Source organism: Neopsephotus bourkii, unplaced genomic scaffold, assembly GCF_033783945.1.
Source record: "Neopsephotus bourkii isolate Nb327-2 ecotype Australia unplaced genomic scaffold, CSIRO-AGI_Nbou_v1 NB_690, whole genome shotgun sequence".
NCBI lineage: Eukaryota > Metazoa > Chordata > Aves > Psittaciformes > Psittacidae > Neopsephotus > Neopsephotus bourkii.
Window position 1 is genome coordinate 1,690,954 of NW_026901189.1, and position 72,089 is coordinate 1,763,042.

At 40.0% G+C, this 72,089-nt stretch overlaps 1 long non-coding RNA gene across 1 annotated transcript; it reads right to left on the reverse strand.

Moving 5' to 3' along the window:
- Nucleotides 1-41,631: 41,631 nt before the first annotated feature.
- On the reverse strand, nucleotides 41,632-50,797 carry LOC133212340 (uncharacterized). The gene is made up of 4 exons (XR_009725454.1): nucleotides 50,718-50,797; nucleotides 45,583-45,637; nucleotides 44,935-45,027; nucleotides 41,632-41,904 (listed from the first exon to the last, which is right to left on the reverse strand). It is a non-coding gene; the product is annotated as an uncharacterized LOC133212340 (long non-coding RNA).
- Nucleotides 50,798-72,089: the final 21,292 nt, after the last annotated feature.

The following is a 72,089-nucleotide window of genomic DNA, read 5'->3' on the forward strand; positions in this document are numbered from 1 at the left end:
AAAGAAGTAAACCAACATATTCACCACTCTGAGCCTGACAACTGCTGTGTTGGTAAGACGATGGAGGTGGAGATGGCAGACAGTGCTGAGGCTTCTGCCCAGGCTGCTGCTCTGCATGGGAGCCCAGCCAATTGGTCCTGGCAGTGACTCATTAGAGACTGAGTGTGTGTTACATGGTTGCCCAGGTAACAAGATAATTGAAGTAATTACCTTTGCAAATTCTCATGCTGATATTCAACTTGTAAGCCTGCCTGTCACTGGCCAACTTGAGGCAGGCAAGCTGGAGCAATCTTTTCTGGAAACCAGAAGTGTGTTTTCACCAAGATGAGTGCATATTCTTGAAGGGTTTTGGAGTGTTTTGTTTGTTTGCTTGTTTTGTTTTTTCACAGGGCACAATCCTTCTTTTCCGAGAAAGTCAGTTTTACCTTGGGTACCCCTCTGAAAGTCATTGCAGATACAGCAGCTGCAGATCTGGTTCTGTCCTTGCATTTAAATATGCATTCCTGCCTTGATTGGCAACCCCCCTGTCTCTGGTTCCTGTGGTACCTGCATAGGCAAGGCTCTTATTGCTGCTGAGCAAATGCTGATGCTATCAGCTAAATCTGTGCCAAGAGAAAATGCAGTAGAAAACCCTACCCTGTTTGTAAGAGCAAGCCCACAGATGTTTTGAAAATGTCCAAACCAGTAGTTTGGTAACCAAGATCACTCCAGCAAACAGCTGCGTCTCATCTTACCCACTTATAGCAAGGCACGTTTCTGCTAGTGTACGGATGGCAAGGTTTGTTTTCCTGCATGTATATAACCATCAGCTCAAACCATGGCCATGGCCTCGATGGCTGGATGTCCCTCAGCAGCCCTGTGGACAGTACAGGGAAGCTTTTGTTCCATGTTTGGTACATGATAATGGATCTGCACTGGGTGTTACCCTGGAAGTGAATGTGGGCTTCCAAAAGTTAGTTAAAACAGTATAGACAGAGTTCAATGGGCCAGACTCCAAGCCCTATAAATTTAACTATTCCCATATATCAGTGTAACTTACAGGTTGATTAAAACACTTGCTGATTGTTTCCTTTAGACTGACACTTCATGGGTGGCTTTAGGCTGAAGAATGATCCCGGTTTGCTTGATGAAGCTTTATGCTTTATGCCCTGTATCTTGTATTGTATGGGTTGGAAGTTGTTTTAGAAAATCTCTGAGGCTGCTGATCTGCTGGACTTGCCGAGCTGACAGTTTGGCTGGGAGACAACAGACAGATTATCGTACTCTTTTTATCACTTGAAGGTTGCAGAAAATGCAAACAGTATGGCCATGAAGAGAAAGCAAGAACCACCTGTCCCTGCCTGTTTGAATGAAACTTAACTCCAGCCTCAGACTTTGACAAACACTGTAATTTTAACAAGATACTCCAGAATGGTTCTGAAGACACCAGGATGGTTCCTTGCTGATGGTAGCGCACCCATACCAATCACGTTGAAAAGGAACAGACCCTTTTGCCTCCTCATTATACCAACTCCAATGCTCCATCACACCCAAAGGAGGAACCCACATTTCAGGGGAGGCTTATCAGGAGGATATCTTATGCCTTATATGCCTATGTGCATCTGCTGATGCAGTAGAGCTATCTCCTGTGAAACTCTTACGTCACTGGCTCCCCCTGAAGAGGAAGATTATAGCATTCTTGGCAAGACATCATGGAGCCAATCTTGATTGTTTTTTGGGTCAGCCTTAGCAAAGCTTCATAAACTACTCCATTGTCCCATGCCAGTAAAGATGTCAGTCAGAGCTATCACCTTCTTCCTATATCCACTCGCCTCTTATACATAATCTTTGATGGCAGTTGCTAATGTTACAAGCAGAGATAACTGATACACTCCTAAATAATATGCCTATAAACTTGATTTTGATAATAGAAGAATAATGAAAGGTGTATAGTTTCAGCAAAAGTTTACAGTGTGTGTTTCATTATCCTTGCAGCAGGGGCTGTTTCTAGTCCTTGCTGGTGCTATGCAAAACCCAGATGAGAGACAATCTAATTTAGGTACTGTGGTCTCCATCAGTGGCTGGGAGGTTGTTTCTAAGAGAAAGCAGCCAACACTGCCATGGCTATGTGTGGTTGTGAGGCTTAGAGTTAAACTCAGTCTGAAACTGAAGGTTTGGGATATTATTATAAAAATCGGTATTAATCTGGCTTTGTCCTTCTGTCACTCCACTGCTTTTCAGTCTTCATTTGTGTTCTGTTATTTGTATGGTTTGCAAGAATAAGAAAGCCTGATGAAGTGCAAAGGCTGTGATGAGAACATGAGTTTGCAACATGGCGTGATGTTGTTTTCTGTAGAATTAGACCTAAGTAGTAAAATCGGTTTTGAAAAGAGAGTTATAATGTTCTTCAGTACTGTATTTCCCTAAGAAGAAATACAAGGAGCGTGCAGGGGGTTTTATGATTGCTCTGTGAAATTCTAAGCAATGCATTCCTGGGATTTAACTGGGAAACCAGAGGAGTAGGTACCTGCCATTTGTAAATCATATTACTTAAACTCCCCATTGACATATATAACTCACTATCTATCTGGATAATCGAGCATACTGTATATTTCCAGATAACCCAAACCAGACAGCGGGTTTGAACACTGCTTCAGTTACTGAGGCACTTGAATTGGAAGCCTAATTCCACACCTTTTCTCTATTTCATGGGTTTTAAGTCTTAAAATCTGCTTCTAAATCTTGATTGTAGAATGCAAGAGGGATCCACAGCATCTCATTGCACATGCACTTAAAATTAGTAACCCAACAAGCAACTGTTAAATTAAACTGGGAAGTATCATTGATGAACTGTTCATGTATTGTGGGTGAGAAAAGAGCTCATGATAGCTGTCATTTTGAAGGCTAAGTCACTGGTATCCATCCTCTGAGCTGCTTATACCCTTCTGCATCTCTTTTTAAATTCCTTGATTTGCATGTGACCGGTGGTGTGGCTAGAAATGAGAAATTTGGCAGGTAAATGGACAGGATGGCACATTATTATCCCATAGATTGATTGAACCACGTGATTTTTATTTATTTTCCTCTTGATTGTCCACTTTCTCACCTGAATATGCAGGCTGGGTAGATCTCCTTCACTTGTTGTCTTTGTAACGAGCAAAGAACATCTCTTTAGTTTCAGGTATGTGAACAGTCGCAGTAAAGTGGATGGTGCTTTCCAAGCTCAAACATCCACCATCAAGGAGGTGCTGGAGCACTCTCATGACTCAGGGCCTCTGTCTCCACCGCTTTTTAGCTCTTTTTATTACCAGAAAGTCTGAAAGTCTCATTTTAGTCTGTTCTAGTAACCTCTGGAGATTTTTTAGGAATTATACAGAGGAAGCATGAATTCAACTTCTGTACTTCAAATGACCCAAAATGAAAAAATCTCTATTTAAGCCGTTTGAAACCAGGAGGTGGTTTGATTTGTTGTTTGTTTTTTTTTCTTTCCTCCAAATGCTAATAGAAAAAGCATTCAAGCTCTCTTCAGAGGTGTGCGGTTTTAGATTAATATATTAATCTTTATTATCTAAATTAATGGATTTTTTGTATTACATAAACATTTATTATAATATAATCCTTGCCAGTGCTGGAGGTAATGGGTGTTGTCACTGTACAGTATTTTGCATTCTTTAATATTTATGTTATTTATGAATATATTGGCCAAAATTCCAAACAAGTGCATAGACCCACTGTTGCAAGCCTAACCCTGGAGTTTTGAGCTACTTAACCACATGAAAAATCAGCAAGGTGACAGAACTGACTTTCCTGTATGTACTCAGTTCTGAGGTCTAGGTAGGGTTCAGGTGTAAAGCTCTGACCTGGAAGTCTGGGAAAAGTCAGCTTTCTTCGCAGTACTTTCAGCAGCTTTGCTGTTTGTCCCAGCTGGAAGCAGAAGCTGCCAGAGGCTCATGAAAATGAAAAATGGTCAGTGAAATATCTTGTAAATCCAAACTTTCAAACCCCAATAAGGCTTAATTATGATTACATCCAAAGTGGCTCACATAATTATTTCTCCCAGGTTTTAATGCTGTAAACCTGTCTTCTGCAGCACACATTCACATTCCTGCTGGCCGTACCAGGAACTCACATCCAGATTTATCACTTGAGCACAAAAACATACAATGACCCTTTAAAACTTGCCAATTGCTTGAGAGTTGAATACTGCTGCCTCAGATTAGGAACACTGCCTAAAGTAAGTGGGGGAAGTACAGGGAACACTGAAGAAACTGTATCTATTTATCTAAGACAAAATTGGCAGATTTTTAAGGCTGTGTCCCCTAGGTACTGTCAAATAACACTTGAAGTCCTTACCTAATTTGGACCAGAAACTATATGTCATTAAAGAAAGTGAAGGGCATGTCAGAGGGAATTTCCTCTTTGCGTTATGTTGTCATCCTGCCCCATTGCTCCAAATGTGATAGATGTCATCAGTAATAATTCCTGCACCCTGCATCAGTCAGATGGACCAGCCAAACTACACGTGGTTGTGAGTTCCAGCGAGGACATGGCTGGTATATTTAAGAGACTGATTTCAAATTTACATTTATGATGAAATGTATGAGGTGATGTTCCAAGAGGCATGCTTTGTCATTGTCCTCTAGCCTAATGTAGTTAATTTTTAGTATTATTGATAAATTAACATCCTCAATTTGTAAGAATTCAGGGAAATCTGTAATTGTGCTCTGATAGCTCATTTCCAACCTGCCTTCTGTGGAATCCATTATTTTTCCTAGGGATGGATGGATGGACAGATAGATATGAAAGTTAAGGAAATTTCCCCATTTTCTCTTTCTGTATTTTAGAGTTTATCATCTTACACATATCAAAAAACTTACCTACTGCTTTATTCATGTTTCCCTCTGTTTCTGTCCACCTCCTAAAGTGGGGCTCACTTCTGCACCAGCCCTTTGATTTTCAGAGGAACTTGTGCTAGTAAAAGAGAAGCAGAAGGTGACTGACCACAACAGAGATTTGTGCAGTCAGTGAAAATTCAAGTCCAGTTACATTCTAGGCCTTATTTTCTCTTCATCTCAGTCCTCTGGATCATTAAGTGATGCTGACAGCATTGCGCTTTCTAAAGCCTATCCTGCTTTCCTTATCTTAATTTTGTGCTGTTTATGACTACTTTGTGGATCATTTGTGAATTTATTTTTCATGCTGCTTGGAAAAGCTCCTATCCCTTCAAAAACTGCAGGGATTTTTGTGAGCTATCTCTGTGCACATGATTACATTTAAATGCCTCTAAAATGAGGAGGAAAAATAAAAAATGACCACTCTGAAAGTCTAAGACTCTCCCCCTACATGCCACAATGCAAGTGTAAAACTCAGTATATACATGTTCTGGGTATATTACAGTATACTCAGTATATTGCGTGTTATGCTGTGGGGCTCATTAATGCATGATTATGTATCACAGAATCATAGAATGGTTAGAATTAGAAGGGACCTTAAACATAATCTAGTAAATGCATAATATGCATTGGTGAAGCAGATCTCTAGGACCAGCCCCAGACTTCTGTGCCTGAAGTTCTTCCTCCGCTAGGCTCTGTGATTCTCATAAACTGCCTCCTTCCCTACGTGAGGCAGCTTTCTGAAAAAAAAACCCCAGCACACCCAGCCATCAACATAACTTCCTATGCTAACACATATAAACAGGGACCCTATTTATACTTCCCAGCAATCTTTCCTGTTAGTAGCACGATTACTAATTGCTGGCTTACAGCTCCTTCCTCCCTGCAGCAATCAGACCAGCAGAGCCTGGCCGTGCTCCAAGTTCTTTGCTGTGGAGGAGACAGGCATTTCCAGCCCTTCGCTGGCAAAGCCAGCTCCACCCTTGCCCTTTTATTTATTAAGCAAACCTTTTATTTTTCCCAGCAGAGGCGCAGGTCTATGTTTGCAAAACCCTAATGGCTGATCCTTGCCTGAGGATGGGTATTCAGGAGGTGACATAGCCCCTTGCCTCCTGGTTTCTGTTTAACCCAGACCAGAACCAAGGGTTCCTATCAAGCAACCTTAAATCTGGGGAAATGATGTGCAGTTTTCACTTGGAAACTCAATTAAATAGCTTGCATAGGCTTGAGAGTGGGTCTGTGTTTATCTATATGCAAATTTTGTTTTCCTGGCGGTGGGCAAATTCCAGGGTAAATTAGGGGACAGCAACATTTCCTTTAGCATAAAAATGTCCAGTGCCAACTGTACCAGCCCTGGAGGTAAGGAAAGCAGAAGTGCATAAATCCTGTGTGGTTTATGGCTCTCCTTTTTCTGATCTGAGCATCTAATTTCTATATTAACTTACATTCTTTATTTAGGAAGCCTACTTTCCTTCACCTTTGGGAGGCAAACCACTGAAACTGTGAATGCAACAGTCCTTCTGTATTCACCATTGACAAGAGAAGCCAGGTTTTGCTTAAAGATGCAGTTCATTAAATGGGAGTTGCACTCCCCTTACATCCTTCAAGTTTTGTTTCAGTTTTCTTTTTCCCTCGGGGTTTTCCATTGTCTAAACACTTTGACCATGATTGTCAAATTATAAATACTTTCCTTCAGAGATTATAATCTAGGTAAAACAGTTGACTAGCTGCCTGCAGTGGAAGAATATACAGCATGCCGAGTTCTTAGCACTGATATTTATCATATAGTGTATCTTAATTACTAGCATTACAACTAAGACTCATGCTTCTCCTATGGACCTGGGGACAGAGGTAGTGATTGCAGGCAGACAGGAGGCTTCTTCTTCCCTGCAGGCAGCAGTGCAGTACAGCCAAAGTCGAGGGTGCCGCCGGTGGTGGTGGGGTGCGCATTGCACATCCCTGTTGCTTGAAGGGTTGGCTACTGAGTCTGGGGTGCTCCCCAGTCACCTTGCCATGGGGGATGACACTTTGCAATGGGAGGAAGCAGCAGGGAAGCCCGGAAGCTTGGCCTTTTCTTCTCTTGCCCTGCCTCCAGTGCCAAAGAACTGTTTCCACCTACTTTTCTAAAGGTGACTTTCATCAGAAAGAAAAAAAAATACATGGCAGGTTTACAGGTATGTAAACACCTTGTTTTAAAAACTGTAGTATAAAACCCTGGCTTGACCTGACAGCTTTTCTGTAAGGAAAAATATTCCCTGTCTATAATGAATCTCCTGTCACTAATTCCTGTCTCCAGAAACTAACTGTGCTCTTCCAAGAAATGTGTTGCAAAAGTGGTTCATAACAAAGTAATCATGGAGAAAGCAGGTTCCTATAGCAAAGCTGTTATAAAGCATCATAGATATGGTTCTTTTAATCTCCCTAAGTGTCTCTATCAGTACTTCCCTTCCTCCAAGCAATTTGGACTGGAATGACAGCAGCAATAATTGAGGGATGACTCACTGGCTATATTGCAGGTGAGACAACATTGCGGAGGGAAGGCCAAGAAACAAACCTTAAAAATTGACTTGTTGTTATACTGCTGTACCTCTCTCCCTGGCAGTCTTCGTGACTGCACCGTGGGTGTCACTGACTTGGGGCCTATCATCGCTATTGCTCCGTTTTTAAGTTTCCAGTTCACCTTCAGAAAATAATTCCCAACCGACTCCTGTCACACCAAGGTCTTGGGTTTTGAGCTCATGCTTTAATACCAAGTCAAATAAACACATTTTTCGATTGTGTTTTACAAATCTGTTACTTGTAATATTTTACAGAATGTTAACTAATAATTCAGACTAGGCCATTTGGGGATATCTCTTTCTCTACAAAAATCAGCCATTACAAATTTAACACTGCATTGAAGAAATAAATAGTTTTTATTTAGGCACTCTTACCAACAACTATGATTGTGTTGTATGTTATGATACTCAGCATGCACCTGTATCGTTGTGTTTGCATTACACTCTTCACCAATCCCATTCTCACAGCCGGATGTATAGACACCTTAGAGTAGACTCTATGCCACGAACGGCGTCTGAATACAGAAATACGCAAGTGAAAATCTGGCAACTGAAATCCAGATTTGGTATCGGTTTGAGCCAGCAGAAGAGAGGCAATGAACCACTCTGAATCCTTGAAATCGTTGTTCAGATCAGGATCCAGCTTTAGATTAAAATGGGGTTTAGAAGAGGAGGAGAATGAAACTGGGATTAAAGATTAAATCAGGATTTTCAAGTTTTGTACTTTGCAATCTTATCACTGACAGAGGGAGCGACCGATTTTGAGGTCTGAAAGCCTTGGGGCGAGCTAAAGGGAGAAAATGAGGGAGGCAAAGATGCAAGAGGATGAGGAAAGTGACAGGATGAGCAGGGCAGAGGAACTGCCTTTTGCAGTTGCTACTTGGGTTTGGATGACCAGAGCAAGTTCTGAAGTCCTGGCAAAAGTAATCTGGCTGTCCACAACAGGCAAGCTGCTACTTTTGCTGCATGCTGAGGCAGGAAAAGAGGCTGGAGGGAGCCAGGGTCCTGCCTTCTGTGCTGGAACATGTCTGAAGATGATCCTGGGGATGCAGGACAGTCATGGAGCCACTCAGGCAGCCTGTCCTGAAAACTGGCCACATGTCACTGCCCTGAATTATTCCTTTGAATTTATGAAGCAGCCTCATAAGTAGATCAGAAAGGAAGACCACCTGGTTTTCCTACTATTCTTCCCTATGCAGAAAATTAGCATCATTCATTTTTTTTATCTTGGAAAATACTTGGACTTCATAGTTTTCCCAGGCTGGGAACCTGGAAAGGAAATTTTAGCTTATAAAAGAGGTGCAGGGAGCAGGGAGCTGCATGTACCTGGCACTTTTAAGGATGCACTCACCAGCTTTGGGGTTGGGGCCCAGGAGGCAGCTAATGAATGGTAATATGATCTATCATCTTTTGTGTGAGGTGAAGGAGTTTTGGAGCTGGGCAGAGAGAAGGGAGGGCTGAGCCAGCCAGGAACATGCACTGACTAGCACTAAGGCAGAGAAAACAGCTCTTGGAACCACTTCCATAAATTTTCTTTTCCTTGAAGCATCTGACAGAAAAAAAAGAGAGGGAAAGGGAGGGAGGGAGGGAGGGAGACAGATGGAAGTGTGAATGGAACTGTAAAACCTTGCAAAAGCAGGGAAAGGCAGTCATTTCCCATTCTGACACAGCCGCCTTCCACAACAGCTGGAGAGCCTCACTTTTAAGAGCTTGAAGCTCTCCTCCTCTGCCACCTCTCCCAGAGCTGGCCCATGGCTCAGTGTTGATCTTGGAGAGCTCGGCGTGAAGAAACAAATAGATCACTGAAACCGGAGCACTCAGCAAGTGCAGCAGGCAGGGACATGTGGAGCAGCAGGGTGGGGAATGACCAGGAATCCCCCAGCAATAAAGCACCTCTGAGCCGCCTAGTTAGCCATGAGGCTCCTTGTCCTGACAAGGACAAGTGAGGAAGCCCCCGTGGGCTTGTAACAAGCCCAGCCCCGCATACAACCACAGAATCATAGAATAGTTAGGGTTGGAAAGGACCTTAAGATCATCAAGTTCCAGCCCCGCTGCCATGGGCAGGGACACCTCACACTAAACCATGTCACCCAAGGCTCTGTCCAACCCGGCCTTGAACACTGTCAGGAATGGAGCATTCACAACTTCCCTGGGCAATCCATTCCAGTGCCTTACCACCCTCACAGTAAAGAACTTTCTCCTTATATCCAATCTGAACTTCCCCTATGTAAGTTTCAACCTGTAAACCATCACCATCCTGGGGATGCAGGGATGCATCACCATCACCAGGGCCACTTGTGTTTGGAGCAGCTGTAATGGGGCCTGAGAAATGGCTCCTTTCTAATGCTCCAGTATGAAAAACTGCAAATCGCAGCCCTTGTGCAAAAGAGACTTTTGACTTTTATGCTGTCCTCTGATGCTTTCCTTTTAACATTGTGCTTTTGTGCTGAGGAAGTATTTCTTAGTAGGAAAACATAGATGGGAAGAAAGGTTAATAGAAACACATAATTAATCATCAGGTATTTCCTTTTTCAGTTATGAGTACTTTAAACAACAATGGAATACATGCAAAAATTCCTTCTTTTCAACGTGTAGTCATAATGACTGGACCATTAACTGGTTCCTTATCCATCACCATGATAACATGCAGTAAGTTATACTGCAGCTCCCAGACAAACAGTTTGAAGACAGGTTGCTGTTGCCATCCCTGTTTCACAAAAGTGTGTGCTGAGCAGAGGGACAAAGTGATTACCTCAGGATCATGAAAAAGGCCTGATCCAAGCTACTGTCAAGAAGTGAAATAACTTGCCTTGATTTCACCTGGGGATTTGCAGAAAACCCTCAGTCAGAGTGCAAAGAAGCAAAAACATATCTGCTGATGCCCTCAGCATTTGTCTCCTAGATTAAATCATCATTTTCTTCTACCTGGGAGAGGGAAAGGGACAGTGGGAGGCACAGTCACCAAGGCAAAAAATAGGACTGGCTAAAGCATATGAAAATGTTAAAATGCTTTATAATGGTTCTAAGAAGCGCTCAGTGAAAATATTTTGTGCCTAATAAATGTATGACTAAGAACACAATAATATTCACAGAACCATAACTCTTTCCGGCAAAGGCTTTGAATGCAAAACAGGTCTGATGGCTCCCAGACAGAGAAAAGCAATTGGCTGTTATTGCAATCACCGTGGAAACTTCTCAGCTCTCTTTACTATCATTCCAGACAGTAAAGGGGGGGAGCAGAATACAGCATTGCTGATACTACAGCAAAGACTTTTCTGCTGGCTTTAGCAGCCTTCCAAACAGTCTGTTTCTTTATTTTCTACACTGACTCAGGTCAGTTGCTTTTAAGAAATCACAAAGGTCATTGTAATGGGAATTGTCACTGAAAGATTAAGACACCTTCCTAAATAGGCTTTGTAGAAAACCCCAATCTTAACATTTTAATGGCTGAATGCCCCTAAAAATTTACAGGAATTGTGGATGAGTTTCCTACCAGGTTTCCTGACAGGAGCAGACATAAGCCTAGTTCCTGGCTGCAAAACTCACAGTGTAATGCAACTGTACCACACTCCAGATGCCAGAGACTTGGGGTCACCACAGAAAACACAGCAATAGGGTTACTGTTACTGAAGTGACTTCTGTAGTGAAATAAACTGTCTTGTGGATGCTTAGAAACTGCTAATTCCATGAGTCTTGTGAAATCTTGGTGCAAAGAGAGTGAACAATGATCAAGCCAAACTACCTCTTCCCTAATGTGTAGGCGATGATGGGAGAGGAACAAGGTGCTTCAGAGTTAAACTATGCAACAAAAAATCACTTGTATTAAAGTAAGGAAGTACAGTCTGTGTTCATTGCTGGAAATAAATAATAGTGTTGAAATGAAGTGTCTCCTCTGTAACTTAATGGGGAGAATAATGGGGAGGATACTGGCAACTTGGATTCTACTCCATATACCGTTGGGTGACCTTAGAAAAGTCACTTTCTTTCAAGTCTATGCAAGACAGGAATAGTCACTTCCTTTTCAAACTGAAATGGAAGAATGAATTATTATGGTTGTTATTTTCATTCTCTGCAGTCATTTTTCTCAGTCAATTCAGCTCTTACATCACAGTGGTTGTCCTCTGACATACGAGACGTGGAACAAGCTTAATCAGGTGTCATTTACAAAATGAAATAGGATTACATTTTACTTGTAGTTTAACAAGAACACAACTGTATTATCCACTGAATCATCACAATGTCAACCTCTTTAAAATTAATGTGGCTAAACAAGCTATAGGCTGTTGCTAAGGAAAAGATTATAATATTTCAATAATTATAACAGTGAAGTGTTGTAACAATCCTCTAATGGAGGCAGTGTTTACTTTTCAGATTTTTTCTCATGTTTATAGGGATGGCATTGAACTTGATGGCTTTTCACAGGTCCCAGTACAATGCTTATCCCTTATTTTCAAACAGTAAGTAAAGATATTCGTCAAAGGCCACGGAAAGTCTTGGAAGTGAGAGGTACACTCAGTGTTTGTGCTTGGTCAAAGCTATGGAGATTGCATTTTGGGTCTGTCTGCTTACAGGATTTTTCTGTAAAACACAGTGATTAAAATATAGTATGTTTTAGGATGGCATCTGGAATATTTTTTTTCCTTTTACTGTGTTTGCCTAGTATAAATGAGTTTCAGTGCTGCTGATTGAGGAAGAAGAGACACATTGCCTCTCAGTGTCTGTTTGGTGGGTCTCTGTTCTCTCTCCTAAATCTCCCAAAGGTCATGCTTGAAAACTGGGGGGATGGGGTGGCAGTGGTGGTATATAGATTCTGTAGCTTCCAAAGTTTACCATTAAGAAGCATTTAATGTGTGTTTATTAATTACACGATGAGCTACCTACTGTCATGGTTTAACTGCTAAGCATGACAACTAGGCAACTAAGCACGACACTCCCTCTTGGTGGAACGGTGAAAGAATCAAAGAATTGCATAAGTAGAAGTGGGAAAACTCATGGGTTGAAATAAAAACAGCTTAATAGGAAAAGCAAAGCAAAACTAGGAATTCATTTGTCACTTCCCATTGTTAGGCAGGCATTCAGCCATCTCCAGGAAAGCAGGGTTCCATCACACCTCTTGGTTACTTGGGAAGACAAATGCCATCAATCTCCATGTCTCTAATCCGTTCTTTTTGTTTACCCCAGCTTTATATGCTGAGTATGGTGTCATATGCTATGCAGTATCCCTTGGGTCAGTTGGGGTCAGCTGTCCTGCCTGTCTCCCCTCCCAACTTCTTGTGCACCCCTAGCCTACTTGCTAGGGGGGTGGGTTGAGAAGCAGAAAAGAGCCTAAATCTGTTTAAGCACAGCTCCTGAGTTATCAATACTGCTTCCATCACAAATCCAAAACATAGCCTCATACTAGCTACTCTGAAGAAAATTATCCCAGGCAAAACCAGCACAGCTTCCTGCATTACCCAGATGATCTGGGCTTTCTCGGCACACAAGAGTGCTGTCTCTATTGCGTATCCTCCAAGGCAGAGACTTAGTGTTTGGCTGGCGAACAGGAACAGAATGTTTTTGTCATCTATGACTAATGTGATGAGTAAGTGCAGGGCTCCAAATGGATCGCAGATCTACTTAGGACAGTGTGGGGCAGGATATGAAGAAGGGAACATCTGAAACTACTCTTAGGCCCAGTGAAAGGGGGGCACAACCATCACCACCAACCAAGCAAGAAAAGGCCTTGGCTGCTAATCAAAGCATTTAAAGGCCCTCATGGAGATCAGGGTCAATTTTGAAGAAATCCAAAGCTGCTACTAAATGACTGTATTTTTAATTAATTTCCTATGTACACTGATGAGTTGTTGAGGCACACATGCACGGTACTGTGGTAATGACCAGACAACACCATGACCCTTAATCTAAACAAGCTGAAGAAATAACAACCAAAAAAAATCAATGACTAATGAAACAGGGACTCAGAAGGAGGTAGATGACGTTTAGTTTTAATTATTTCTGCTTCTTACTCTTTCTTCCCCTAGACTGTTTATGTAGATGAGCCAGAGATTTTAGATATTAATTCCATTCTGTAGTAGCATACTTGATAACAGTCTTCAGTGTTTTGCTTGCCATGTGAGAAAGGTTATGTGAAACACTGAGGGATTTTGAAACTACCTAATGTTCAGTAGTAATAATGATAATAGCAATAGCAGAAAATAAATTAAACCTAACTTTGCAACACTTGTTGCATAGAATTTTTTGCAATGGATAGAAAAAGACTTCAGTACATTATCACAAGTTAACCACAGAACAGGGGCATCTAAAAACTTATGAAGAGTAAAGTCTGAATTCCTTGACTCCTTCAGCACTCCCTCTGTTTTTCCCACAGTCTGATCCTGTAAGTTAGGAAACCTCTAGGATAAATAGATAAGCCCTATATATAGTTGCAGAACCATTTACAGATACAGATCTTCCACACACACTTTAAAGAAAAAATGGTTGTTTAATGTTTTACTGCAGTACTGTAGGAAATGCACAGAGGTTGTTGAACTTCTAGAAATTGCTTCTGTATCCCTAGAGCTGCAGCTTCTTATCAGTTCCTATCCTTAATAACACTTCTGCTGTGACTATTTTTCTTTTTTATTTTGCCCTCCTGCTTGAAATATTTGACGTACAAGTTTGGTAGTTCTTGGGATTTTGTCAGATACTGTTACCTTCTCTGTGAAAGTATGCATATGGCTCTGTGCTCTGCATAACCCAGGCTTGTGTAAAGATAAAATACTTAAAAATATGCAGTTGAGTTTTCTTTACCTTGGCCCTATTAAGTATAGAAAATAACCACTCATGCTTGTGTTGAAGGAAAGTGTTTATGGGTTAGTGAAGTAAGCTATTCAAAACCACTAAATCCTTCCAAAATACCCTAGCAGAGTTGTCAAAGTTAGTGAAACCTTGAGTTATATTATCAACAGCAGGCTGTTAATGCTGCCAGAGTTTGAGGAAAGCATGAGTTTGACACTAAGCCTATTCAGAAATGACATAACATTCTCTTAATCAATTAACACACATCATCATCTCGGGATGTAACCATTCTTTTCAATGTTCTCGCCCTTCCAGCAACAGGTCAGTGTTCCTACGTTAATGAAAGCAAGTATTGTGCAAATAAGAATGGAAAGTCACTGAAACTTTCCTTCCTGCATTTTTATTTTGATCAAAAGAAAGCAGAGCTGATCCTGTGGCCATTTATTTAGCAAAATGTCCCATTTTCTTCTCTGGTACTTTTATGTGAAATTGTATTTTGAAAGATCACCTCTTGTAATTGTGCACAACTCAAATGAATCCAGCTGTTGCATCCGAAAACAAAGTGTCAACAGAAAGGAAAATGTATCATAGCACACTTGCTGAAAAACACACTGTCTTCACAGAGCAATTATAAATAATTCCTCCTTTATTTTAAATATCGACTTTTAGATTTCAGGTGGTATTGCCTCTCTACGCTGAAGGTCGTTGTTAAATGTCCTTTGCCACTTAAAACACCCAAAAACAATTGTTACGGTGTCTAGCACTACAAATGCCAGAAACTAAACAACACAGTTTCTTCAAAGACAGAAAATTTCCAGTACAGGCATCTCATATAGAACAAAACCTTGAGCTTTGGATATGATGAGAATGTGATCTTTTCTTTCTAAACTGAAATGACAAGATTTTATGATCTACTAAGTAGGTAGAAATTAAGACACGTATACGCACTCCTAAGAAGGTCTGTAAATCGGAAATCACTCCTACATATGCACTTTAAGAACTGCAGAAAAAGGTGCAATGTATGGAAAAGTCCACCTTGTTCCTGATGAGGATGAGATTTGCTCTGGGGGACACATGAGGTTTGCAGATATTATTTGCTTGTTTGTGTATCTCAGTCTTATGAATTTAGTACTCTTAGGTAATTTTCAATTTGGTACCTACTTTTAGGAGCTGAACTCATATATTGTCATCTGAGAGAATGACTGCTTTTTTCCAAGTGCTGAGTACCATCTGTGGCCCATACCATTTTCAGATGGCTCAGATCAAGTGCTAATGGTGGTACTCAGCCAGTTTTCACTGGAGTTTGAGCTAAACATGGAGAAAATAATTTGACGGGTTCAATTAGTACTTACTAATTTTTCACATGAGTTTGAAGCCCTTTCCTGCTTGGGTTTTGAGGCAAAAATACTAACTATCAAGTTAACCCCATATGTAATGCTGTACCCTGGTGGTATTTCTGAACTATTCAAAATCAGTGTATTGGGGATTTCATGTACACATTTATTCTGCCAGGATCCAAACTTTTCCTTAGGAAAAGTTTGGCTAAGTGGAGCACACTTGCCTTGAACTGATTTTCAGTTCCCTGTTGAGATTTGGGGCAGTTCTTATTGAACATGACAGAATTCACCCAATGCTTATTTGCATTACCTACCTGGCACAATATTGTAATGATGCTGCTGTTGTGTTGTTTTTTTTTTCCCTATACAAAGCTTTTTAAAGAAAAGCCTGAAGGAGTGATGGCTGTATACAAATATTATTGACCTGATCATCTGACACAATACACAGGTCTATTTTAACTGTACAGTTCATTCCACCTATTTTGTATACAATGACACTTTGGCCAGGTTACACACAATAGGTCAGTACCTAGGATAAACATCAGTTTTTCCTAATAAGTAAGTTCAGAGGTTCAGAATTAATTAAACACAAAGGCAGAAGGCTGGTTTGGTTCTGTGTAGCCACGCAGACTTGTATCTTAGATTGTCTTGGTAATAGAAATCCCCAACAAAGAGAAGTGGTTGGGATGGGGAGAAATACAGTATGTGTCATCAACTGGGCTTTTCTCTGTGCTTTGAGAGGAAAATGATTCTTATCCATGACATTCTTCGTTAAATTTTGCTTCACTTTAAGCCCCCTTGGAAATATATGCCATATTAATGTGGAAAGGGACAAAATGGATGCTGTCATAATTCTAAGGAATATGTGCAATATATAGAGATTTTATTGAACTGCAGTGTACTGACTTGTTAGAGAGGCAATAAATTCTCTTATGGGATGTATCTTAAGTAAATGTCTGTTTGAGATATCTTTGGGGCATTAACATCTTATATTCCTTCTGAGAAAAAACCTCTGTTGAAAACCTCTTAGATTATCAAAATCTGAAGTGATCTCATTCCTAATGGTCATGTTTTTGATGGTCTTTCCTTGTCACTCAATGCATTCCCAAAGAGAAGACTTAACTCATGGCATAGAAAATTGGAAATTGTAGACACACACTCAGATTTTACCAGTTCTGTTGAATTTTTAATGTCTTTGCCGTAAAAAGCACATTGCTGCCACAGGAAACACAGTTCCTGTAGTAGTTTTCAACCTAATGCAAAGAAAATAGGTAGAATAATTTTAAATTATTTATTAGTACCACTAACATGAAATGTGTTACTACAGAACCAAACAGCTTTTGGTTACAGCAAACCAAAGTGAACAGAGTGTCAGGCCCTTGCAAGTAGCCTGAACACCAGCAAAATGAGCTTCCCCCAGGTCTATAAAATGTGTAACGGACTTTTGAGACTTAGTAGTGAAGTTGTTGGAAGGTAGCCAAGAATACCAGTGCAGTGGATTAAGGAAAAGTCTGCAAGTACATCTTGAGGTCTATGAAACTCATACACCAGTTGGAGAACAAAAGTAAAGGCTATGAAGGAAACTATGGTGCCAGCTAAACAGGCCCCTATTTAGTTCATAATCCTCATAAGGCAAGATCAAGGTGCAAATAGATAAAATCCCCTCTTCAATTCTATCCTAGCCTAGCAAATGACAGTGTAGAAAAATTATACTACCTTGTACCTAGTGGTCTTCTCTAGATGGTAAAAACATTTCTTTCTGCCATTCTTCCCATTTTCCATTATTTTTCTAGCAAAACATCTCTTTCTTGCTTATTCAACTCAATTTGTCTGATAGCTCATTAACTATGCTGAGGAATGTGTGTTAAGAATCATGGAGGATCACTGGCCATTTCTTTAGTTCTGTATTGCCATAGGAAGCCTGAGCCTGTAATTTCTTCCTGTTAATATTTCTTGGGTATACCTGTTGTGTCCCTGTTCCAGAAGAAGTGGCTACATCCATGAGCACTGCTGGGCTTAAGACCACAGTGGTTTCAACACTCACTGGTGCTTTGACCCCCCAAAGAGTATTCCTTTAGGTGAAAAGGTGAAAAACTTAAGGCAATTATTCTGAAGGGAAGCATTAACTTTTCACAGTGCCAAATAGTGATTAGGAGGGACTCAAAAGGTGTAACAGTGACAGCCACTTGAATGCTCTGCACTATTTCCCTGGAGATCCTAGAATGGGTATTTGAAATCTCCCTTCTGCCACTGTTGTTGGTTGTTGCTGAAATCAGCAGCCAGAGAAATGTGAAATATATGGAAGGAAACCAAGCTCAGGTGTCAACTCAGGGAAAAATGGTATAGCCAGGCTAGTGTGGGCAACCTTTGCCCATGATGCTCACTCACGGCAGCCTCCCTTTCAATTAACAGAGGAATGGTTCAGTTTGCAGAGCATACTATGAAGGCTGGGGAGGCAATGTGAGACAGATTCATTTTTGCAGAGCAGACTAATATATTCCATATGGTGCAGGAGTAGTTTTTTGCTTCATACCTCTCTATGTAGGCAGGTTTGGATGGAGAAACATTGAAAGTAAGGAAACAGAAGGCAGAAGGAAAAGTCAGAAACCATCGTCTGGTTTCTACAGAGGTTGAACACTATTTGGTTTGGCTTTCAGACGTGGCAATTTAGCAACAGGAAATGTCAGCTCATTAGAGCCATAGTATGGCATCGTCTGATGATAGCACTCATTCCCCCTGGCAGGGCTCCAGCCGTCACACTCAGTGGGGAAACAGCATGGTTTGATATGAATGTCTTGATTTCATTTTTAAGACGGGACAGTTTAGTGGGCTAGTTGACTTGGCAGGCTGTTAACAGAATTAATTTGATTGCCTTGGCAGTAGTAGGAAGATGCATGAAGGAAACCTTCTGGTTCTGTTGCCAGCATTTAATACTGAATGATCATCATATACTATTGAACTGGTGCTGGATGAAGCATGTGTGAGGGCTTGCAACAACTTTACCAAAAATAGTAAGTGCCATTTGAAGTTGGCAAATGTGTGCTCGAGAGAAACAAGCTTTCCAGTTAAAGCCAGTCAGAACTTCACCTCACAGGCCTGTTACTTGTCATGTTCCTGGACTGTGTCATTTTTCATTCATGCTCCAGTTGTAAAAGTAGTGCTTTGTAGTATCTGCCACTGAATTATATTAAAAGCCACGGCTGGCAGCTGTTTATGGAGACTGTTTCTACTGAAGGATAGATACCTGCATTAACGATAGCTAGATTTTCTGTTAAACTTGTAGTCTTGACATCCAGTATGTTACTTTGCCTGAAAATGCACTGGGGAAAGTATGGAACATAGAATTATGCATTTTACATATGTAAACCTCACGTCTTTGTTTCGAAAGGAAGAAAATGCCAGTGGGCACATGACTCATTTGTATAAGTACCTTTTCTTTAGCTATTTGATGTGATATAAAAGGTGTTCAAGAAGCAGCTGTGTATCTGGTAAGGTTTAGCTGATTCTTCAGAGCCAGTGGTCTTTCTCAAAGAAAGACCATTTTACCATTTACTAATAGTAAACCAGGAGTGAGCATTTTTCATTCAAAGGGTTGAAAGTGTTTAAAAGCATGCAGAAGAACCAGTTGCCTCTCCAAATTTAAAGCTGCAACTCAGTTTCCATGATTAGGCCAATATTGGCTTCCCATCCAAAACCAACACAAAATGGAATATTTGTCTTGAAACTGGCACATGACCCATGTTCGAGGAAGAGGTTTTCTGCTAGGTTTAGGGTGAGGTTCAATAAAAGGCGCCTGATTTTGAGCACCAAAATGGAGAGGTTTCAGCAGTCCAGAAAAGCCCATTCCCCTTGCTCCCTTTCTCTCGCTGTCACACACACTCAAATCCTTTTCCCATTCTGCCATGTTGTAAAGTGCCTAGGTCCTCTGTGGAGGCTGCACAAAGTTGATGAAGCTAGAAAAGGGTCAGGTGTACTTTTTCTCTGGCACAGATATGCTCTAATAGCACCAGATCTCCCTGGTAGCTGAAAGGTGCTTTGGGTACTTGTTTCTGGCAGGCATGCCTTTTGGCCTGTGTTTTTGTAAAGGCACAGTATGGTCTTACTATTGAGAATTCTTAACCTTTCCAGGGAAACACACGTATTTTGCAAAAGCCAGATTTTAATTCTTCATGCATGCATTATAGTTTGACAAAAGAAAAGGAATATTTTTGTGAGAAACACTGAACCACTGCAGTTATTTTCATTTGGCAATATTCAAGAGTGAGGTACTTCAGCAGTTACAGCATTATCATTACTACTTGTCTTCAATTCTCTTTGCTCCTTATTGCTATGAATTGAAAAACACCTGGCAGAACAGGGTTCTGATTTTTCCTTGGGCCATTCTGCAGCTTGCTAGCTTTTGAAAAATCCCATTTTTTACCACTCTTTGGATTTTCAAAACCTGAAGAAGTGATGAGAAAGTACACAGTGAGAAAAGGAAGAAGATGGTACAAGCCTACTAGGTTTTCTGCTATAGAAAGTTAAACTATTGATACTTCTTTTCCAAAAATGATCCATAAAGGGTTAAAAATAAAGCAGAAAACACTATGGCAAAGCCCATTTTTGCACTTAAAACAATACAAACATTGATCCCCTATAGCATCTGTTAATAAGTTTGTAAAGGTATATCAAATTCAAAACTCTGGAAGTTAGATTTCAAAATTTATGTTATCCATGAAAAAACAGACAGGAATTGATCTGGAATCATAAGCAAGTATAAAACTGACATTTAAAGTTCCTTGTTATCCATTTCTGATTCTGGTTGGATTTTTTTTTTTTTTTTGGTTGGCTTTTTAATAAGAATTCATTCTACCATTCTGACCTTTTATGATGTCCACTGAACCTTAACAGTTCCTGTTTATATATATACACAGACACAGACACATAACATGTTTTAGTGTTATAAACACTTGCATTTCTTCCAACAGACTGAAGTGTGTGCAAACGTAGGTATGCACATCTGCACACAAATGGGAGCACGGAAAACTTAGGAATTACTAATGGAAAAAATTGCTAAGCTAGTCTTTTAATGGCAGTTTCTGGAGAGCAAATAGATAGTTTATACAGACAAATCCACTCTCCTGGGACAACAGAGAAGACAGTTCTTTATCCATGCATCCCCAGGACCAATTTATGGCTGCTGCAGTGCACTAACAGGTGGTTTGTCTGCATGAGATCATACAACAGTGGCATCCAAAAGTTTTCTGGTTCCTCACAGTAAATCAAAGTGATCCGCTTTTATAATTCACTACATGATTGAAGAAACATTAGTGTGACAAGCACTCTGCGGTTTTGCTTGCCTGCTCTTTCTTCTGTACACCTGTAAGGGTAAACAGGAAGGGGAAATTAACTGAAAAGGGGTATGAGATACGTTGATTGTGGCTTGCGTGTGTCTTGCCAGTCATCCAGCAGCTGCCACACAGCTTTGATGGCTGTACCCTTGGATGAACAGGGGAGAGTTTCTTGTTGGTGGAAAAGAAATTAAAAGGGAAAAATGTCATCTCTCCACCAGCAGTTTCGCAAACTGGCTCTGCAGAGGAAGCCCTATGAGAGAATGGGACCATGACCTGATCAAAGAGCTGTGGCCCTGAATGCCTAGGTGAGGAAAGAAAGGGGGAATAACAGATCCAGCAGCTGGAGCAAAAGGGAGGGACGGAGTACAAAACGGACCACTGCTGGCAACTGCTCTGTGTGTCTGGGCACAATTCCCCGCCATAAGTTCAAAAAGGGCACCAAAGCCTGTCCCAGAACTCAGCTAGCAGGGCAGGGAGCTGTAGCTTGTGCAGTCCTTATCCCTATGGCTTTGGCCAGGATGTCTTTGGGTGATATGAAGAGTAAGAATGGGTGAGAAGAGGGCTGGTAGGAAACAGCATGTAACCTGTGAGGAAGGTCAGCCAGAGGAGAGGGGTGGGCTGTGAACTCTGATGAGAAAAACCATCGCAGACAGGGAGAGGAAAGGGAAAAAACCTGAAAATCATCTCCTTTTTCAGCTTAATGGAACATTGTGAGGGTAACTGTGCACCAATAACTGCAGTGAATAATGCAGGTCCTTTGATTCTGCTTAAAGAACTTCAGATCTAATCTAAAATTTATACATTCTATCTGTCAACAACCAGTGGTCTAGTTCCCAATGAAATGTCACAGCTAAGTGTTTTCTTCTGAATATCTTCTGTAGGTGGAACTTGAATATCTTAGGATGTACCTTAAAAAAATAAATGCCCCTAGTTCAGAGGGTAATAAGACTGCTGAAACAATAGTGACAATATTAACCACAAGTTTCTGGTAAGATGACTTCAAAGTAAACTACATTCAGTTTCAGAGCCTACACCTGGCCTTGACGATATCTGGCATGTCTTTGTGTGGCTTTGCATTCATATTTTCCTAGGTTTCTTCATGCCTGCTTTCTCACACTCACATGAAAACCCCACACAACTTGGCGGGCTGGCTGACTAATTGGTGGTATAAAGTAAACGGTGACAGTGAGTAAAGGTCTCAGCAGCACAAATGGAAAAAACCCCAACAAACCCACAAAACTGGAGTTTGGGAAGAATTATCTGAGCTGTAGTAATCAAAGAAATTACAGTTAAATGTAAAGGAGTGGAAATGTTCATAAAAATACAACTGCTGTAGGACTGTCTTTTACATTCCTGTTTCATCTGCTGGCTGCAATATGGCTTCACATCTTTGAACGTGTTTCAGAGGTGCATTGGATGTAGCCAGACAGCTGTAGTGCATGGAGTATCAGTAGCTGTTAATGCCTGCACTCTAATTAGCTTAAAATGGTATAGACTGGGAGTATGTGTAATTGTATCTTTATTAACACGTTAGGTTTGAAGGGAATTACTGGGCTTGCTTAATGTTAATGTGCAACAAGTTAATTTGACATAACTGAATTAGTACCTTTCATAATGTAATGGAAAGTTAAACATACATCAAATACAGAAATAAGGCTAGGTTGGTTTTGTTGGCTGATGGGCCTTGGGTTGCTTTGAAAGGAAACAAGAACAGGAATCCAGTAGTTGTCAAGAATGGCTTTAGCCGTGTTTGCCACCAAACTCAGTGCTCCCCAACTCAGTGCACTGAAACCCTCAATGATGCAGAGGGTTACCTGAATGTATACATATCATCCCCCTCTTTCACTCACTGAGAGAATCCAGAGTTTTATGGAAGGGAGAATATGACACTGGGGTAAACATGGTGCCAGCTAGGAGTAGAGCAAGTGTTTTGGAAAGTCCACGTTCAATTGGAAGTAGCATATTTTTACTCTTTGGTGCTCTTATAGGGGACTTGATGTACTTGTAACCGGAGCTCTGGCAATTGTCAGTGTGAAAAGCAAAGGGGTGCACCATTCCCATGCATGTTGTTTCAAATGTACCCAGAAGGCAAGGGTACTGCAGGAAGTGTATTTGCCAGGGAAATACAGATCTTTCACTATGGCCATGACTGCCCAGCTGTATACCCTTGCGTTCAGTCTGGAGGAAACTTCTCAGGATGGTTATAACCTGTTTTCCTTTTGGAGATTGAAGGTGTATAGAAAAGCAGTGAATGCCCCAACCTCGTGTACCTGTAATCACTGCACGTGACTTTGCTAGCAAAAGTATTTGTTTTTATAGTCATAGTGGCTGAGTCCTCCCAGGGTCTGAGAAGGCAGCACATGTTATAATGTTCACAACAACAATAATGACAACAACATTTTGCATTTGAAAGAGATGTATTTGTTTTGTAGCTGATGCACCTTACGAACAGGCTCTTCACTTCTGCAAAGTTACGGTTTACAAAAGACAACAGGAGCAGAAAGCCTTATTAAAGTTTCTTTGTATATACAGGGAAAGCAGCCATGATTATGAATATCCTTGGAAACAATATTTATAGACTAATAAGCTTTTTTTTTTTTTCCATGGTAACTTGTCTGGCTATTCTCTGGTCATACTCTGCAGCATCGTGTCTTTGTAATTGTGGGTAGATCCATGCCAAGCTTTCCTGATGGAGCATTAAGACACCTTTGCCTAAACTTTACTGGTCGTGCTGTTCTAGGATCCACATAAAAACCAGCTGTCATCCTTATAGACAGATTTATTTTCCTGAGCCTGGTAAGCAACCTGGCTGATAGGTGAGAAGGTCACACAGTACAGTACAGGTGTATTGGTGCAAGCAGACTTGAAATGTATTTAGAGGTCTAAGGTTTGTGTTAGCAGAGGCCCCAGGATGGGAGGGCTTTGAGCGTGGTTCACCTCTCTGATGTTAAACTGCAGTCTTTAACGACCTGAGCATAATTATTATTATTGGTTTATTGTTGTTGTTGTTGTTACTGTTATTGTTATTCTAAGGAGTTATAATAATATTGGTTTTCAGCTAATCTTTGTGTTCCCTTTGTTGTGCTGGCTGGAGGGGTCGCACAGACAGGGGGACAGGCACAGCAGTGGGATCTTTCCGGCATGCACATTTATTTCCAGATCAGCAGCTTTCTTTTGAGCTGCCCTAAACTCTGGCCTATTCAGAGGAATAATGCCTGCAGGGGAGATACCTCCAGTATATCTCTTAGTCCCTTTGTGATGGCTCTTTCAGGTCACCTTTTTATTTTTTTTTTTCTGGTGTAGAAGCACAGCCAAGAGATTTGTGTGACAGGGTTCACGAAATCCCAGCTGTGGCATACACATCTGGGTCCCCAAAAGTCAGGACAGTTTCCAAGGTGGGTAGCATGAGATCCTCCCAAAAGACCAGTGTCATCTGCTACAGAAATGTAACATCACCCTTCTGACAAGGTGCTTAAAAACCGCTAGGACTCGTAGTGTCTCAGAGCATGGGGGTATTGAATGGGGAGGGAACAGTGCTTGTCAGTGGCCTTTTCCACATGGAGGCCTAGAGGCCTCCTTCTGCTAGAGGATGTAGGAAAGCTGCTAGGATGGCTAAGGCCTCCTTGGAATTCAAGCTGGCGAGAGGGGTCAAGGACAGCAGAAAGAGCTTTTTCAAATACATGGCAGGTAAAACTAACACCAGAGGCAATGTAGGCCCGCTGATGAACGGGACGGGTGCCCTGGTGACAGAAGATACAGAGATGGCAGAGTTACTGAATGACTTCTTTGTCTCTGTCTACTCTGCCGGAGGCAGTCCTGAAGAGCCCTGTACCGATGAGACCTCGGATGAAGATAGGTCAACGGAGCGGTCTGCCTTAGTCGATGAGGAATGGGTTAAAGATCAGTTGAGCAATCTGGATATCCATAAATCCATGGGTCCAGATGGGATGCACCCGCGGGTGCTGAGGGAACTGGCTGAGGTCATTGCTAGACCGCTCTCCATCATCTTTACCAAGTCTTGGGAAACGGGAGAGGTGCCTGAGGACTGGAGGAAAGCAAATGTCACTCCTGTCTTCAAAAAGGGCAAGAAGGAGGACCTGGGTAACTATAGACCGGTTAGCCTCACCTCTGTTCCTGGGAAAGTGATGGAACACCTTATCCTTGGTGCCATCTTAAGGCATATCAAGGATATGAGGGTTATGAGGGGCAGTCAACATGGCTTCACCAAGGGGAAGTCGTGCTTGACCAATCTCGTAGCCTTTTATGAGGAAATAATACGGTGGATGGATGATGGTAGAGCGGTGGATGTGGTCTACCTCGACTTCAGCAAAGCGTTTGACACGGTCTCCCACAGCATCCTTGCGGCTAAATTGAGGAAGTGTGGTCTGGATGATCGGGTAGTGAGGTGGACTGTGAACTGGCTGAAGGAGAGAAGCCAGAGAGTTGTAGTCTATGGGGCGGAGTCTAGTTGGAGGCCTGTATCTAGTGGAGTGCCTCAAGGGTCGGTACTGGGACCAGTATTATTTAATATATTCATCAATGATTTAGATGAGGGAATTGAGTGTACTATCAGCAAGTTTGCTGATGACACTAAGCTGGGAGGGGTGGCCGACACGCCAGAAGGCTGTGCTGCCATCCAGAGGGACCTGGACAGGCTGGAGAGCTGGGCGGGGAATAACTTGATGAAATATAACAAGGGAAAGTGTAGAGTCCTGCATCTGGGCAGGAACAACCCCAGGTTCCAGTATAGGCTGGGGAACGACCTGTTAGAGAGCAGTGTAGGGGAGAGGGACCTGGGGGTCCTGGTGGACGACAGGGTGACCATGAGCCGACACTGTGCCCTTGTGGCCAAGAAGGCCAATGGCATCCTGGGGTGTATTAGAAGGGGGGTGGTTAGTAGGTCGAGAGAGGTCCTCCTTCCCCTCTACTCTGCCCTGGTGAGACCGCATCTGGAATATTGTGTCCAGTTCTGGGCCCCTCAGTTTAAAAAGGACAGGGACCTGCTGGAGAGAGTCCAGCACAGGGCAACTAAGATGATTAAGGGAGTGGAGCATCTCCCTTATGAGGAAAGACTGAGGGAGCTGGGTCTCTATAGTTTGGAGAAGAGGAGATTGAGGGGTGACCTTATTAGTGTATATAAATATATAAAGGGGGAGTGTCACGAGGATGGAGCCAGGCTCTTCTCAGTGGCAAAAAATGAAAGGACAAGGGGTAATGGGTACAAATTGGAGCACAAGAGGTTCCACTTAAACCTGAGAAGAAACTTCTTCTCAGTGAGGGTAACGGAACACTGGAACAGGCTGCCCAGGGAGGTTGTGGAATCTCCTTCTCTGGAGACATTCAAGACCCGCCTGGACACGTTCCTGTGTAACCTTATCTAGGTGTTCCTGCTCCGGCAGGCGGATTGGACTAGATGATCTTTTGAGGTCCCTTCCAATCTCTAACATACTGTGATACTGTGATACTGTGTGTGAGGCCCTAAAAGTTTGCTACAAGGCACACATATTGCTGGCGTCAGGAGGTGTTGCAAAGCTGCTGTCATGGGAGTGGGCTTCACAGTTCTGGTTGCCACGTGGCTTTGCCATGTTTCACCCAAAATAGGGCTGAACTGAATGTAACAAATTAGCTTTTCCTTTCTGAAGTTATTTAGGGTGATTCTGGAAGTCTCTTTTAAGGCCTTTAACTGGCTTGTGAGGACAAGTCATTGAAGGCACTGCCACATTAGCTCCCTCAGGAGGAAGGGGCTGACTCTATAGTGACACGTGGGGAGTTGACTGGGCTTGTTTCTCCTTTAAGATAAAAAAAATTGCCCAAAAGAGAAATTTGCATCCAGAGGCAATGCTGTGTTTTTCTAAGCTTGACTTTTCTCTGAGTATAACGTCAACTGCAAAGGCCCACCCAGTGAAATCAAAAAACACCAGGAAATGTCATGGAGCTCCACAGGAGCAGACCTCCCTGCTCCTTCCTGCAATAGGCCTGGTGAGGGGAAACTGATCACATCTATAGAGAAGCCAATCCAACCAGAAAATCCTGCCTAGAGGCCAGGGCACCGTAAAGATCTCAGGCTGACCCTAAGGGAGCTGGATTACCATTGCCAGTCAATATGTCTATGTTTTGTTGACACTTTTCAGCCATGGTATTTTAATCACAAATCTAAGCTGGTTTTATATACAAGGCTTCAAGTTGAGCAATTCCTTTTTTTTTTTTTCCTCACTGAATTTGTTTCAAAAAGTAAGAAAATGAATTTTCAATCTGCAGCTATTAAGGATTTTCTCCACAGATCATGTTGCAAAACACCGAAGAAATACAGAGTATTTCATCTGATGATGTTCTGATCATTGCCATTAAAACCTGTGTGGTTTCCAGCCCTTGCAGACTAATACTGCTGTAGTATTACAGTTTCACAGTTGTAAGTTTGCTAGGCAGTTTTCAAGCTGATGGTTATGTGAGAGCTCTGCACTCAGACCACTGTCATATGAATTGGTCTCAAAGGCTGGATGGGCTGTTGATATATTGTATCAACACACAGAATAAACCAGGATGCTTCCCCAATACAAACAGAACACGTTTTGGTTTTTATCCCCAAGAAAGGCACGTTACCAGATTTTGAGTTGAAGTGAAATTATTGCATTTGTTGGATTATTTTGTGAAGAGAATAATCAGGGAGTCCAGAAAGCCAGGCTTTGTTAGTGCCTACTCATGAGCCATTCCATAACTTGAGGGAAGCCTGCAATTCCCCATATAAACTGAAAAAAAACAAACCAACCAACAAAGAAAATCAATATCCTTCCCCACCCCTTGCTGTGTTTTAAAAAATATTCAGGTGAAAGGTGGTGGGCAAGTAAGAACTATTACGCATTAGAAAATAATTCCATTGTTGCTGGTTTGCAGCAAGCTGGGAGAGGAAAGCAACAATTTGACACCATCACTTTGAAGTGAGGGATAGAAGCAATGTTGCTTGAACTAAAAAGGGATTTGTTTTATTTTGTTAATTGCAGTCTTTTTGAAAAATGATACTTAGCCTGCCAGTGAAGTGCTAATTAATGTTAGGATGTGGTACACCATATAGTGAAGGCTGCTGTTGAGGAATGTGAATGAATAAATAAATTGTTTCTGAGGTGTTGATGGCTAAAAAAGATAGCTGTAAAAGTGGGCGGCCTGTAAGCTTGACTTTGCATTTTTGCAAGCTGTTGCCTTGCTCTTTACGTTCATTAGTTTATTTTCCATGGTGGGAAACTCAGAAAGAGAACAATCCTTCCATTTTAGCCACCACTGGCATTCCCATTCTGAGCCTGAGGCTTTTAGATGCAGCAGTTTTTGGGACAGGGAGGTGCTCCAAGCAGCATCATCATCGAAAAATTGTTATGTAATGAACCATCATCAGTTTAAAAAGGTAATGAAGATTCTGTTTGTCACAATGTAATTTTAACTGATATTTTGCCTGTTTGTCTGATTTTATGTGGCATTGTGCAACTTTGGTTCCACATTGATGAAACCTTTACACTTAGTCTAGAATTGTCAGAATTTTGAAGTTATGCCTTTAACCTCTTCAGCTTTATTCTCATTCACTGCTGTCATTCAGACAGAAACATGATGTATAATATACCATTCAGGGAGAAAATTTTCCTTTCTGTCTGCTCCCTCATTATTTAGTGAAGTTTTCTTGGTCTATCACAGCGGCTTCTGGCTTTGCATTTAAGAATTTTCCCATGCAAACATATGGAGGACCACTTTGCTGCTGTGTATTGATGATAGTGTGTGGCACTTTGTGGCAGATGCCCACCCCTGACTCCCCCCATTCTCTCCCCGTCCCTAGTTGTCTTCTACTGTCATTCTTGATTTCTCCAGTGCTGGCAGTGGGAGCCCCAGGAATGAACAAGAGCAACAAGTTATATTTCAAAGAGTATACAGTTGATTAAGGAAGTTCCCTATCCCTGGCAGTGTTCAAGGCCAGGTTGGACAGGGCTTGGAGCAACCTGGGCTAGTAGAAGTTGTCCCTGTCTGTGGCAGGATGTTGGAACTATATTGTCTTTAAGGTCCTTTCCAACCCAAACTGTTTTATGATTCTATATGAATTTCTCGCCACAGTGCTCCCAAACTCTTTTGGCTTGGGTAGCTGGAGGCTTGTTCTGGCCCTTTGATGGATGGCTTCCTTTGCTCTCCCTGGGTGGCTTCAGCTGAGCACAGGAGCTATCTCACCATCAGCTTCAGGTACCCATCAACCATTTCAGTACATCCAGTCAAATGTAAAAACACACTGCTGATGTAATAAGTACTGATGATCCTGCAATAATAAGCATCCCATGTTCCCAAGTTATGTTATATTTAATATGACCATCTAAACAACTGTGGGAAGCATAATCCTCATAGATGGACCTAGTGAACTTAAGGCAGAGGAACTAGGCTGACCCTGACTTAGTTGCAGATAAGCTCAGTATTATTGTCCTAGGGAATTCAGTCCTCGGTGAGGCTTTTTTCTCCTTTTTCTTTTCCAAGATGATGAACCCTGAGAATGTGTCCTTCTAGCCAAGTAAGAATAATTTGCAGGCTGTCCGAGATTAAAATCAGGCTTTTCAGCAGGTATGTTCTATTCAGTTGTTATAAAGGCAAACCTTCAACAAATTGTGAGAATGGTGAGCATTACTGAGTACTTCATGAGCCCTTCCCAATGAAGGAGTCCAGACTCAAGATCTTTAGAAAGTAGGCAAATCTAAGTGGTGAAGGAAGAATATCCTCTCTGCTAGAATAAAAATAGGAGAAAGATATATTAAATTAGCTGGGAGTACTTACACTCATTATTCAAAGTCAGAGGAAGGAGCTGAGGGTCAAAGGAAGGACAACGAGTCCAATCAAAGGTGTGTGTGCAGACAACTTTTGTTTGTCAGCTGGCCAGTGTTAGTGTCACCGTGCTATCAGCAGCCCTTCATTTCATTAATAACTGTCCAGTGGAGCACAGCTGGATTGAGGGACAGTTCCATACTTCAGAAATCAGCAATGCTTTCCCAGCTGTGGTCACTGGGGTAGACACAGCAGCTTCCGGGCAGGTGCCTTATAGTAGCCAGCTGCTGTGGTGACACCCTGTGTGGAACATCTGGCTGGGAATATAGAGCTCACCAGTCTGACACCCTCCAGGGCTTTCTGAGTAGAGCATGTGGTGGTCACAGGTTTTGCCAGCACACTGGAGATGCTTTTCCTGCCAGTGTGATATAGCAGCAGCTGAGGGAAAGAGGAGAGGATTGGCTGAACCTCTTGTGGGAAGAATATTTCACCTAGAAAATGCAGTTTTGAAAAATGCAATTGTATTGTGACCAAAATGCTTACTCTCATGGAACAATGTGGTTTCTTCTTTGGAAGGAGGAAAAGGAAGCGTATAATTTTGACATACAGAGGTGTTCTGTAGTGGGTTGCGTCTTCCAAAGGTTCCTCTTTTCCTTTCAAGAAACATTTTGGAATTTTTATGCTATTGCGTTTTTAACTCCCTGATAGAAAAGGAGAGCAAATCTTCAATAGTATGTAAAAAAATTAAAAAAAACTAAAAAAAATCATGCTTGATAACAATTCTGTTTACTGATTTCTCTGCATCATTATATAATATTTTATAACCCTGCTGGCTTTATGTTCCATAGGTTAATAAGTTTTGCAACAGCACTGTTTATATGGCATGGTGATATGCTTTTTGGCAGTCTCAGTATTCTAGGGTTGCATTATATTTCATGTGGAAAAACAGAACTTTCCCAGATGTGCAATCACAAAATGTTGTGATTTTTGATCTTTACCCTGATAGAGCCAAAACAAGGTTTTATTGATTGTAAACAAATGTGAGCTCACTTGATCAGCACTGAGCAGAGTACGGAACTCTGTACTCTTTTTAAGTCTTCAAGGATCACTGGCTATTTTAGAAAACAGTAATGTGTGAACAAAAGTCTTAAAAAGAGAACTTGGGTAAGAGCTCCTTTTGTTTCCAAAGTCTATCTCCACTTCCCACACACATTCAGCTTGTTTCTGGATAGGTATTTAAGTCAGAGAGAGCTCCAGGCTGTTTGTGCAATGAGATTGACAGAAGGAAATCTTTCTTTAAGTCGCACAATTGTGCCCTTAGAATATAATCTAGGAAAATAACTAATATGATAATTAAATGATCTGAAAAGATACCAATTAAAATAAATAATTTCACATCATCTCAGTAATAGAAGTAGTCTTACTTTACGAAAGTGCTTTTTATCTTGAAGGCTTCCAGAGCCCCCACAGCCTGGCATGAGCTGCACCTGCTGAGGAAGTGCAAGTGAAATCCAGTTTTGGAACAGGAAACACATGACTATTATCAATGCTGTTTTCCAGAAATGATGTGATGTGCTGTTACAACCAGAGCCACTGTCAAGGCAGTATGTGAGTATAGTGTTTGTTGATCAGTATCCAGAACTTTGTCTCTACACGAAGACTTCTTGGGTGCTCATTTGTATAGACCATACACAACTTCACCATCACAACCTGACAGGGCTACAGAAATCTGCAACCTATCACTTAATCTAGAAGTAATAATAATAAGTATTTTACTTGCTTCAAGATTCATTTCCTTGTAAGAGGTGGAAGTATATATTAAGATTTAAAATATGCCCTCTTAATTATTTTTAACATACAAAAAGCAATGGGCAGATCACCTAACTGTTAGATCAGAGCCCCAAAGCCAACATCCTGGAAGAGCGTCATTACACCACCATATTTTTACACCTCTGCTTTTCCATCTTTGAAAATACACTTCTACAACTCTATTGAAATTCAGCAATCCCTGCTTTTCCAGCTGCTTCTTTTCATCCCCTCAGCTTCATACCATGGTCATGGGCACTTGTTTGAGGACCTTATGTGGAGTGCTGTGAACTGAGCCTTGCGGGACTTGCTCCTAAAATGGAGTGACCTAGTGATTATGAGGTTTGATGTGCATACATCTTAAACATCTGCATTTCTAATGTTCCCAGAACCAGTCCTGGTAGAAGACATTGCACTGCTCCTGCTCCTTCAGGCTAGTGTTTTTCTTGATCTGTCTCCCACCAGTTACACACACAATGCCACATTCCCACTGGTGTGTTTTGGGTTTTTTAAAGTAACTCTTGAGGAGAACAAATTATGTGTGCTCGTTGCATCCACAGTACTGTGTGTAAAGATGAGCACAGAAGTGTAACTGAGCATCTACTTATTATTCTCTTGTGACTGTATCCATCTCAGAGATAGACAATTGACCTAGGCTTAGATTTTCTAAAAATTTATGTGTATCAAAAGGGATCTTGTACAGGCAAAAAGCAGCAAGTTGATTTTTCCAAGAGCAGATTGCCATTTTAAGCAGTTTTTGGCTTAGTAAGTAAAACGGCTTAGGGCTATATGCATGCCATAATGATTGCATTTTGTAAGAAAAGACTGTGCCTATGGGTCTCAAAGTTTCAGAGCCAAGACTAGTCATATTTGCAGTCTTTTAAGTCAGAACCCCAAGCTATTCTCACCACCGTAGATAAGGGATAGCTGATCACAGAGTAACACTGATTTTAAAATAACTAACCACAGCAAAATTAAAATGGCATAGTCACGTAATACAAAGACTGTATGATTGACAAGATATCTGTTCTTTGAAATGTACAGTAGGCAGTAAATAGCACCTTATGTCTATAAGCTATTATCTATCTTAAAGCCAAGAATAATGATCTGTCATCTGCCCTTTCTGAGTTCTAAAAATTGCAACAGCTCCCTCCCAAACAAATGCCTCTAGAAGTGATAGCAGTGGTGTGCTCATGGGTTGCAATTATATCATGGGGTTCTCTTTTTTATTTTTAAAAGTGTTTCTCTCTAATGTAAACAGCTGTGCAGGGTGGAAATGGAAGGCTTTGCCTCTTACACTTGTGCTTGGGTGGATTTAACTTACATTTGCATTTCCTGGGGGGGGAGGGAGGCAGTGAGACAAGGAAATGCAATATCAGTGGCTCCAATTTCTAATTTATCTTTGTCCCCATCAAAATTCAAGTACAACTAAGATTTTTTTTAGACTGTAATCTAGATAATGTTACCTAATGCCACAGAGTTCAAACAGCTGCCAAGCTTTTCTGTACAACCCATTTCTGGCAAAGACACTGAGTGTATACAGCTTGGATGCATAGGATTGGTTCATGTGCCTCCAATCTATATTCTGTGCAACGTGATCTAGGCTGTGGTCTACGTGCATTGTGGCATAAAATGCTGGTGGTTTGCATCATGCCTCAGTTCTGCTACATGAGTGTTTGCTTTCTTATTTGGAAATGGGTTTCCTTCTGTTTTTGTCTTACAAGGGCCATAGGAGAGCTGCTGAAAATGTAAGTCAGGGATCATTTCTGTTGCTGATTTCTGACAAAGTACTTGCAAGGCACTGTTTATTCCTGATTTACAGTCACTGTAATGTCCCTATTCGGTGCCCTGCTGTGAAGCATATTGCAAATATAATCACATAGGAGTGAAAAGTATTCTTGTCCAGGGCCCTGATGCCTGGTGAGTGAGTGTCTTCCTCCATCTCACCTGACCTGCAAGGCCATTCTCATCTCACAGAAGCAATAGGAATCAAGAAAAGCTAATAAACCACCAGAATTTTGGTTTCCACCCCCTGCTCCCCACCCTCTCCCCCACTTTATGCTGGAATGTATTCTGATGAACAGAAAGCTCTTGAAATATGTCAGATGGCTTTGTAGAAAGAAAAATGGTCCCCCTCTTTGGGACTGGTACATTTTCTGATGTTGTGGCATTTTTTATTGGTTTGAGTTGGGGTTTTTCTAAGTAAAAAGGAGAACTGTAACTTCCTCTACACTAGTACATTAGCATAATACCTTGCCTTCAGGTACTGTTTGTCATTGTTATGAGTACATTCTGACATCTCTCACACTTCCAGCACTCCAAAGATCCATGGCAGAGCTGAATGAAAACTTTTTTTTTGACTTGGCAGGAGCAGCAAGAACACATAAAACCTGCCAGCTGTCAAGGATGTAAATGGTGATTTTGTTTCAGTTTTTTAATGAATTAAAGCAGGATTGAAATCTGTCCAAAGACAGCATGTTTGGCCTTGCAAGGAAAAAAAATGAAAGGGAGAGATTTATTTTTCTCTTTTGGCACTTATGCTCATAGTGTGTTTGTTCTTGGTAGCACAGTATAGAACAGAGCTACTCTACTGAAAGAGCCTTGCCATGGTTGTCAGACGTGAAACACGTCTCACTTTGAGAGAGGAACCATTTAGGGGGCTGGCAGAAAAAAACCCAAAAAGCCTTATTTCAAGGCAGACACTTGAAAAATGGAACACCCATCACTGTTTTGGAGAAGGGTGACAGTGGATTGCTGGTAGAAGTCATTTTGTGTCTCATTTACACCATAGTCACATTGAAGCCAAATTAGCATCTGATAGCTTGTAATTTCTTTCTTACAAATAATGTTTTTGCTGCTGTCTTACTGGTGCTGCGTTTTGGGATGGGGACAGGTGTGACCTTGATTTGTAGGGTTGGCATTTGCACCCTTGTATACCTCTGAGTGATTGCAGTTGGGCCCTCTGGTTCAAAAGTAATATGGGTTGAAGCTTTGTGGAGATGTCCTGACTGTTCACCCCTTACCCTTTGTGATCATGGCACCATTCTCTATGGAAAAACATGGCGGTTCTGAGCTTTTTGGCATTGTATATCCTTAACCTACGTCTCTTGCTTTTGGAAAGTTAGCTCCAAAGCTTCGTTGGGAAAAAATGGATGGTTTATAAATCGTGTGGAGTTTAGGTCCCTTCTTGAATTTTGTGCTTGAAATGTCTTTGAGCATTATCTATGAATAAAACTGATTGTTTTGCTTGTGATTAGACCATTACATGCTCATGTATCTATTTGGTTATTCAGATTGCACATGTAGCTGCACATCTATTCCTCCAGTCAAATCTTACTCTGTACTACATGTAACTAAGCACATTGTGCCCACTCCTCTATACTTGTGTGTGTCCCTCTTCAGAGGTGAAAACACAGTAAGGGATTTGACAGGTTCTTTGCCTTTGGCGCCATAATTTCTGCTTAAGATTTTCAGGTGTTCTCCCATTTAAGAGCTAGCAAATTTCAGATCATAGTTTCAAAGCTGTTATCAGTAGTGAAGTCTATCTCAATACCTTAAAAACTGAACTGCTGTTGTCTTAACACTGGCAGAGAGATGCCAAATCTATTCTATTGGAAAATATAGCACCCCACATAAAATAGGTTGATATTGATGGATGTTCCTGGGTCAGAAACCATTCTGGAAGCAGAGCTCAGTTTTGGACTTGAGTCAAGCCCAGTGCAAGCACATCTCAAATAACATGGGCTGAGCTGGTCCTAAGTGCAGCACAGAATAGATTCTCATGTGCCTGGTAAGAGGTGCATAGAGCAGTTTAGCTCTTGCAGAGGTTTACAAACAGACTTCAACTTACACTTCGTGAATAGACCTATTAGTTCAGTGTGACTTCTCAGGCAAGCCAAGCCCATACCACACTTCAGCCAGATGGTTTTGACAAAATAAAGTGAAGAAATTTGTTCAGACAAAACAAAATGTATCCTAACTTATTCTGAAAACTCAAGATGAACCTGAATTTCTGAGCAAACAGTGTAAATCCCCTTTCCTCCCCTTGCCTCTCCCTCAGCCTCCTAAAACCCTGGCACCTGTTCACTTTAGTTGGAACAGAAAGACTCTTCTCAGATTTCCAGCCTGTCTTCAAGTAGGAAGTATAGAAAATCTTTCAGGAAAGCCTTTTCTTATGAGCTTTCCAGGCAGATTTTCTGAATAAAGAGAATCTTGCGCATTTCGGTTATTTATTAAGTCAGTCTTCTAAGAAGCTTCCATCCCCAGCTTTAATATAATTCTTGAGACATGACATGTAATGACAAGATGAAAGGATGCTAAACCCTCCAACCACTTCAGTAAAATCTGTAGGATTGTAGGTGATCAGAAATATATTGAAAATCAGAACCCTTCTCTCATTTGTTTGTGGAGAGATCTTTATTTACAGCAGCGCGCCAGTTAATTGCAGCATGCACTTTTATGACAAGAGCAGAGGGGATAATCCAGTGGAATGAAATGGGTCAGGTCAGCAAATATGTATAAGTTTTCCACAATGTTTTCCTCACTTTGAGGCAGATTCCATAAAGACAGGAATCATCTTCCTCTGGATCCTGCTGTCTCCATATTTTTTACCTCTGCCTCTGAAATGGGTGGAATCCATTCATAGAAATGAGTACAACTACCTCCTCCTCAATGAAAAAGCAAGTGCAGTAGATGAAAGGAAACCCTGCTGTCTTCCAGGTGAAGTTTTTCTCCCACTTCTTTGCATCTGTGGGAGCTTCCCCATACTGTAAAACTTGCCAAGGCAGGGTTGAGGCATGTCTACCTCCACCAGTGGTCCCACCAGACCCCATGCTAAGGGAGTCACATGCCTGCAGCTACTGGAAGAAGCTGTAGGTCCACAACATAAACACTCATTTATAAGGAGATGAGACAAAGCAAGTTAGGCATTTAAGTCTTGCTTTGAGAAGGAAGAGGAGAAAGATGGGAACAGCTAAATGGGTGGAAAAGCTGACTGGCCACCTGCTGAACTCCTTCCCCCCAGTTACAGCACATTTTATGCCATCAGCACATAACCCTGAGGTAAAAGTCATGCAGGGAAGAAGTCAATGGGCAATTATTTCCATTCTTTCCTTCCTTCCTGTAGGTGTTGTGCAGCTCCATGACTTCCTTCATGAACGCATCTTCTTCAAAATGTAGGCTGAGCATTGGTGAGATGCAGCGATGCTCTTGCTGCAGGGCTTGTAATGATGGTAAGTGTGCAAGCCTTTCTGAAAATTGCTTCTGGCACCAAAGGACACCCAAGCAACGAACAGCACACCATTGTGTCAGTCTCAAGCTGAAGTACCTCTAGCGCTCCTGAGGCTTGTGTGAAGTCTTCCATTTAGGTAATGAAGAGGTCCAACCCTTGTGATGATTTCATGGTATAAAACAAATCTAGTTTAAGACTCAACCTTACTATTCCAACTTCATTATTGCTACTTATTTTGGTGCATGTGTAAAACATCTAATGTTCAGCTATGTCATTCTCAGGGTAGAATCCATACTGGCTTGATCCAGTTTAGCAGAACAAGGGTTAGCACTTGTGATAAGGATGAAGCAAACAGCGAATTGTCCTTTTACTCTGAAGAACAAAAACAGGGCAAGTTTGCCTTTAAAAGTGTGGGCTTTCTTGTGTCTATAGCAAATCCCTGTCCTTAGACTGCTTCTTTTTTCCTTTTTCTTTTTTTCTTTTTATCATAAAGCAGTATTGCTTCCTGGTCCACAGCACAGAAAGCAGGAGAGGCTTAGAGGATAAAAGCTGGGTGGTTATCTGCTGCCTTCAGCCTTTCTCTGTAGTGTGTTGTCTGTGCAAATACTTTACCAGGGTACCTTAACAAGCTGCTGATGGGAGGAATCCTTTTCCTCATCTATTGTTTGTAAACCCCTTGCTGCCATTGACAAGCTGGACTTCATGAAAATCATCCTTCTCAGGTAAACAGATTGACTTGTGTAATTAATGACCTCAGGCAGAAAGAGGCAAATTGAGATATTGGCCCAAAAGAATTATTGCTATCTAACCACTTGTTAAATATGTAATTTTTAAATTTCATTCAGTTATTTTCTTACTGCTAGTATTAGTCAAACTGTGATGCTGAAACAATTTTCCCTTGTCTTTGCTGTATGTATGTGCTATGATCCCTCGCAGTCAGATTGGGCTGCATGTAGATCACATAAATTTGACTAATAAGGACTAGAGGTAGCTCAGTAGCTGTCTGCAGTACACTAGTGGTGCATTTGTCCTCATCTTTTCTGCTCTTTCTTGAACCACAACAGTGCCATATTAGTGCTGACAAGAAAATAAGCAGGAGTATAGTTGTTGGTGAGCAAGAAAAGGCTGCTTTTCTCATTTTCAGGAGAGATCATTTAGCAGGCAGAAATATTCTCTCCTGTTTCTGAAAGTGCTATCAAAGGCTGGACATGCAGACTCAATGGCCACACGTTGCAACTTAGGCCTGCAGGAATATACATGGCTCCTGGCATGATGATCATTTCACAAGGTATTGTTAAAGATTCAGTGAGCTAGCTACGTTTTAAGAGGGGGCCATTAAACACCACCAATAACTAGGCTTCCTGAGCCCGCGCATCATTAGACCAGCTTAATGGTGGTGAGACTCCAGCTAATGCCTGTGACAGCATTGACAACAAACAGCATACTGTGATGCACTGAGAATGCAGAGAAATCTTCTGTGTTGCTTCACATTTCTTTTATAATGTTCAGTAAGGAAGTGCAATCAGATATTCATTACCTGTTGTGGGTTAGGGGCAAGTCAATCCCAAATTGCTACAGGTGAGCTGTGAGGTGCTACTGTTTGCAGCTATTTTGGGCCATTCTCTACGCTGTGTGGTTAGAAATGTACATATGTACATTTTCTTCCCTTTCCCCTTCCTTTTCCCCTTTCCCTTCCCCTTCCTCTTCCTCCCAGCCCCCCCCCCCACCCCCCTTCCCTCCAGTGTTTTTGTTTAGGGAACTGCCTAAATTATGACCATTTGGGCTGTCTAATGGAGAGGAAGTGCACAATGTCTAGCTTCACTTTGTTTCATAGCACCTTTTTATTGAATACTGTGCAGATGCAAATTATATGTTAATAATTATATAAAAGTGTCCCCAAATTTTTAGTGTACTGAACTATTTTTCAGAGAAATGAAGGGAGTGTTTTTATGTATGCTATGCTATAAATGTCTCAGAAAAAAACCATTCTAGCCACAAGGAAGCAAAGCAATGTAGATGAGAAGACATATAAGGAGACAACAGTTTCCGGTGTTAGAATGTGGCTTAGCAGTAGGATCTGTTCCACTTTCTCCCCCTGCTTCTTTTAATTTCTATAGGTGAACTTGCTCCCATATTTCATGTTGCAGCCTGCTGGGAATAAAATTCTACTGTGTCCTTTGATATTCTGCCTTTTAGAGAACATGGAAAATATGCACTTACTATAGCTGAGAAAATATACCTCACATTAAGAATAATATAGGGATTGCAGAGGATGTGACTTCCCTGTACTCAACAATGGATACAAAAAGTATTAAGATAATTTACTGCTTATCACATAATGCTAAAACAATACACAGTTGCACTGGCTGTTTTAAAAGGATTTTTTTTTTCTTTAGTTGGGCTTCACAGCAGTTGCAGGACCACAGACCTTACCTTGAGAGTGTATATGGATTTTCTTCCTGGTGCGTAACAGCATCAGATCGAAAATGAGTAACCTGAGTTTAAGGATTACAATGTTCAGGTAGTAGTGCTCACAAACTGCCTACCAGAGAGAAATACCATCCTCAAAATCCCCCAACCAAACAAACTTGACTCCCCCCCAAAAACTCTCCACCTCACCTTGCTCATTTTAACCCCCTTGCAAACTACTACAGTTAAGTTTCTGGCACTTCAGCATGACTGATGTGCAAGAATCTGTTCATGTTCTGGCACAAACAGATCCAGATGAAGATGTGCCTTTTGTGGTCACAGAAGGTCATCTATGTCTTTACTCCTTTGCAAATGAAGTCTCAGGCAGTTCTCCCACTTTCATGTCTACACATGATTTCATAGTTTAGTAAATACTTGGTGCTTTTCATTGTTACTGCCAACCCGGGTTTGCCAAAGGGTGTCTTGATTTGCGAGTGTGAAAGGAAGGGATGGGGCTGGGGCAGAATGATCTCTTTTTGTCACACAAAATATGTGTGCAAAGAAAGGGATGAGGATTAGCAGACACAGCCTGTTGTTCCACTCCCATTCAGCCCTCAGAGCCAGCGAATCTGTGGCGTGTACTGATCATTGATTTTAGCTCTATCAAGCCCATAATCCCTCAATACTTCTCAGCAGAAGCAGCGCTTGAAAAGCTTGTCTCTGTCTCACCCCGCAGAGAGCCACTTTGAACAGGAAAGCTGCACAATCTCCTTTCCTATGAAACAGGAGTTTTGCTTACTTCCAGAGACAGATAAATAGGACACAGAGCTCCCATAAAGTAACTTAGGGTTGTTAATTAAAATAAAGCAAGGTGAAATATACCTTTGCTGAAAGCTAAAACAGCATTTTACAGCTAAAGTCAAAGAATACAATGACATTCATTTGGTAAACACAGCCTTTATGTTACTTAAATTCCTAGAAAACTGTAATGTATGCCAGATCTCATTGCTTAAGTGTCCTTTCGGTGGCCACCTGATCTTAATAAATCAGACCACTGAATACCCAGCTATCTGATAGTGTTCCTCGATTCTTGTCTTGAAAAAATCACTCAAATTTTGTGAAATCCTGAAAATCTCTGAAAGTATTTCTAACATTTTAGAAAATATTCTGAGACTCTTGTCAGCATGAAAGAACTGTGTGACTATAATTAATAAAACATTATTTAAAATAATTTTCACTGAATTATGTCATACCTTCTCCATTTTTTGAAGTAAAAAAAGAAAAGTAAATGAAAACACTCAATAATAAATACTCGATTTTCTGGAGGCACAGTGTTCATTTAACTGAAGCTCTGAAAATGTGAATTTTTTGCATTGTCTTCCAACAGCCCCCAACCTATTCAGCAGTCATAAATCCATCCTTTATCCTTGTTTAGTTATTAAATGTTTCTGTTGAATCTCTTTCAGAGACATTTGAACTTTTCAGATGGCACTTTAGTAATTTGCACGGAGTCCTAGGTTAACTGCAAACACTTTGTTAAGGGGTTTCAATAAACTTTAAGCTGTCAAATGGTGGAACTACAACTCTCTGACAACCCAAAATAATCTTACTTAAAACTACTAAACTTATCCTATGCAACCCATGAACACATCCTGGCATTTTGGGTGCTTCATCTCTATCTTGATCTTGTTTAGGTACCAAAGTATATATAAGGAATATTCATTGTGCATTCTGTCTCTATATCTTACAGACAAAAATATATAGCATGTAGAATATACTGTAATTGTATACAATATGAAATATAATTTAAAAACTATATAGAAGAAAAGACATGAGCTGGCAAAACTTAGACAATATGGAGGAAGGTTCCCTGGAGACCTGAAGGTAAAGAAACGATATGGGACATCACTGATGTTACAGAGCACACACACTAGAAAGGGGTCGAACATGGAATTAAAATGGCCAGGCAGGTGGCCAAGCGTATTTGGGCAGGGCTGGGGAATTTCAGCAGAGCTTGGGGAGCCCAAATCTCACTGGCAAAGCTTGTGGCTTAGCTTAGGTGTTCATTTTGTTATTCTGTGAAACATAATTTATTGGACTTTAGTAGGTCATCTAGATATTTAGACCAATTTGAACAAGCTGTGTGGCATTTTCATGTTAAAATCTCAGTCTGTCTATAATGTTTTTCTTCATGCCATTATTTCTCACTGACAGGTAAGGGGAGGTTTTGACACTGTTAATATAACAGAGGGTGTTAATCTTATAATCGCCCTGTCAGCACTTTGTGTCAGAGTGTTAATGACCACCTTTCAGCCACTCAGAGTTGCCTGCCAATAAAAATAGTACCGGCATCTATCCAGTTAGCAGCTATGTAGCTAACATTGCCTTTTCCCTAAAGAATAAATAGAAAATTTCACTATCCATGTGGCTGCAAAGATGCTCCTCCCTCCTTGCTCATTTTCTTTTCTTTCTCTGAACCCCCTGGCAGGAAAACCAACTTTGACACTGAGCGTTTTTAAGGTATTTTGCATCGTTTCATTTTTTTAAATGTACATTTTTATTTTCTCAAGTTTTAAATAAACATAACACCTTGGACAGGATAAAAGTACAATTTTTAACAGTCAGAAGCACAATTATTAGCCACAGCTCTTTACTATATAAAAGTAACCCAAAGATGAATGCTGCATTTCTGCAATTTCTCAGCTGTTGAGATGAGTCTGTATTTTTCTCTCTGCACAGGAAAGGGGCCTTTCCAGCTTCCTGGCAGAAGGAGTTGCACAATTCCAGATGACTTAGTTTATATGCCTAGAGGAATTTTATTACACAAATTACAAAGGGAGACAAAGAGAGGAAGAGGGAAAAGAACAGACACTCAAAATAATAAACAAAGAATAATAAACATTCCCCCAGTTCTCCATAGGGATCCCAGATGCTGCTCCATCCCCTCCCCAAGGCCTGCCTGCCTCTCCTTCCAACTTCATAGCCCACTTTAGTCCCCTCCAAAAAACCCAGTCTCAAATCTGTTGAAACCTTGGGTGTTTTAATAATACAGACGTTTAAATTAAATACAACTGCAGGTTAACTTTCATTAAGGTGTGGGAGGGTAACCAGCAAAAGAAAAGCAGTACCTGAGAGAGATGATGAAACTGGTGCAGCCAGTTTGGTGCTCTTACTATCTTGTTGGATTTGTTTTTTTACTTAAATTCTTATAGCTTTCTTTTAATCAAGTGATGTGGCTCATAGGCCAGGTCTGGTTCCAGCATCATGTGCTATCCATCTGGATTTTATATGCATTACATTTTCCCAACTGAAAAGAAACAGACGTACTACCCAACTAATTAGAACTCAGACCCAAAAAAGTAACATTTTGTTCCTAGAGAAAGATTTGTTTCTCATGTGGGATCTTAAAGCAACCCCAAAAAAGTAGCAAAGCATAAACAATCACCAGTTTCCATGTCATAAAAAGCCAAAGATGCCGTCAAAATTATATCTGTATTAAAGAGAATTTACTTAGCCTTTGATTGCTATATTTAATAGTAAGCATGAATACTGGAATTCCTATTATCTTGGATGCACAAAGATATTAATTATTTCACTACATAAAGAATTCCTTTTTTTCACATTCTAAGATATTTGACTTGATTTGCAATAGCAGAATGTGTGACCAGTCAGACACCCAAACCAGATAAAAATATGGTTTTCTTGGTACAGTCAGCATTGATATAGAGAATACATATACTTTTTGCAAAGAAGATAATGGAATTGGGTTAGGGGGAGGCTGGAATTAGATAATAAAAGGGGTATAAGAATATCTATCACTGACTTAAAAAAGAAGTACAATCAGACAAGCATCCCCCACTGGGATTATCACCTGATCCACATCACTGGAAGTTTCTGGCTGACAGTCCATTTCAATGTATTAACTATTACCCAGCACATCATGTCTCAGTTCTGCAAAATTACTCACTGCTGATAATCTAAATATTTGTGTAGAGTTAAATCACATTGGCTCTTTTTTATGGATTATATACTTCAAAATACATGCACTACCAAGGGTATATAGAATGTATTTAAAAGTGTTAGGGTACTGGAGGTCTATCACTAGTTAGATTAAAAGACTATATAGATCCACATCTGCATACATGCATAGGTATATATGCATGAAATAATGTGTATAGAAATGGCGGTGTGGGGTGAGGAAGAAGTGGAGAGAAGAGAAAGAACAGCCCTTCCACCTGCAAATCCCAGAGCACCATAAATCGGTCACTTTACCCAGGTCTGCCTGCCAGGCAGTTCTCACATCCCAGTCATTAGCTGTGCAGTGGTTTCAGTTTCAGTGTTGGTAAGGCTGAGCTGTTCAAAACAAAGAGGTCCAAGACTCTTACCCAAACAGCTGTGGTTCATATTTGAATTTTAGCCTTGTGGATTGTAAAAAACTCAGACCCTATGTTCCCCCAGGGAAGTCTTGCATAAGCTTTGTTCTCGATTAGTGAAGCACAGAGAAAGTAAAAGGTCCAGACTTCAGCTGACCTTGGAACACTGAGAGTAAATGGTCAAGCCTCTCAGATATTTGTGTATATTTAACTGCTGTTAACAGTAATGGTGCTAGCATGTGCATATTGAAGGTCAGCTAAAACCCCAAAGTAAGCAACTTAGGAGAAGCCAAGAACAATCAAACTTTATTACTTTGTTACATTTTTTAATTTTGCCAAAACAATAGTTATTCGACAATTATTTCATAGGTTAAGCAAATCTGTCCATCTGCAGTGGGATGTGATCTTCCCAATAGAACTTAGTTATTTACTAGCTTTTCTTTCAATGGTTCAGTTCTGATAAGTGAAGCAAGTCTCCAAGAACTGTTATGCAAAAAGGAAGCAGCTGCTTGTACAGATGAGACATTATGGTTAAGGAAACCTCCTGGGAACATTACGAGAGGCAGAGTGCTTACAGACTGCAGAGATGTGAGAAGGAGAGAATGTTGTTTAATTTTGTGATCTCTTCTGCCTGGTGGGAAAGTGGTTTTGAAGGGTGAGAAATTCATATGAATTCAATTTGGTATTTCTGAGGACCAGAGCTCTTTATTGACAACCTGGGTGGTGTCAACATAAATGTGCCCCTTTGCACTATATGACATACAGATAATACTTCTAAGAAAGAGACAAGTTCACCTTTCTTGTCTTTAAACTCTTGGTTGCCCCTTAATCTTCAGCTAGCAGTTATTTTGGAGAAATTTTTTGGAGATAGACAATGACATTTTATCAGTAAAATGACAAAAGCAATTTTCACAAATAACATTGAATATAGCAGTCAGCTGGTCATAGCTTTCAGCTACCACGAGCCTGCCTTTGATCAAATTGGCTAAACGGAGGGTTGAAACCTTCGACGTTAGCTGTGGGATTCAGCAACAAGATGGATGATGGATTAACAGAAGATTAATAGTGCATGGTCAATTTCCTCATGACTATACAAAAACTGTAGCCAGACTTTCATCAGCCCATCAATAATATTTTGAGCTATGCAATCTCCCCAAAGAGATTGTCAGCATCAGTCTAAAAAACACAGGGGCTGGAGTGGGATTTGTTCACTTTACTGAATTACTGCTGTAAACAGGTCTTACATCATGCAAGATTGCAGGATGGCTGGGGAATAAGAAAGCTGTCTTCTGTTTCTTTGATAGGAAGAGGAAGATATTCAAGCCAATAAAGACCTATAGCAATATAAACCCAAAATAAAACTGACTGTTTCTTTGAGACTGCATGGCTGGTCACATACTTCCAAAACCATAAGAAAGCTGCCCCATTTATATATGACCTTAATACAAAAAAGGGAACTCACCTTAAAACAGGAAACCAAGTACCGTATGACCTCAGGAATCAGTAAATCCAGTCAGGAAGATATGAGAAGGTTCAACAGGTATGTATGGCACCTCTGTGGAAAAAAAAAAAGAAGGTGACTCGCTATAGTTATGATCAGAAAAGACACTACAGATTACTGTTGGTCACTTCATTTTGCCTGAATTTATGAAGGTAATGCTCTCAGACCATAGGTGGAAAAGCTGACCACAGCCAGGTCTTTATCTAGTAATCTACAGGAAGCAAACCAAAGAACAAGCACCAGCAGAAAAGTATGCCCTGCACATTTTAGGCAAGTTCTGTTTGTGATATATCTTTCACCTACCTATTTAGTAGAAAACACCTTTAAAAATAAATGTCTCGATTTGATTGAAAAACCCGTAGTGGAGATGATTTAAAACATAGCAGTATCCAGCACTGAAGATGCTGAAACACCTCAAAATGGCAGCAGTTTGGCTGGCATATAGAGGCACACATACATGCACAGTCCTTGGTGCTGTTCTTAAAGGCTTTTGAAATTGATTTCTTTCTTTAAGGAGAGGATTTAGTCATCTGAAACTAATGACCTGGAGAAGGTGGAGCTATTTTCAGCTTTGTCAAGCACTATAATCATGAAAAGGTCAGTTGTTACCTCTTCTTCCCACTCTCCTTCCTGCCATTCCTCGGTGTTACTAGTTTGGTTGTGCCTATGAGACAAATGTTAACAAGATAATACTTGTAATTTTTCAGCAATTTGGAAGAATTGCTATTCTGTTTGCCTCCATAATCACGTTATTACATGTAATTGATCATTCAAATCATGTTACAGTTTTGGGCTTGCTGAATGTGTGCACATGATACTATTAATTTTAATATTAATAAATAGTTTTCCAAACAGCATGTATATGTAGAAGAACAGAAGTTTCATTATTTCACCTGTGTCAATGAGAACAGAACCTAACTCACCTGAATGTTTGCAAACTCTCATATGTCATTCACTCAATGTAATTACATGGTCATACAGCTTTTGAGAAACATTCATGCTGCTTTGGCTCTGGCACTCTCCATCTGTTATACCTCTAAAACTGGTTTTCGTATGTTGAGCAATCAATGTTTTGTTTTCATTACTTATATACTATATACTATGTTATGAAAAATCTATAAACGTGACTTCCAATTATTAAAATGCCACCTTTTATTATAATTAAATATCTGTTTAATTTATCCTAACAACTTTTTCCCACTTAATTTAAGAGTCTCCATCACCTTTGAACAGCAGCTTCCTGGACAGTTAGGTAAATAATAGATTAAGCTTCATTTTAGAAGAATGATAAACATAGCTTTAGATTATTTAAAGTATTGGCTCTTCAGAGCAATGGAGTCTCCCATTTTGAGGTTGCTCAATGTCTCAAACAATGCCATGAGCAATTTTGATCAAACCATCTACACCTGTTTTAAATAATAAAGTAGTCACACACACAAAGTGCAGTATCAGAGAAGTTTCTAAAACATACTTTCAAAGATACTGATTCATGCTTTGATTTTTAAACTCCTGAATTGTACCAATGACATCAGTGATTCAAAACTTTATCCAGTGCAGAGATGCTGGTTAGTGTGGAGAAAAGAGTGACATTGGAACAACTGAATACTTCTGCAGAGAAACTTGGTAAATAGGTTCCTTCCTGGTTTCCTTTCATTGTTTACAAAAAAGATTAGTTTCCAAGTGCAGCCAAACTGGGATTACAAACCTGCTTTTAGTCTGTGTGACTAACAGAGGGGAAACTCTCTTTAATCAAGAGTTGAAAAATACTGGAAAAATAATCATGACCCTATTACCCTAAAGGACAGAAAAACTGGCCTGAGTAGTAATTTCAGACTGACCACCAGCATGCACACTGGTATTTTTCTTTTATCTTTACCATATTTACATAAATATTCACTAATGTTTACTTGTAAGGCTTCAGTTGGTACTTCCTGCACACCGTGAAATTTCATCTTCAGTAGGTGTACAACATGATGCCTGCTCAGGCCTACGGTTTTGAATTACAGATTGCTTATTTCTTCTTATCTGAATGAAAGGTTGTTAGTGCACTTCCTTAAGTGCATCTAAGCCTCAGACCTCTGCTGAGGAAGTAAAAAACCTTAATCAAAAGAGAATTTCTAAAAAGATGAGGCTGCTTTGGAAATTTTGGTCTTAGTGACACAACAACTCATTACTTCTCTGCAGTTTTGAAGCTCACATAACAAACATAACACAATGAGGTCTGAATCAAAGCAAGTAGACCAAAGGTAGTGGTGATGTTTTCCTTCCTATGATTTCTGCCAGTCTCAGTGAGGCATGTTTATTACAAAGTTTTACAAATTATATGTTAATATAAACCCAAGCTAAGTCCTTGTCTGGAATAAGTTCTTGCACTACTAGTATGAAGATTTCTACCAGTATAGCTCAGAATAGCATATGACTTGAAATAGAGTCATTTCAAGGGTAATTTAGGTTGCTATGTCTTCAACACACAACTGAGAAATCTGTGATTGCTGAGCAGATTATGTTTCTGGCTATGCTTCAATGTGTCTAATTTTTATGAAATAGCCTTTGGAAATACTGTTAAAACTGTCTCGAGGATTAAGTTTATTACCTTCACTTATTTCTGTTGGTCTTCACCTTAGGAGATAGGCACGCAGGGATAGCTTTGTCTTTAATCTGATTTCACTGATTACAATGAGCTTCATTTGCTGCTCTCTGTATGGGCCTCTGTTCATCCTTGTGCAAAATGGCAGATTATTATTTTCTTAGTTTCTTCCAAGATATGTAGGGTAAAGGATTATTTAGGGCCACCTCCATTTTTTTACACTCCAAAATAAACAGTTTTTCAAGACCAAATTTGCATCTGTATCAATAACTCTAAGTACCCACAGAAATGAAAGCTCTTCACTTCCTTTTTTTTGTTACTCCTGCATCAAACGGTGTAAGGTAGGGTACGAGTATTGATCAGCCCCAGAGGAGATTTAAGTGTCTTTCAGTTTTCCTGACAGCAGGTGGATTAGGCAATTATGATTCAATTATTTCATAAGGTTTACAAATCACATGGTCTGCAAAAGTGTCTCTAGTAGCACAGACAGAGAAGACCAGTCCTACACTCCCAATCCAGCCACAGAGAGTAGCACTTAAAGCCAGATGGTTAAGGGTAGAGAGCTCCCTGCAGATGATGCAGACCTACCACAAAGGTCTTATTTAAATATGTTATTCTGCCTTCTAAAGGCTGTTCTCCTGTGTCAGATACTGCTGTATCATGCAGACCTTCTAATTAACTAATTGAGCTTTAGAGTAAAAACAGTAGAGGTTTTTCATCTGGCTCCAGCAGTTCTTTACTGGTTGGTGATCTTCAAAAACTGTCATAATCTCCTGCCATTAGGTAAGTTTATGCCATTTTTAAAATTTGTGTTGTCATCAAATCCAGCCCTTGCCTATTGGTGGTTTTCAGAGAAAGTACCACCAAAACCAGAATATTTCCAGAAGAAAAATTCTGGTTTTGGTGGAAATAGGGGTTGGAACTAGATGATGTTATTCCTCTACCAGAGTTGATCATAGCAAAGCCTTTTGATTAAAGCTTTTAAAGCATTTCAAAACATAGACTTGGAAACAACTTTCACATTTATTGTGTCTTGGAAGTCTTCCTGCAGCATCTTCTCTGGCCTTTCAGTCACCCTAACAAAAAACATGAGCATGTGAAGGCAAAATGTGATCTATCCCTGACAATTTTCATGCTGTCTCTTCACAGCTAAGACATTTAAGAAATAAAAAAAATAATAAAACAAAGTAGTTGACATTTATTGAAAGGAAGAGGTTACAGGGTTATGTCTAACAGAACACTGTAGCAGAATAAAGCCTGCCAGTAAGTTTAACTCTAGAATTTTATTGCTTATCATAATTATTAACATCTTTAGTTAGAACACCATTTGGATATCATTAAAATAAATGCAAACTATCTTGGCCTACCCTTCAGGATTTCTTTTAGGCATGCTTTTTTTTGTCTCTTAGCTCACTAATGCATCTTTTTGGTCATAAAGTATCATGTTATGTACATTAAACAGTTTAGCAATGTCCAATGTCCTGCTGAGCTGGAAATAAAATTGCACAGATTTATCATTATATTGCAAATGACTTGCAATAAATGCTTGTGAATGTATCTTCAGTTAGAAAGACTTAGCAGTGCATTTTCAATAAACAATCTTCAGGTTATGAACCTTCTGGAACTGAAGTCAGCCTCAGCTGGAGCTTTGCCTTCATGTAGGTACTTGAGTTGCAACATCCCTTCTACAACATTCCTATGGCCATGAAGCAACAATAAGAAGAGACAGGTACTCAAACAGAAATGAAGTCTCAAGTTGTTTGAAAGTGATTTGATCTCTGTTCCCCCTCAAGTAATCTAAAACAGTGATTTAAATGTATCTATTTTGTCACTGAAATGGGCTAGAAGTAGCTGCTAGGGTACACACAACATCTAAATTGCTGAGAAAGAAACAACCAGCTGGGGACAATTCTTTCTTAAATTGCTCTTCTAGATCCACTAAAGGATATCTGATTGCATGCTCTTGCAGCACTGGCTAATTACTTCTTCCAAAGTCAAGAACTTATGTTGGCTTTTTGGTTGGTTTTTTATTTTTATTTTTTTCATATTGCTTTTCTAGAAGTCCTAATTAATCTTACATTATTTCATCCTTCACACAGCCATATAACTAAATTACTTCCTCACACGGAGTTTGCCAAAGAGTCTTCCGAAGCACATAAAGGCTATTGAAATTATAGATAAGGCCACTTAGCAAACAGTACATTTCAGCATGTATTACAAATATGGTCCAAAAAATCAGTTCTTGTGTAGAAGACAACACAGTCACGATTAATAAACTACATCTTCATAGAACACATTTTGAAGATAGTGGCAAATGAGCAAAACAAAGTGTTGACAAAAGACAATATTCTTCCCCCTGTTTACATGGGAAAAGGAATTTGAAGAAAGAACTTTTGCCTCTTCCTCTATAAAATAACACCAGGAAACCTATGTGGCAGGATCTTTGTGCTCTTTTTCAATTTATTTCCTCCAAAAATATTTCCTCCCATAGAGGGTATGTGTGAGAAAGGTCAAGTTGGAATTACTCCCTCAAACATCCTCTGAGCAGGAGTGCTGCTTGCTTTTAGGGGTTGGGTTTCTTGTTGTTTGAGTTTTTAAGTTCAATGCATAAATGCAATGACCGAGCAGATTTAATGAGCAGTCTGTGTGCCCTCCAGGAAACACAGATCTGCATGGCCTTCCCAGTGGCTTCCAGTCATTCAGGCTGAAAAGTCACTGTTTTCTGACTATTGTATTAAAATGCTAATAAAGTGAAAATTTTCTGCCAGTCTGAACCTTAAACCAAAGAGTCCAATAGTTTAGGTCTAGAAGAAAATGCATATTCTTAGCATTTGGGTTTCCTGATGGAAATATTGCAAATTCTTCCAGGGCAACATTCCACAGACATCCATAGTCTATTGTAAACAGGGTGCCCCTCCAGCCACACTTTCACACAAATATTGATCTATTTACTCTGTCATGAAATAGCAGGAAAGTGCTACCTTTCCATGTGATATGGGTTTGGTTGAGCAGCAATTTCCCACTCTGCCAGAAGGCTACATCTCAACATACTGCAGAGACAGACAAAACAATCTGAACTCTCTGCCATTTTGCACATGTGGAATTCTCTATCCTTCCCTTAAGAAGTACACAGAGTAAATGATTTTGCTGGTTTTACCTTTTTCCTTTTATTCATCTTATTAAAGTTTTTATCATCAGACAATGTCATCTTACATGATTTATCAGAATTTCACAGAAGAAGCTCTGAAAAGGCAGAAGTACTTACTGTTACTTTGTCCTTTATTCTGAGATAAGTCTTTGTTGTCATGTATGTGAAGAAAGATGATATTCATAGGTCTATAGCTGGATATTCTGTCTCCACATATATATGTGACTGTGTTTGAATACTGCTCGCCCTGATTTACTTGACACAGCTGCCCGTCAGTAATTCTGGCAATTTATCACATGCCAGCATCTCTCACTGAAGCACTTCTCTGCATAAAAAAAGTGAATGTTCATTATGCCAGCAATCTGAAAAGCATTCCCTCTGTGCCAAGGGATATCTATCTATCAAGCTGATTGATCACACTTCTCCCTACCCCTCAAAGTACACAATATATACACTAAGTAAAGATAAATCAGCCAAGAGAACCCAGAAGCCTGAGAAATAGGTTTTCAAGCTAAAGCAGAAGGGAATTTTGAAAACAGGTCCCCAGTCAGGTGAATGCTTTAAATATTGGGATGGGATTTCCTTCGGCCAGTTTGGAGATGTTTAATTCAAAGACCAGACTCACAGTACAGAATCTTAAGTAGAGTTAAATGACTTACTCTAAGGGATACAGCTGATATTTTGCTGTTTTTCTCTAGAAGAGTTCAGCTCTCTGGTCTCCAGTGACATTACTCTGAGCCGACTTAGCTCTTCCCCTCCACTGATTAAGGAAGAGATGTTCCTAATCATTGAGCAAAAATTCCTGTGAGCTGGCAAGATGCCCTAAAGTTAGGTGTTGCACTAGCCAGAGCTGTTTTCTTTGCAGATTTAGCCCTGTACTTCTCGCAAGAAAAGCTGATCCTTTCAAATATTGACTGGTTAAATAGTGGTTAGTTAAGAATTAGCTTTCACTTGCCGTTCTTTAAAGTAATTTAAAGATATGAAGATGCAGGTACAAGTAACAACCATCTCTATTCTATACTTAAAGGTAATTTTAAGATATGAAGATGCAGGTAAAAATAGCAATTCCACTGCAATCACACATAAGAATAGCCAAGATGATTATTATTGCCAAGATGTTTATAATTGTCCGCAATCCAATAGAATGCTAGCATTTTCTGCATAACTGTTACCCATGCAAAGAATACTGTTGCTATTCTGATATTCTTGTGTGTGCAATGTATCATTTTAACTTAAAAATGACAATAAAATGTTGAAAATGGCTTCAATAAAGTCTAGTTTATGAATATGTTTTAGATATGCAAATGTTCTATTCATGACTTCATAATTTTTAGATATGCAAATGTTCTATTCATGACTTCATAATTCAAAGCTGAAAGCAACATTGTTATCATGCAAGGATTAAACTCACAAAATCAATGCCACATTTCTATGTCTCCAACTAACTTGAAAAATTCTTTGCATTGCCTTTCACAGGATGTATTTGAAAGTTATTTTGACTTGTGAATAGCTTGAATTTTTATGGAAATTGAGTTTATTTTAAAATTCCTAGACTCTGATAACATAATCAGGTGTATCCACTATAATCTTTGCCACCTAAGTGGAAAAAAAAGTTGTTTACCAACATTCGTTGGAGCTTGTCTTTCTTTCAATAAAGGAGCTTTTGAGAGTGTGAAGACATTTGGTAGAGTCTCTTGAAACAAACAATAACAGCCTCAGCTCCGAAATGTTACCTTTTTCACATCTGCAATGTCTCTTCATGTAAGAAAAAATATCGCAAGGTGATGCTCTGCTTATGTCTGGTAAGTACTCTGACATCAGAATTAGCTTTTGGAAACCACATATCTTCTTGAAATATTCTTTAGCAGTTTTTGTCTGATCAGTATTTACATGCCTTTCAATAAAAAAAGGAAATGTTTTGTTGTGTCTGAGGATAGCTGAGGTCTCAAATTCTTAGTTTCCAAAATAATTTCCTTTCTGTATTTGACTTCATTTCATTCTATTCCAGAGCAAAGGTTTTTGCAATGAAAGGACATGTTAACTTCTGGACATCTTACATGACTGTATATGGCATAATCTTATCCATGAAACAGAATTGTAAGTCATTGGACAGTCACTGAAACAATGACTGTGTAAAGCAAAATGTGAGTCTTGCAGATTTTTCTAATTCTTCAACAATAACCCAGTCAGAAAACAACCCAGCATGAAAATGGTTTATCAGATTATGATTTAAAAAAAAGGGAAAAAAAAAGAAATCAAGCCATACATTTTTTTTCCCCCCAAATCAAAGACAACCCATATAATATATAGTCTAGTATTTGAATAGATGACTATGAAAATTTTACTTTCATCTTATTCTTGCTCTTCTCATATCATATTACAAGAGTTGGGGCAGTCACTTAGTGCATAACTTATGCTCCTAAATAAGTGTTTTTATTGTCATAAATGCTGAGTATCCGAAGGTTCTTCACATACTTCAGAGCATCAGATTTCTCTGTCAGCTCTTCTGTGTCTCTCTTTTCCAGGAATGTAGCTTTTCAGGCAGTCTTGTTTTCCTATCTTCACTTTAATCTCCTGTGCTTTAGTTGTAAAAATACAAGCAACATGCGAGCCATTTCCACAAAGCACTTTGGGAATCATAGGCAAAGAAAATATGAGTGGAAAAGATTAATATTGCCAACTGGTGATCTTTTTTTCCCCTTGCTGGCAAGAAACCATCTTTCTCAAACTGAGCAACTGGATGCTTACACAACAGTTTTTGCTAGCAAACTCCTGAAAACACTGCCATTTGCCAAATGTGTCAAAACTCATTTTATGTTCATCTAATTTCCACCTTTTTTCTCTTGGATGGCCTAACAGAAAAACAACCCCCAAAACCACCACCAAACAAAAACCACCACCTAACCTCTTCACTTCCTGTTGTTTGATTTCATTGCGGCCAAGAGGCAGAGATTTCAGGGTTTTCCCCAACATTTGGAAAGAAAGTATTTAAGAAAGCTGGTATTAAGGGTGGGATTTCAGAAGCAGGCAGTACTGGTTTAGCTTTGCTTCTGTGGGAGTCAACAGTAAAAGCGTTATTGACTGACAGTGTAAGAATCGTGGTCCTTGGAAATCTGAAAATCTGATTTTTACCCACATGCATGATTTAATTTCTTTTGGCCATGAAGGACGTGACTTGGTAGCCTTAGCAACCCCAACACACTTCTGTTATACCAACAGCAGGCCCTCACATGAGTTTAATAGGATAGATTTCTGGCTACAATGTGCAGATGTTTATATAGCACCCTTAGATTCATTTTTAGCACAATGAAGTTCTTGTGTTTCTGGGTACTGTTCATAAATACAGCAGAATAATTAGATGATCAATTAAAATTAAGAAAAATTGGAAGCAAGGTAAAAATCCTTCTGTAAAACCCTCTTGCTTTTCTGTTTCAATAAAGAATGTTTGCATAACCTAATTGTCAGGCACCATCATATAAATATAAAGTAATATTAAATATTATCATCTCATGTTCACATTTAGAGTTGTTTCTAAATGTTTAGAGTCTCCAATAGCTACAAGTGCCAAATCTTGTATCTAAAGAGAGTTGTGAAGGTCAACAAACATGCATTGATACTAGTAGTACAAGACACTTCCACAAACTGATGCAAGGACAGTGTAGTGTTTGCTAAGGTCTGCTTACCTGACTCAGAAATGGGTAGCCTAGCTCTTCAGCTTCCACCTAACTTCCTTGTACCACTGACACATCTTTTCATGCTGCTTTCAAAACACCTGTGAGGTTCTGAAGGGATTTACTCTGTATATGTGCATCTGAAGGTACGTTTGCAAAAGTCTCCTCAGTAGCTCAGATCAGCAGACCCACAAAATTTCCAAAGGTATGAAGCCACCAAAGCCCCCCAAGACATATGTCTGAGGCAGGCATCATTTCTGCAAAAGAAAGAAGAGGAGAGGCACCGTAAGAAAGTAGCCAGTATGTCTTGCCTGGTACACAGGTGCATTCCCCACAAGTGTGGTCTTTGAGAAAAGTGGCACAGCTTTAGATTGCCAAAGCCTTCTGTTAAATAATAAAGCTGGCACAAGTACCTACCTGCTTTCTCACCCATGCTACATACATGAACTAGCAGCAAAGAAGATGAAGCTTTTCATTTTTGAGCAACTGCAATGGATACTACCTCAGTCAGAAGGTTAAAAGTAAAAATTACTAACTGGAATAACACTAGAGTGTCACGACAATAAAATACCAATTCACTCCCACTGTCTCCTTATCCTTCCTTCCTTTCCAGGCCTTGCCTACAAATGACGAACTGATGGAATTTCAGAGAAAAGAGTAACATCTTTTTTAGAGCAGCCAGAGGAAAAATTTTAAAGTGTGGTAGATAAAATGCTTTATGAATGTTGGCCTTACTGAAAAATCTAGAAATTCAGTGAAGAATGTTATCTACAGCTGTTTGTCCTGGGTTTAGCAGTAGCAGTCAATTTTTCTCCTTCTTGGTAGCTGGTGCAGCGTTGTGTTTTGACTTGCAGCCTGGGAACAGTGCTGATATCACCGATGTTTTTAGTTGTTGCTAAGTAATATTTACCCTGACCAACGACTGTGAGTCTCATGCTCTACCAGGGAGGAGGGGAAGCCGGGAGGAAGCAGAGACAGGACATCTGACCCAAGCCAGCCAAAGAGGTATTGCATACCACAGCACGTCATGCCCGGGGAGGTAACTGGGAGTTACCCGGAAGGACACGGGGTCTTCTGGGTTGGCACTCATTTTGGCAGGTGGTATCGTATTCTCTTCCCTTGTTATTTCCCTCATCATTATTATTATTTGTGGTAGCAGTAGTGGTTTTTGTTATACGTTAGTTACTGGACTGTTCTTGTCTCAACCCCTGGGAGTTACATTCTTTTGATTCTCCTCCCTAGCCCTCTGAGAGCGGGGAAAGGGAGGGGGGAAAGGAAAGAAAGAGGGAGGAAAGGGGAGGAGTGAGTCAATGAGCTGGCTGACTGGGTTTAAACCACGACAGTTCTTTGCAAAAATATATCTGTAAAGTTTTATATTTTGCAGACATGTCTATTGTGCAAAACAGAGAATTTATATTAATATCAGAATGCAATATTAAGACAGACATATACTAAAATTCAGGGACAGTATGAAAGTTGAAAACTTTCTAGTCTGAAGTTAGGAAACCGTTCTTGTAAATATCTACCCCAGATGCAAGTTTGTCTCAAGAATATACATAATAATACAAGATGTTAGTAAACTTTCTAAACAAAATTCTCAATATGTTTTGGAAAGTGACACCCTTGGAGGAAAGAAAGAATTTAATTAAAAACATATACAACATTGTTATTCATAAACTTCTCCAAGCAAAACAAGTAAATTGGTTTTATCTATTACTCTTGCAATATGTATGGCAAACACATACAAAAACCAAATAAAAATATTGCAAAACAAAACATTAGTGCTATAATTAAATGAAATTTCTTGATTAATACAAAATTAATTGGAAAATTTAGTGTGGGTCATACTAAAACCCTTTACAAACCCAGAGCAACTTCAGTGAGTAACATTGTTCCTAAAATTGGGGTAAGTGTACTACTTTATTTTGAGCTGGAAATAAGCAAATAAAGAAGTTCTGATTTCTTAAATGAGTACTACTATTTTGAAATAGAATTTAATTTTTTAAAGAGTATATCTCTTGGAAACAAAATGGAAATTCAGTTGTCTTGAACACACAAAGACAAATCATTTCACTTTACCCCAAAAGAAAAAAGCATTTTGTTTCAAACACATTGAAACGTTTCAATTAATTGTAAAGTGTTTTTGTTTTTTTTTAAATTCCCTCCTCAGTTCAACTCCCCGGGGTCCTTATACCATATCTACACACAGTCCCATGCCTCCAAAACAAGGATGTATTTCCTTCTGGGTTAACCATGCCTTATCTTTCTGATGACCATTACATCACAAGAACAGCCTGATTCATGCAGCTCTACCTCTGTTATCCCCTATAGGAGTACTCGTAAAGATCCATCATATTAGGCTAATACTGCAAGCATGCAATTATTCAACACCTTCTACAGATGTGTTTTCCCCCTTTGCTTACCCTTTCTGGCTCTTGAACACACACAGATATATCTTGACTCTTATTGAACTTTGGAAGAAATAATTAGTCCCATATAGAATTCCCTTTAGTGCAAATCATGATAGTGAATCTTCATGGATGTAATATGGATTTTTTTTTTAAATTATTTAATCAATTATCATAAGTTGGAAAAAATTAAATTTCCTTGACAGCTGGATCAGTGCTTTGAACATCTGAATGACAATAAATAGAAAATTAAATCACTAACACCTTGTATCTAGGTAGCATATAAAGGCAATCTAGTGAGACATTTACGTGCAATAAATAGCACACTTTTCCATTTTATTTCCCATCTGACAATCACTTAAAAATTTTCAGCTGACAGTGTTCCTGTAGTTGGTAAGCCCTCCATAATATTAAAAAAAATGTAATTCTGGGGAAAATTTGTAATAATAATAATATTAATAATTTATTTGTGTTCTTGTTTTAAATGTAAACAGGCCTTTGTGTTAAGCGTGGGCCACTTGACAAATTTCCATAATACATGCATTAGATAATATCACAACACACTTTGGAAAACTGCCAAGTAGTGATGCAGTTAACCTCAAAATTAAGAAGTCAGTTAATTCAGAAAAAGTAATTGCAGAATAAATCTTCTAGATATGGATATTAGGACCTCTCTAGAGCAACTTTAGAATCAAGTTGCCTATATTTGAGAAGCCATGCACCTATCTTTCGAAGATAGAAGTCTTTTAGTTCTTCCAGTCTGTTAATGTATGCAAATACAGGAATTAATTAAAACATGCAAAGAGATTCTTTTAATTTATTAATTAGATAATGGGAAGGTGTCCATATTTAGCTGTGATTTAATTTCAATTGTTTCTTAAGCAATTACATCTCATTAGCAAATTTAGAGTTGTTGTCGGGTGGAGTAAATTCAGAAAGTGTAGAAAGTGGTTTGATTTTTCTTAAAAAGAATGGAATGCTATTATTTCCATCAGCAAAAATGATGTTAATCTGTGAAAATGGCTCTTTTTATGTCAAACCCTTTTATTTAGTATTTAGTGCTGGAAGACAATCATGCTTCAGCATGAGCACAGCAAAAATCTGATTTTTTTTTATTAAAACCAGTTTATACCCAAATAATTCTCATATAATGTCTGCATGTTAACTCTGAACTGATAATAGGGTATAGATCATTCACTATTAAAAACAGTCCTCAAATCCAACACTGTGTAATATGTTAAGTAATGTAATTATGCTGTAGAGAACAGATTGATAAGAAAATAAGGAAGGATGAGATTTTTGACCAAAAGAGAATATGGAATATTACTTCATTTGTGAAGCACAGGACATGGTGGAGGGGGGAAAAAGGGAGGGGGGGGGGAAAGCCAAAAATACTGTAAAGCAAGATTTGTAGAGCAAATATGAGAAAAAGGAAAATGTTCCGGAAAATCCTCAGCTACAGAATATCTCCACGGGACTTATGTGAATGTACTACTTTTTTATATTCTTATATATGACACATTAGTTCTTACTAGACACAGTAAGGAACAGCATTCAAATACTCATAACAGAGATAAAAGAGTACAAAAAAGAGCTCAAGAATACAAGACCCACTGAGGGAGAGTTAGATATAAAAAACCTGAACCAGCTGCCACACAAAGAGGTATTATTCATAGCACTGCAAGTTTCAGCATCAAGTTTGGACTTGATGCAGTTCTGTATTGCTCAGTGGGCACTCATAAGTCCTTCCTTCTATTTTAAGTCCATGGCAAATTCCTAAACCTCTGGAGTGTGGGGAACAGTTCTGCACAGCTGAACACTTAAGGAAAGCCCAGGGCCATCTCCTGGCAGGACAGAAACAAGGGATGCCAAGTAAATTTGAGAACAGTGTGCACAAGTTTGCTGTTAAGGGTTATTACACCTTACAAATAACTTGAGGAAAAAAATGTGGTTTTTTGAAGGAACAAATATGAATGTGGTTGGGAAGAGGACTGGGAGCTTTATACTGTTCTTGACTTGAGGGTCACAAAGGATCTGTCACAAGTAGCAAGCAGAGAACCTGCACTTGATTGCAGATTGGGTAAGGGCAAAATGGGTTTTAGTCTATAAGAAGTACTGAGATGACAAAACTGTCAGCGGTGAGATTTCTGAGAAATGGGCAGGCTCTCATCATCTTTGCTAAGATAGAGCTGTTTCCCTAAACGTCTCACTACAGGCTCCTTCAGAGCAAACCTCCTTTAGAGTTTCCAGTCACTGGTGTCTCTGAACAGGGAAGCCTGTGCATACAGATCTGACTATTCTCATTTGCCTGTAACCAGCCAAATGTTTGAATACCTGTTTTGCTCAGACATGTTACAGATCTGCATGTATTTTTAGAAGTGCTCAATATGCAATCCTAACTCTGACAATTCAGCCTTTTCACACCAAGTAGCGTCGCATGTCTCTTTTCAACCCTCTGCCCATATCTCATCAGCCCCACATGAAAACAAAGGCAACATTTGCAATTGAGCTCACTAAAACCAATTTGGTTCATTGCTGCACTTCAAGCATATGTAAAAATACCATGCTGTTCCCTTGTGACAGCAACATAACATGTCCTAAAGGTTAGTTTTAGAGTATTTACTTTTCTAGAGGATCATGTCTGTAGTAGACAGGCAACGTATGATGCAGTTCTGGTCTTACCACATGTGTAACATCTAGGAGAACTGCCACTTGTCAAGCCAATCAGTGCTCTGCTGACAAAGTGAGCATTATACTGAAATACCATTCCTCAGCTGTCTGCAGAATTAATTTCCCTGTAGAATTTTCTAATTAGTTGGCTCCTTCCAGCTCGATCCCCACAGAGGAAGCAGAATGGAAGCAGGAGGGTAGCACCTGCTCTGGGTTGGAAAAAAAATAATTTAATTTTAGGATGACATATACAGTAAGCATTAGGCACTAGAAAGTCTTCTAGCCATGCAGCTGTGGGGATGAAGTAACTCTGAAAGCTTAATGGAGATTCTTCTGTGGGGAAGAATTTCCAGTGGCTCACATTCCAGACAGTTAACCAAATTACCGAGGTGAAGAAAAAGGGATTTGTTCAAGCATTCAAAACTGTTAAAGAAAAAAAAAAGGGGGGGGGGGAGGTGAAATAAACCCCCCCAGAAAACCCTGATCTATAGAAAAGACAAACAGATTAATTCAGACCTGAGGATGATTCTGCATGTAGCGCATTCAATCACCAATGTTATTTTCAATCACTTTGTTCTACTGTAATTTCAAGTTAAAATTCATTATTATGTAGGAATGCAATGTATGGTATAATCTTAAAAGTAACAACTAACACAGCAGAGTTCACTCCTAAGTAAAGTGAGTCATTGGAACAGAAGATATAACACGGTTATTACTTTGAATTCACATGCAGTGGGTCACTGTACAGGAAGACTATATGAGAGGTATTTCATGGAAGTAAAACTACGAACAAAAGAGTCCAAGAAAAGCAGTATGCATTTCTGACTACTTTCTAAAAGGCACTTTCAAAAAAAAATTTTAAATACTGAATGCAAAGGAAGGTGATGGTCAACTGAGGGTAGAATAGATAAGGAAAAAACCTCTCATTATAATAACAAGGCACAATCACATCAATAAAGTTTTTACCATCTTTCCACAGTGACCTTACAAGACAGTAGACCTTACACTGAACTAAGGCTTTAGAATAAGAGTATAAATATAATTTACCTGACTTAATTTGTTGTTTCGATCAGCACAACATGTGAATTAGGCCCAGAGAAGAGCAAGAGTTATCCATTAATAAGATAAGCAGGCTTTTAATTATACAGGGTTGTCTAATTTTTGTGTAATTCTGAAAACTCCTGAATGCTGTTTTCTAATAGAATCAATGCATGTGTATCAATGAATGTGTATTTCTGGAGTAGGGGTATGTGTGATTAAAAGACTTTTTAGTTAATAATGATTTCATGCATAAAGGCAAAGTGTTACATTTTTATAAACTCATAATTTTCCCTGCACAGTTTTAGATAAACAAATGGGAGAGGAAGTGTAGGTAGGAGTAAGGGTTCTGTTAGACCCAAGACAAAAAAGAGATAATGTGCTTGTCTGGGACGAGCGCCAAGACCTTGCTGCCCGCTCAAAGACAATTTTGAAATTAAAGTAATGAAATAAAAAGTGGAGATGTAAAGCAAGGCTATTCCTCCTCCTTGCTCGCAGTGTTTGGTAATATTCTCTGGCATACTGTTTTTCTGTGGAAAATCAGTGTATGAGTGGCAGTTATCCTCATCATATGAGGTGGCAGTGACATGCTCATTTCAAGTGTCTACAATCATTTCAAGTGGACTTCCCTCCAAAGCCTGCATTAAGGAGGATAGTTTCAAACTTCAGAAGACCAAAGTAAGCAACACTCATTTATATTCCTTGGAAGTGGTGCAGCTACATTCCTCTGCTGCTTTGGAAATCTCCCATGATACTATAGTCTGGCCCATTAACAGCCCTGTTCTCTGGGTTTTTCTTTTTTTTTTGGAGTGGTGACATTATTTCCCCTTCAATAGCAGGTGTCCGGCTATTTAAGGATGCAAAGAATATTTTATTTCATTACGGTCTAGTCATTTCAAATGAAAAAAAACCCCAAACAGCAAAACACCTCATCCTCTTTTCCCCCTTTGAAATTAAAGAGTGTAAGGAGAATCTGTGCGTGGAAAGAAAAATGAATGATAACTCACAGAGAAACATAACATGCAAGAGTAAATCTGTTTACCACAAATAATGATCTAAATTAATCAATTTTATAGGTTTCCTGCTATTTTTCACTTTGACAAAAATGGCAGTATCATTTCTTAAAAGGAAAACGTTTCACTAAAATAATTTTGACTTCTAATCTGTGTGTACACTTACCATAAATATCAGCATATATAAGCTGCTACAGGCAGCTCTTCTCCAGAAGACTTCTACCCTCAATCACAGACTTGCACTAAAATTCATTTACCTGCTGCTCACTCAAACAAGCTTTACTTTTTTTCCTAGCAGGTAATGTGATAGTGAATAACAATTAGAGTGTAAAAAAAGACATACTGTTCTCATATGATTACAGTTAATAATTTTTTCAGCTAAACCTGAAGTCAAGAAACCAAGCTAAGAATACTTTGGTTTGTTTGAGGAAATAATCCGTACTTATTTATTACATAATGCAATAAAAAATATATTAAAATTAAATATAGTTGTGTCAGTGATCTTTTCAAGCATATCTGGGGATTTTATATTGGTTTTGTTCTATTTTGCTTTTTGACTAGTTTATCTGTAAATATAAAACACATGAGGAAAAAACTTCTGTACAACAGAAAATAATTCTTTTCTCTGGGAGGCTTCTAAACTGTTGCAAAGAAGAATTCTGGATTATACTGCAGCTGACACTCAGTCAGCCTTCTCTCAGTTACCAAGAAAAGCAAAAAAGTCTTCCCAAAAAGGTAGAAAAATACTGCATAAATCACTGAAGATAAATGTTTGATTCAAACACCAGAATACTAATTCAGGAACCACCTTTTACTGACTGGTATTTTACTGCCACTATTGATTGGTGTCATGTTTTTTAGGACAGCAAAATCTTGTGTAAGCTAAAAGAGAAAGTCAGGAAAAGACTGTCTTGGCTGTAACTTTGACAAATATCCAGCAGCGGTGAGCACAGTATAGGAATCAAAACATACAGTTTGATGTCAGTTGGGTGACCTCTTTGAAAAGCCTGAAATTACTCGTCCCTTTCCCATCTTGCTTGCTCTCTCTTTTCTCAGTCATCTTTTTTTCCATTCAGATGACTCCTACTGTTTTCCCTGAACACACTCCTCTGGGCTAATGTTGTTAAACAAATGGCATGTGGCCAGTTCCCAAGTTTCTGTGCAGACTTACTGACCATCTCTATTTTCAAACGCACAGCAGCCTGAGAGAGGCTAACAGGTTGCAACATGTGTATTAATATCACTTTACCTTTTCATATCCTTATCTCTAACAGCAAATCTATGTAGCTCAGGATATGAACTGCAAATGAGAGATGAGGAACTGGTTAGTGCTTATCAGGAACGATGGAATCTGAGATTCTGAGATGAAGGGGGGCTGTTAGTCTTTTGTTGGTTTTCTGTGTTGTTTTTTTTTTAATGAGAGGACTGACTGATGTTTATCAGTTGACCCCTGTTTCAGGTAATGGAGCAGTTGGCAGGGAATTATTCATACTGATTAGATTGAGTGAGCTGGTATTCAGATTAATTTATGATTTCCCCAGTATTATTTGTACAAGCTCTTTATTGCTCTGGATAATTCTCTACTTCCTGGTTTAGGAAGTGGAACTGACAGCCTCCTAGAGCACCGCTTCCAACTCACCAGATTTTATTATCTGAGACGACATGGTGGTCATAGATTAACCCAACCTTTTACTCTTTTCAGGAGTAAAATTAAACTTGTGTGAAATCTGCTTTGCTCAGGATAATGCACAACTTTATCATCTGAGAAAGACTGATAGTATTGAGACTAATTGGGATATTACTTTTAACCAACATTTCTGTGGCTAAGGTAACTGCTGTCTTCTTTCAGGAACTGAATGTTTGTGTAGCCAGAGTGGCTTTCAGCCCTTACATGTGCTGAGAGTCCCCAGAACTCTTCTACTGTGGCTGAAAGGAGTTATGATATTCTTTCCTTCTCTCTTCACTGTTAAGCTCATGGCCTGCAGTATCTTTAGGTTTCTTTCCTCTTTCATGGCCTGTTATTTGTCCTGCTTTGTCTCAGTTGTCTGCCAAAAGGAGCCTTGAAGTGCTCCATGAGAGGAGCAGATTCACAACCAGTTTCCCAAAAGCTGCCTCACCTCATCTACAAGCCTAAGCTGAACAGACCTGCAACTACAGGTGAGAGTCTGGGCAGAGCAAGTAATGACTTATCACATATGTACATTAGGATTTCTACTACACCAGCAAACACATTTTCATTGACATTTCCTTTTCCACCCTGGCTATTAAACCTCATATTTCACATATCTGTATAGAAGACAAGGTTTGGCTTCCATGAATGGGCCGCATTATGGGTTTTTTTATGTTATTCAATCTCCTACAGGCTTTTATCCAAACCAAGCAACTAAAATAAAACATGGTTTCCTTCCCTGAGATGGTTTCGTAGCCCAGCTCTCCAACTTTTTCCCCTACCACAAACATGCAACACAGTTGTGCAATGGCTGAGGAAGGAATGGTGAGATCAGAGCCGTGACTGCAGACATCCTGACATGGGGATCTGGCAGCTATTCAACACAAACACAATTAGAGGACTTACCCTTGCGTGAAGTATTTGCTTTCTTGATAGTCACCAGCCTTAACCTCTAGGAATGCTTACAAATCAGATAGCGTTCCTTGAGGAGGGTGAGCCTTTTCAAGCTCCTCTGTCTTGCTTTAGCCAACACAGATACAAAGAAGAAAGAAATTCCACATCGTACAACTTCTTCAAGCAAAAGCATGTAAAAGGACAGGAGATCTGTGGTCTCAAAATCCATGCCAAGGGTCCAAGACCCGAAGATCACATGGTGCCTCTTTCTTATCCCCTTCATTACTATCAGCAGGAAAAAATAACACTACAAAAAACAAAGTCTGAAATCCACACCACACATGAAAATAGGGGCTTCTTGAGTCCTGCTCAGGCTTTGTTGGCTTTGCATTACAGCAGGCTTCTCCAGCAGTCGTGATAGCACAGGATGATGGCAGGGTTTTGCATGTCTTAGGAGACCCGTAGGATTGCTACATAGCAATTTGTGAGTTACATACAAAAAAAGTCGACGATTTTACAAAACGTGCCCTAGTGCACACGGGTGTTACACAACTTACAAAGTCTAAAGCATGACAATGCAAGAATTTTGGTAGGTTTACTACAATCAGTGATATATCCTGGGCTGCTCACAGAGATAACATCTTAAAAGCAGCAATAACAGCTGACCTTATATAAAATATCTGCTAGCAAGTAAATCAAAAGTCAGTTCAGGACAGCAGTTACAAGGGGAAATTCTTGTCCTAAAATGGCTAAGGATTTAAATTATTCTCATCTCAAGCTGCATTGGTGCCAAAAAGAATTCGACAACAGAAGTATTCTTTGACATAACCTCAGGGGTGTTAACACTGCGCTACTGAGGGGAAGGTACTTCCAGATGGTGCAATGCAAAGTGCTGTGACCACCACAGGTACTGCAATTTACAAAGACACTTAATGGAGCAAATTAGCCATCCTTAGCAGAACACCACAGTAAGGCTACTCCTGCCACTACTGCTTATGCCCTATGTAACTTACTCAGTTCATCTTGGGCATCTCTATATAGCAGAATTGCCCAACAGGAAAAAAAAAAAAAAGCAGCTAATTTTTTTTTATGTTTTTAATTTTTTGATATAAAGCAAATAAATAATAAAAATAAAAGTGATAAACATAGCTCCAACTCAGAAATACTGAACTTTGAAGTGCTGAACTGTGTAACCTGCCTGAGCAAATCCAGCACATTAATGCCTGAGCACTTACTCAATAACAGCTGTCAAACTGCACCTCTGAGCAGCAGCTGTTAAGCTGTGCAGTGTAGCTGCCTTCCCAAGTGACTGGCTGCACTTTTTCACTGTTAGTAACTTTGACAAATAACAACAATGTGAAAAGCAGGAGAAAATAACAAAATATCAGATATCTGAATCCAGTCAGAATGAGACACTCCCCAAAATATTTCTAATTCTATGAAATTCCTTTTCTTCCCCCTGCCCCCTCCCCCCCCTCAACCTCCTCAAATATCCAGGAAAAATTTTTGCATGATACCAGAAGAATAACAATAATGTCTCAGCTGAATATTTGTAGGCACTGAGATCCAAGTAAAGGATCTGATTTATGTTATTTGGGTGCATGTGAAACAACCAGGCTCTGCATAAGGTACAAACTACATGAGTATGGTACTAAACTACTGGTACTAAAGCAGTTGCATCTAGCTAGCAAATACAGCAAATAGAACTTATTTGTGGGATAGTTCAGTTGACATCTGCAGATGCACCCAAGCCAGGCATTCATCTCAAAATAAAAAATTGGCAGCCAACTATGAGTGGTTTCTGGTCTTGACTTTTTGTAATTCCACCAAAGCAGCACAATATAAATCTGCAACCCTGTATCCGTGCAATAATTGAAATACATCAAGAAAATGCTTGCAGTCATTCCGGATGGAAAAGAAGAAAAAAACCCAAATAAAATAAGAGATTTCAAAATCTATCAGTGCTTATAAACAAGGATGTTACTTTCCCCTTTCTTATCCAGCACCGCCTTTAATTGAAAGGATCAGTATCTAAAGCAACTGGTGCTGCCCTGCACATGAATTCCCTTTGCGCCTCTTCTTTCTTATTTCTTCAGTGGTTTTATTCACTTTAGTGACTTATCTAAGCATTAGAATGCTTGGCTGCTTGGAAGCTTATCAACGGCAAATTTTATGGGCTGTTTAGTGATGGAAACAGGAGGAGTTGGAGCTCTGCCCCCCCAGCTACCTCGATATGGAAGTCGTCAAGAAGCCATGGAATGTGTTCTCTGGTATTTTTGGTATCTTTAAAGTGTCAAGAGTGCAGAATTTATCTTGTCAGTTGTCACAGTGTGACTCACACTTAGAGCCATCTGCTGTGCATTCACTTCCCCAGGGGCACTGCTCATTTTTCACCAGCTTCCTGTTGTTGACAGCACAGTTCCTCCCTGTATCACTCTCCACCAGCACCCATACTCTTCACAGATATTGCAACAGGCTTAGACAGATTTCCCTTGGGAAAGCCTTTACCCTTGTTTTGCTAGTGATTGAGAAAAATATGGATTGTTGAGAAAGCTCTGAAGGCAGAGGATAGGTTTCTAAAGGAACCGAAAAAATTCCATTGTTGTTTGTTTTTTATTCAGGACTCCATTGTTTTTTTAGAGTGCTTTAAAAAAATCTCAGCATTTCTCTACATCCATTTTTACTTCAAGCAGCAGAGCAGCTTGAAAAATGAAACTATTTGTGTTGAGTAATTTTTAATAATCGATGGAAATGGATGACTAATACTACCTAAATAGTAGTCACATATTTTTTCAAGTACTCGAGTAATTCTGAATAACAGACTTCTGATGAAGAACACACTTCCACCCAATTAAAACATTGTAGAAGGAACTCTGAGAGTTTATGCTTTCCAGAATTCCTACACTAAGGGCTACAGCCATTTAAGGGCTCAGAAGCCTAGAGATGAGGAAACATAATCCCTAGTCTGCTAGGTGCATTCCTGGGCATGGAATAGAAAGGGGTGAAAGCCTAGGCTCTCAATGAAATTAATGGAGAACACAAGGAGCCAACTCAGAACAGGAAAGAAAAGAAGCAACTGGTTAGCTCCTACCTTCTCACTGTCTGGCCAACTGAGTTAATATAATCATAGAATCAGAGAACGGTTTGGGTTGGAAGGGACCTTAAAGATAATCCAGTTCCAATGCCAACACGTACTAAACCAGGCTGTACAAAACCCCATTAAGCCTGGCCTTGAACATTGCAAGTGATGGGGCAGCCACAGCTTCCTGGAGCAACCTGTACCACCTGCATAGTGAAGAGTTTCTTCCTAATAGTTAATCTAAATCTCCCTCTTTCAGTTTAAAGCCATTCCCCCTTGACCTATCCCTACATGCCCTTGTCAGAAGTCCCTATCCACATTTCTTGTTAGGCCCTTTAGGCACTGGAAGCTGCCCTAAGGTGTCCCTGGAGCCTTTTCTTCTCCAGGCTGAACAAGCCCATCTCTCTCAGCCTGTCTCCAGAGCAGAGGTGCTCCAGCCCTCAGAGCATCTTCATGACCTCCTCTGGACTTGCTTGAGCAGGTCCATGTCGCTCCTGTGCTGGGGTCCCCAGAGCTGTACGCATGACTGCAGGGGGAGGGAAGGGTGTATTTAGATGCTGACACACGCTGGCTCATGCACATGTGGAGGAAGCAGGTGGAAATGCTGCCCAGGGAGCACTTCCAGCCGGGGTATGCTGCTCTCCTGGAGAGCGTGGCACCACATGCCCCAGAACACCTCGCAAACCAGCCCACAGCTGAACCAAACCAAACTGTGACAGGCTTGGTGACACCTCTGAGCACCGCTTACGCTCCACAGCCCTCCTGGGGACCACAGCGCTCCCTGCTCCCCATGCTGTGCCCCTGGGCCTGACCAGCGCCGGCCAGGGAGAGCCCAGCTGGGTGGCATGGCACGGCAAAGCAGGGAAGCTAAGAAGCTCTCCCAAGGTCACCAGCGGGGTGGCCTCGGGAACCCCAGACCTCCATTAACCCCCAGTGGCGAGCAAGACAGGGTGGGAGAGGCCTCTCCCTCCAGGGGCTGCACCCGCATCTGCCCGAGCTCCGGCCGCTCTCCAGGTGCCTGGCATCTGGCTTGTCCCACCCAGGAAGAGAAGAGGAGGAAGGGGTGGTTGGATGCGGTAGCACTGACCCCTCCATTGGGTAGAGCTCACACCACAGGGAGTAGCCTGCTTTTGCTGGGAACCAACTTTTCCTGAAACTGTCTCCAGTCCTGCAGGGGCAAAAGGTCTTAGATCCTGTCAGATACTGTAGTCATTGTTCCCTGTTAGGCCTGGGGTTGGTCATATGCTTCTCTATTACATCTACTGCATAAGAAGCAGCCTAACAGGAAATTCAGATATCCAACATAATATAGAAAATGCGCCTTCCGCAACAGGCCACAAGTTGTATGCATGTAACACTTCTGCCTGAGGCTTTAGGGCACCTTCTGGGCCCTGTTCCTGTCCTGACACTGGTTATAACTCCTAATGTCTGTCGTGCTCAAAAACTCTGAATAAACTGAGAAATCAACTTATTTTGTACCACATCATAGCAATAAGGATTAGTTGCATAACTTCATTGTGATTTTCTGGGAACTTTCCAGAACCAGTGGTTGGCTTCTCCCAGGAACAGACTCTCTTATATACTCACACCCCTTCAAACACAAGTTTAACAGACTTCAGATCATGATGCATCTGCATTCATTCAGTCACATCACGTCAATACAATGCAGAGAAGCCTTTCACTCTCCTTCTAAATTGGGATAGCATAACAGCTGAAGTACTACTGACCCTGGTGTTCAACACAAAACTGAACTTTTCTTTGATATTTCAACATTCTCTTCACCAGGATTATATTTAAGGTCAACACAATTTTAGCCCTGGATCCCTGGTGGTTAAATTATTCAAAAAACATGAAGCCTTACCAGTTAAATCAAGAAAATATGTTCTAAAGAAAAATAAAACACATCCTCTGTTTAAAAACACATTTCCAAAAAGCAACTCTAAACTCATCTCACAAAACTGTTATGAAATCCCTAGTTCCTCCATACACGAGGAGTGCTCTCTGAAGACTAGAATATTAGTTTATATTTGTTGGGTAATCTAGTAAACCCACATGGGGAGAAACTAGAAAGAGAAAAATGAAGGATTCTTTCAGTGTTGCCTCAGATTGCTCATCTATTTTAGAGCACACACCTATATGCATTGGAGGTTTTCAGTGTTTCACAGCTGAATTTTAATCAAAACCAGCCTTTGCTGAAGGCATGAAAACCTGGATTGTAATAGATGTCTGTAGGATCAGTTGTAGAGCTGCCACTAAATGCATTTGTCACTCAATAATTATTGTTCCAATAGACAGGCAATTCTGTAGCAAATTTTTTACAAATTACAAACCTGCTGACTTGGCCACCTGTTAAACTCAAGCCTCTTGCACTGAAAGACTCCTAATAACTGCTAAGTTATACTCAATGTTAAATGCAAGTCAGGTTGGTATTTTCCAAAAACCTCCTTGCTTAGACTTCTTGTTCTTTCCAAGTCTTCCACTCTGGTAACATCCTCCTCACTTACCTGTCATAAGGCTGAATCAAAATGAATGAACTGTGTGTATTTCCTGCTCATCATACCTGTAGCTTCAGTGCATTCACTGCAGTAGTGTCCAGGCACTTTAATTATGGAACCATAATCAAAGCTACATAGCTAAATAGCTTATTCTTACCAAATAAACTTATGTTTGCAGCCGAGGTCATACCTGACAGAACAGGCAGGTTTTAAAAATACCATCCAGTCATAAAGACTAAGATGTATTTTGAAATTTAATGGAAATGCACTCTGTTAATAGTGCTTTGCAGAAGAGAAAAATGGTAATAAGTTTTATTAAAGAAGCAGTGAAGGACCTCACTTTTCAGGCAGAAACTCTTTACTATGTAAAAATTATTGTGACTGGGGGAATCTAGTTTTGCGCTGAAAACCTCAAGTATTTTGTCACAGATAGACCTGAGGCCTTGTATTTAAATAATTGATTTCATAAAAGAGCCCAAGAGCAATAGAAAGGTCATGAGAGCGATTCCAGTCCATTGGCAGTTAGGCAGGAGAGTGCTTCAATGCCCTTTAGCCTTTGAGTGTGCTGCAGAACAGGGGAGTTTGGTGCTAAACGACAAATTGAGTTAGAAATATTTGAACCATAAACCATAGTAAATCTTTTAGCACTTGAAACACCATGTGACATTCCAAGCTGAGAGCAAATGAAGTGTTAGTCTGTGCATGTTTAAAACGCATGGAGGTTGTTTACCAGATTATCCATTTCTTAACCATGTCTCCTTTAAGAGCCTTTGCAAACTGATGTCACACATCCCACCAAAGGAAACCACTTACAGAATGTTCCTCTAACATGATTTAAGGAAAAAAAAATCTATCTCCATGAAAACAAAATTATTTAGGTTGGGAAGTCAAGAACAGCTAAATTAGGAAGTGGCAGATTTATGTGTGCCTGCATAACCTCTACTCAGCCCTCTGGTAGGTCCTGTGCCCTGAGTGAGACAGAGGTCTTGTGGAAAAAATAGTATGTGATTATGCAATTAAAGACTATATCTTAACACAGAAAGGAGATGAATAAAGGTTCTGTTGGCAGCTATAAATAAGGCATTTCCTAACATTTAAGTTCGGGGCTTTGCAGCCTGAGCACAGAATTTGTGGCAGGTGACATCTGTAGCTGCCTTTTAAATATAGGTGAAAATTAATGCTAGTGTGATTACTGAGCCTTTATTTCTACAGAACAGCTTTCAATTTACCTGTGATGAAGAAAGAAGGATATTAGGAGCTGTCTGGAAAAGGCTGCTCTTCCTGAAATGAGGAGAATCGCTGTAGCCCTGAGGTGGAGTCAGCAAAAGCATTATCTAAAGTTGGCGGTTCTTCACTTGTTTTCTGGCCAGTGTTGTGACCACTATGGAAATGACAACAATGAATCAAAAATTATTGCTGCCCTGATCTGAATCTTACTGCACCCCTTTTTCTGTTTTTGTTAATTACTCTAGTTATCAAAGTCCTTAGACTAGATTCACAGCCATTTGAACTGTCTTTTCCTACCCAGTCTTGAGAGCCTGTTCAGAATTTTTAGGGAAGATTCATACTGACAAGAACCTTTAGTATTGCTACCCAAGCCCTTCTATTCAACAGGATTACAGACTTCCAGGAAGGGGGGTTGGTGTCTGAAGAAGTTTCTACCAAAACTGCTGCCACTTCTTCATGCGAAGTTCTTCTGGACCTCTCCTGTTCTGACATGACCCTTTCACAAGTCATGGAGAGCACAAGCATTTCCGCTACTTCGTTCACCAACAAACTTCTTGTTTCTCTGTTAAAAGTATACAGCAGAGGCCAGCATAAACTTTGACTTCAATTTAGGTTAATGTAATTCTTGCTATTTTAATCGTTCTTGTCTTTGTTTTATGGATTTAGTCAAGAAAACCAAATATTAAAAAAGTGTGTTAAGTGCAATGTTAGCTGAGACTGTAAACGTGCCAATTTGATGAATGAAAAGTTACTATAAAAATATCTGCGCTGTGTAAGTAAATGAAATTATGCAGTCACTGCCCTTCTGCTGCATATGTGGCATTTTGGTTGAAAAGTTAGTGCAAAGCTTGTCTATTCTGAGATTCATATGAACAAAAAGTGCCTCTTGCTCCAGATTGTAAATGTCAAGTAATTTCTAGCCAGGAATAAATATTTACTTTCAGATTTTAAATACTTCAGGGAAAAAGAAAAAAAAAAAGAATAATAAGAAAAAAAAATGGCTGCTCAGGTTTGGAAATATTTCCGTAACCAAAATTGCTCCAAAACCCTGTGGTTCTCCAACATTGCGTCCTCCAGAATACTGTGGCAAACAGTATACAGGTGCAATTAGGACACGTCGTCTTGACAACGTCATGCAAGAAATGAAAATATTTTTTCTGATTCATGAAAGAAAACTACAGGACTGATCTTTTAACTCAGAGTGTTTCGCTCAAGCA